The sequence below is a fragment of the Haliotis rubra genome, unplaced genomic scaffold (assembly GCF_003918875.1).
Source record: "Haliotis rubra isolate DU_JTF1 unplaced genomic scaffold, ASM391887v1 Scf95, whole genome shotgun sequence".
NCBI classification, from domain to species: Eukaryota; Metazoa; Mollusca; class Gastropoda; order Lepetellida; family Haliotidae; genus Haliotis; species Haliotis rubra.
In genome coordinates this window covers 334,328-397,683 of record NW_025767690.1, presented here as the reverse complement: position 1 = coordinate 397,683, position 63,356 = coordinate 334,328, and the positions used below count along the sequence as shown (strand labels likewise).

The window sequence follows — 63,356 nt, the reverse complement described above, 5'->3', positions numbered from 1 at the left end:
AATGCTTGTTAAATGTTCAGATGCTTGAATATAATGTGTCATTTTCGGGTCTTGAGTCAAATGTTTGCGTGGCCAGTTTTAAGCACTTGACTACATTCGTCAAAACATCACGCACCAACACATTACGACATGGTCTGTGTCTCTGCGTAAACCATTGTAGATTATCTTGGATAATAGAGTATTTTTCTACTATTTTTGTATGTAGTTCGTTTTTAATTCATGACCTCCACATGACGAAATATCATAGTATTATTGTTATAGTTACATGAACTATTTCAAGTGGTTAGGGAAACAGTCTTTGATTCCAATTGCAAGACTTACCTTTGATGTATGTGTTTTGTTGAATCAACTGTCAAAACAGAGGCTATTCTGTGATCATGTTTCACACATACATACGTATCCGTGCTCATAACAGCTACCTTACTTAAAGGGGATAAGCAAACGTTTTGAAAAAGTTGTTTTATAAACTTATTGAAAACATTCACAGAATGCCAAAGGACATGCATTGTATATGTAGATTTTTCCTTCAAAATATATGATGTATCTTTAAATTTGTTTTACAATTTATATCACGTTGTTATGTCTTTCAAAGCGTTTCTTTCACCAGAACTTTTGATGAAACGTTAGATAAGAGATCCCTCAGTCTGCATACCCATGAGGACTTGGTGATAATGTGGACAGAAGGAGCTGGTGATATTACCCAACAGGGAGAAAGAGGATGTAGTGTGCTCTGAAGATGAAGAAGACAACCGGAACTTCATGGATTCGCCAAGATGTTCTAATTGCAGTTGTTCATTGATTGACATTTTGTATTATACGCTCTTTCTATGTTTGTCTGGTGCCCAGTCCTCAAAGCGTTCGTAGTGTTACGACTTAACGTACGTCTAAGCTTATCTGACATCTTATCGCTACGAACATTTGATAGATAGAGGTGGATGTGTCGAATGTATATAAACATATGTTATGTACATATTATGTAAATTATTACCACAGCATTATCACTCAGCGTAGTATTATAATTACATTTTTTTGCATGACGGTAAATTCTTACCCTGATTAAAGCCAATCGTTTTTTATGAGTCAAAGGATCATACGGGTAGGAAAACTCATGGGTTTTTTTCCATCGTGATCACCACGACAAGTTTTATGTACCTGTTGAAAAGCTATCATTGCAAAAATACAGGGGTTGCTTGAACCAGTCGGATTGCGAATTGTGCCGTGGGGAATGTTCACCCATTCTTCCTGCAGTGCTTGTGTCAGCTGTGGGAGATTCTGTGGCTGCTGCTGGGATGACTTCAGGTGTTCATCAAGAGCTTCCCATATTTTTTTTTTATGGGATTTACATCCGGCGACCTGGCTGGCTATTCTCAAAACGTTCGTAGCCCTACGAACTTCTTTATCTCATTCTTAACACATTGGCTACGAACAAAGTTAAGAATTCTTAGGGCTACGAGCGTTTCGTGAATAACTAGCCAGGCACTGGGCCCTTATTCTCGAAACGTTCGTAGCCCTAAGAATTATTAACTTTGATCGTAGCCAATGTGTTAGGAATGGGCTTAAGAAGTTCGTAAGGCTACGAACGAGTCGAGAATAGCTACCCTGTTTTTGACGCATTTTTGGCCGTACTAAATTCTGCCGGCACAAATCAGACATGAGACATGCATATTTGGTATTCATTTTGTATGAACAACAGCAAAGCCCAACTTATCGTAAGAGACGATTGGTGGGACTAGTGCTCATGATGTCAATCACTGGAACGTATTCCGGGATCATTTAACTGAAAATTGCTGAGTTAGGCATTGAAAACCAAACGCACGTGTTCACTGTGAAAGGTTTGCTACTTTATGGATGACAAGATTTATATTTTGATGCGACGTTTCGGTATAGATGCTTGTGCCGTTGTTATTATATTTTATATAAGGGGGTGGTGGGGTAGCCTAGTGGTTAAAGCGTTCGCTCATCACGCCAAAGACCCGGTTTCTATTCCCCACATGGGCACAATGTGTTAAGCCCATTTCTGGTGTCCCCCGCCGTGATATTGCTGGAATATTGCTAAATGCGGCGTAAAACTAAACTCACTCACTCACTCATATATTATATAAGCAACAATGAATCCGTAAAGATCCGGGTTAGAATTGGTCTTCAGTAACCCATGCTTGTCGTAAAAGGCGACTAGCGGGATCGGGTGGTCAGGATCGCAGACATGATTGACACATGTCATCGTATCCCATATGCGTAGATCGATGCTCATGCTGTTGATCACTGGATTGTCTGGTCCAGACTCGAATATTTACAGACCGTCGCCATATACCTAGAATATTGCTGAGTGCGGCGTAAAACTAAACTCACTCACTCAAGCAAATGATCGATTAAGATGCTGGTATATTCAAGCCAGTGATCAACATCCGTGGTTATATTTACGTGCTAATACTGCATACATGGGTAGGTGCAGTCGGGTAGCCTAGTATAGTAGTTTGGGCGTTCGCTCGTCACGCCGAAGATCCAGGTTCGATTCCTCACATGGGTACAATGTGTGAAGCCCATTTCTGGTGTCCCCCGCCGTCATATTGCTGGAATATTGCAAAAAGCGGCGTAAAACTAAACTCACTCACTCACTCACTCACGCTTACACGGGTGGGTGACAAATTAGGATAGGAACCAAGCATAGGAACAAAACGCAATGTGCACCGCATGCCACAATATGGGAAAGCCACATTAACTCGGTGCGCCTTGTGGCTGCAAGAGTTGTATACTCCCCAGGCAGTTGCGATTGATAATACGATGTGCCGTTTGAGTTTGACATCCAGTGATCGAGGGAAAATCAAAGCGCCTTTGAGCAGCTGAGCTGGATATTGGCGCTAAACAAATGTTAGTATTATAATTATATTGATAATAATATTTTCAGACAGAGTGGAAGGTCGGGCACACAAGGTCACAGTGTGAGTTTCTAGTTCTTGGTATACTGGTGGAACGAAGGGACCCATTTGTTTATATAAAAACTTCTTATATCTGTGGTGGTCCATTCGTTGTGTACAGAGTATTGTCTTTTGAATGCTCGTAATAAATCATATCATACATAAACTTGTATTAAGCATTCTTATTGTTTCCATTCTGAGATGGGACACACGTACATATATTCCCTGTTCACTGTTCCTAAACTGAATATTTGCACGCGTGGAACTTTGTGAACTTGTAAAGTTTTTTAAGGTTAATAACGATTGAGTACAAGTCAGTTCTGGATAATTAATTCACCCTTTTAGGCAGGTTCGTGGTGAATGTGAAGCTGTACTCAGTGCCATTTAGTTCTATCAAACATTAATTCAGTTCCTTTCTGAGATGTACAAACTTGAGTGTGTGATTGAGGACGTTTCATTGGTTTCAAGACCAAGTCAATTCAAGGAAACTCTAAGAGACGCTGGAACGTTCTCATCAGGGATGGGACACGGTACACAAGGTAGCGTTACACGACCCGACCCGTGCACCCGTTATAGCTGTGTTTAGAGTTACTTCCCTTACTAACGTGACAGTGATGGCGACTGAAAATATAAACAGCGGCGCTTTGTCATATTTCAGTCATAACTCAGAAAAACAAATGCTTGCGTCAAGCGTCGACAATGAAACACAGAGCCTTATGCAGAATTAGCAATTTTGTCTTAGTCATTTTTTTATGACTGAAGAACGGATATAAACTGTTTGGTCCATTGTGGCGGTTCTTCAGATTTACGCAGTGTGTCTGACTATTAGTTACTCGTGGCAAGTGACGTGACGAAAAGGAACCAGGTAGTCTATTTAGAACGGGTTTTTTTCGACACCCTCACTAATGTTGTCCTTCCATCTGACATGCCTTTCAAAGCTACAGAACTGTGACGCATTCTAACAAGGTGAATACACTGAAAAATACATTTTTTAAATTCACTTTTTCTGTTTCTTTGAAATTCCACGTTTAAAAGTGTCTTTTTTATCTTCAAGCTGAGCCACCTAGAAGTTCTTCTACAATGAAATATTCTACGGAAAGTTTCTTAATTTCACTCTTTATCACTTAAGACTCAACATCAAATTTAATACTTAGGTCCTGCTAATTATTTCATTTTGTTTTCAGAACTTCGATATTTACCTCATTTGGAGACACAAGAGGCCCTTAAATTTCACATTACAAATACTCATATCACACACTTCCCGTGTGAAGCAACGATGGGAGAATGGATTATTACTGAAAATAAGATTTTACGAATGTAAAACGTTCAGCAAATTTTATTTAGATTTTATTCATTTCGAATTCACAAAAGATATCTGAGGTGATTTAAGTCATGTGAGTGGGTCCATACCATTGCATTGGTAGAGCGTACAAACTGAAAACAATTGAATCGTATGAGGCAACTAACGGGTGGTCAGGCTCACTGACGTGATTGACACATGTCATCGTATCCCAGTTTGGTCGATTGCTCCTCGTGATGTCAATGACTATTTGATCAGGACTCGATTATTCATAGACCGCCGTTTTATAGTTAGATTATTACCGAGTGCCACGATAAATAAGAAACAAACAAAACTTCAAAGTATGAATGCCGTGCATGAAATGTTTGTGGCCTTAAATGAGACGAACCTAATGTATGTATGTAAGCATCACTAATTTAACTGTCGGATCAACGAACATGAAAAAAAGGCTTATCACATAATGAGTGAGTGAGCTTGGTTTTACGCCACTTTTAGCAATATTCCAGCAATATCACGGCCTGGACACCAGAAAGAGGCTTCACACATTGTACCCATGTGGGGAATCGAACCCGGGTCTTGGCGTGACGAGCTAACGCTTTAACCACTAGGCTACCCCAACGCCTTATTGAATAATGGCGCGAATAAGGTCAATAAGTTAAGTTAATAAGATGTTTGCCAAAACAGGCATCAGCAGTATCAACATTTACTCCAAAACGTTCCAAGCATGTGTACAATGTGTACTTCCCTTCCGTGATACTGCTCGAATATTGCTAAAAACGACGTATATTCTCACTCCAGCCCTCCACAAATATTGCAGGGATAAATATATACTGAACAACATTAGAAACGCGGCACACTAAAATGCACCGACGATGCTCAGATATCATGGGTACATTTCAGTCTGACGGTGATATTTCGTTTTACTAGTATATTGGTGGTGCGTTTCTAATGTTGTTCAGTATATGTACCACAAAGGACAAACCTTTTTCCTTAATATAAATCATTAACTTCGTTAATTTATTAACTGAAATCGAATTATGGTATGTACACACATAAAACTTTGGGGCGGTGACGTAGCCTAGTGGTTAAAGCATCCGAAGACCCGGGTTCGATTCCCCACATGGGTACAATATGCGAAGCCCATTTCTAGTGTCCACCGCCGTGATATTGCTGGAATATTGCTAAAAGCGGCGTAAAACCATATCCACTCACTCATAAAACCTTGTGTTAGAGCCGCTCTAAATAAGGAACGACTTCTAGAACCGATTTTAATCAGTTGTTGTATGACTTTGTGTGCTTTATACTTTTTGAAAGGATATTTGTCGCAGTTCAAAGAACTGGTAATCATTGGCGAATCACCTTTATACTTAATGTGTACCAAGGAATATACCTTTGTATGCAAGCTAACAAATCAATGTTTTATTTTCTGTTCTGGTGAAACAGAGTTAATATATATTTCAAGGGACTCTCTTTAATTTCTTATCTTGAACCCAGTGACTGTGGGAGAAGTGTCAAAGGGAAATGGTTCTATCTGTTTAAATTAGCGAACAGTTAAAAACCCGTAACAAATGCCATAATAATACAGTAGCTGTCAGACATTGTGTCAGAAAACGAATAACACAACCAAATGACAAATACATAATATACAATACTGTATTTCCTCTATTAAGCGCCGAGCCTCTAATAACCGCCGGGGATAAAGCAGTGCTTTAAGGAATAAGCGCCGGGTCTCTAATAACCGCCGGGGGTAAAGCCGTGCTTTAAGAAATAAGCGCCGGGTCTCTAATAACCGCCGGGGGTAAAGCAGTGCTTTAAGAAATAAGCGCCGGGTCTCTAATAACCGCCGGGGATAAAGCAGTGCTTTAAGAAATAAGCGCCGGGTCTCTAATAACCGCCGGGGATAAAGCAGTGCTTTAAGGAATAAGCGCCGGGTCTCTAATAACCGCCGGGTATAGACCTTTGCATTTTTTCGCAAATGTATTCTCCCTTGCTCTAAAAATAAATATATTAAGGAATGGTCCCTTAAACCTTATGGCTTTGTACTCATCCCCGCTTTTAAAAATACAGGTTATTTTAATAAGCGCCGGGCCTCTAATAAGCACCGGGTCTGGAGGTCCGTTGAAAAAATAAGCGCTGAGGCGCTTATTAGAGGAAATACGGTAGAATGTATTGTGTTGTAAACGTATCAATACTTTGAGAATCTTGTATATAATTAATTTCGAAGTGTGATCAATAAAAACATATCCTTCTATACTTGTCATCTATCGGGTCACAGCATTTAATAGCCGCAATGGCTTAATTGTATACTATATTGTATATAAAAAGTAGGGGAGCGTGAAATATGAAAGTTAAAACTAAGGACTAGAGCATCTTTTGACACACCCCTGAAGATCCGGCTTCAGCGAACCATGCTTGTCGTAAGAGGCGAGTAACTTGATCAGGTGGTCAGACTCGCTGACATGGTTGACACATGTCATCACATCCCATTTGCGTAGATCGATGCTGATGGTATCAATCACTGGATTGTCTGGTCCAGACAGATTATTTACAGACTGTCCTCATTACGATAGTCGCGGTGCAAAGCCCTAATCAAAAACATTTGGTATAAAGCAGCTTCAGTACGTTTTGTGAAGTTTTGGCGCTGCTTGTAGTTTACCCTACTCCCCAAGCAGTCACGGTTTCACATGTGTTCCCTCAATATTTCACAATTGTATTGCCCATTTTAATTTTTTTTCTTCCTTGCACGGGACACAGGAAAAATGTTATTGCAAGATTAGAATGCTGATATTCGGGGATAATAATTTTTAAAGAGGAGTGCTATGTGATGGTTATAAGCAACTGTTGAATGTAAAGAATGCGTTCACCTGAAATACTGGCCCTGTCCGGATTATTCCATCGTGCTCATGTCCGGATTTATAACTCTTTGTATAAGGGAAAGATAACTCGGTTTGATTGATGTGCATACCGAGAAACTAAAAACTAACGATCACTCCCCGATCTCAATCGATCCCTCATTATTTCTGTGTGAACTGCACCCTTGTACGACAATCGACACATAAGAATCACATCAGTTAAATCACTGTCAGGCTGATAAGTATATAACAAAGGGTAATGTATCTTAAGGTCTGATGGCAAGGCTGTATTGATTATTATCTTAACGACATTCAAAATCGTTTTATTTTCATATCGGACGACTTTCATACCCCACGCATGCATCATCCACGCGAAGTACATGTATTGTCAACATCTGTACATCATACTATTTTCACCATAACGTATTTATCTAAGACATACTTGTCCTCGTTATTGTGCAGTTTAGGCACAATGGATTATGTTTAATCGATGTTGTTGCCTCGTCTTACAGTGCACACAATAGCAGTAGTTGCTGAACACGTCATTCAAGACGATGTCTTGGAAGCAATATATGGTGCTGAAATTCAAAACGATATTTTATTTCTAGACTATATCAATATTTATTTTTTGTATGAAGTCATGCACATACAGAAAATGACTAAGCAAGGATGTTATATTGTACAGTAAATTAAGCTGAAGGGGTCGTTGTCCTGTAATACAGATGTGTATCCGGGTGAGGTTTCTGACAGAGAAATGTACCTCGGCCAACACCATAATACAGTACCCGGCAAACCAAACGGTTGACGAGTGCTGGTGAGGAGGATTATTTTAGGTGTGTGTGTGTGTGTGTGTGTGTGTGTGTGTGTGTCTGTCTGTCTGTCTGTCTGTCTGTCTGTCTGTGTGTCTGTGTCTGTCTGTGTCTGTGTCTCTCTCTCTTTCTCTCTTTGTCTCTCTTTCTCTCTCTCTCTGTCTGTCTCTCTCTCTGTCTGTCTGTCTCTCTCTGTCCCTCTCTCTGTCTGTCTCTCTCTCTGTGTCTGTCTCTCTCTCTCTGTCTCTCTGTCTCTCTCTGTCTGTCTGTCTCTCTGTCTGTCTGTCTGTCTCTCTGTCTGTCTCTCTCTCTCTCTCTGTCTCTCTCTCTGTCTGTCTCTCTCTCTGTCTGTCTCTCTCTCTGTCCCTCTCTCTCTCTGTCTCTCTCTGTCTGTCTCTCTCTCTCTCTCTCTCTGTCTGTCTGTCTCTCTCTCTCTCTCTCTCTCTCTCTCTCTCTCTCTCTCTCTCTCTCTCTCTCTCTCTCTCTCTCTCTCTCTCTCTCTCTCCCATTTTGTTCTGAAGAGGTAGGGGATCATCATTATTTGTTCACATCCAATACGAGGTCAGCATTTTTATACATACAAATATTTTAAATTAAGCCGAAAATCATGAGAAGGGGGTCATTGATATTGTACATGACATGCATTGTACATAGATTTTAGAGGGAGAGGGGCGTTCACATTGCACATGTACTTCGACACACCTGATTCGACACATCCGATTCGACACACCAGATTCGACACATCCGAACTTATATGGTGACGAATAAATAAGGAATACGCAGGGGCCAGCTTTACCTCAAGACAGCAGTAAGTTTATCACATCAAAGTGTAACTGACATTAAAGTTTCAGCAATTGATAATATTACACATTGTGATAGATTACAGATGATAATGTTGTTGACTAGACAGAAGAATATATCGAATTTATTTTTAAAGAATAATGATATATGGTATGAAGCCTTGTTCCAATTTGTCCATTACTTTTATGATGTTCTGCATGGACTGTTGTATTTTCAAACTTGATTTCCAGGGGCGTCGGGATAGCCTAATGGTTAAAGCGTCCGAAGACCCGGGTTCAATTCCCCACATGGGTACAATGTGTAAAGCCCATTCCTGGTGAGCATCGATCTACGTGTCACGGCGCCACCTACCGTCCAGGGAGCCTGGACGGTACATGATCCAGAAAAGTAAGCAAATACACAACACGATTGTTGGATACAACCATTTATTAAAGCTAAGTACCCGCTCAAGCATGAATGAACTTGCACCTCAAGCACAACAACAAGCCGCTAAAACATCGCGCAGCTAGCTAATTAAACTCGCCTTAATAGACTAGCTCAGGGATCAGACCATATATTGACTGGTGACACCTAATGAGTGGGGGATAATAAGGACCTAACTACTGCGGTGGGGTAGTTATGCGGGTTACTGGGGTAGCCTAATGGTTGAAGTGTTCGCTCGTCACGCCGAAGACCCGGGTACGATTCCCCACCTGGATGCAACGTGTGAAACCCTTTTCTGGTGCACCCCACAAACGAAACAAAATACCCCTATCCACAACCCACACCCACACAATAGTGCATCAATATGGAACCACACCCCATCTCGTGATATTGCTGGAAAATCGTTAAAAGTGGGGTAAAATCTCTTTCTGGTGTCCCCCGCCGTGATGTTGCTGGAATATTGCTAAAAGCGGCGTAAAACCAAACTCAGTCAGTCAGTCTCACGTAGTGCTTTATACCCGACAGAAAATATCAAAAGATGGTATTCATCTTCGATGTAGCCTTCTTTGCACACCTCGTCACGGTTATAAGGAAACAGTCATGTCATCCATCTTGGTTTCTTGAAACGCGAAGGTTTTTAAAGATGCAATAACACATCAGTTTCTGCTACATGAATAATTCACTGCTACGGGACACGTACAGTGGTAACACTGCTGAAACAAGTATATACTCATGGCACAGACACAATTGTACAATCGACTCTGCTTTCAGGAGATTTGGGGCGGTGGGGTAGCCTATTGGTTTAAGCGTTCGCTCATCACGCCGAAGACCCGGGTTCGATTCCGCACATGGGTAGAATGTGTGAAGCCCATTTCTGGTGTCCCCCCGCAGTGATATTGCTGAAACATTGCTAAAAGCGGCCTAAAACTAAATTCACTCAGCAGGGATTTCTCGTTCCCGAATTATTTCAGGTGAACAATTGACAAGACTTTGCATGTGTTTGTGACGGGTGCCACCGGTAGGGCAGGATACGCTCACCTTTATGCAAACACCTGGTATCATCGCGTCATACCAAAAGACGTTAAAATGTGGTACTTGTTGGTCCCTACCTGGCGCTCGGCAATTAATGGGTACAACAAGGACTGGTCGGCTCGGAGTCAGTATACTGTGTCTGAGTGGGGTATTCATGCTTCACTGCGGCATGGTATCTCAGTGGGCTAGCACTATAAAACCAGCTTCAGTCTGGGCTAGTACAAGCAGCCGCACATACACATACACACGCATGCACGTCGTCATATGAGCAAAATATTCCCAAGCACGACGTAAAACCCAATTTCACCTCACCTCACCTCATAGTGATTCATAAACACATGCTCTGTCTTCGTATCGCGTGGTGACAATCACTGGATTGTCTGGTCCAAACATCCTAAGCTGTAATACTGCTGAAACAATATACTCATGATACGAGTCCCTTCTAGGATTCCAACTGATACACTTGTGCACTCTTCTCAAGATTACTTATGGATGTGGAAATAGTTTTGTCGCTTCAATTACACCAGCCAGCGATTGTAGACGTAGACTATAGGTTTCTGGCAAATAAGACCAATTGTGTTCCATTGAAGTCTTCCAGTTGCTGAAGTCGTATCTGCTAACGTTACCTAAACCAGGATACTTTCCCAGACTAGAATACTGGGCTGTTTCACAAAGCGATCTTAGCGCTACGACTGTCGTATCTCTATGTTAAAGTATAGGAGATACGATTGCTGTGATCGCTTTGTGAAACGCGGCCCAGGCTTGCGTACTGCCGGCGATATATTGACCGAGTCTTGCGCTGTGAACTAGGTATAGGACGACTGTTGTCAAGGTAGAGCTTATATCATTTTACATATCTCACAGAGGAAGGGAAGCTTCACTGGCTGCATGTGGAGAAGATGGAGATCCTTCCTGTTATACTTGTCCTTATGCTTCCAGCGGAACATATGTTTCATGCGGGTGAGTCGAAAGTGTTATTTTCAGTGCTGCTAAATTTAATAGTTTTAATTTTGCATTCAGAACCTGAACTATACTCCGCCTTTATTGGAGAGAGAGAGATGTTTATTCAGTAAACGAGGCCACATGCCGCATTCGTTCTTACAGGTGTTATTACATATCCATTCAAAAAGTAGTAGATATTGGATTTACAAGACTGATCAAATGCAAATGATGAAGCCAAGGAGGAAACAGATGATGAAGAGAAATTAAGGGAAAATGTGACAATTTATTCCATTCCTGTATCATCAGTAAGGATATATATTACTTTTTGTCTCACATGCATTGCCATTGACTAGTGGTATGCTCGAAAAATGGAATATCCCCTACTTTTTAAAAGTATATAATATATCAGTAATGTTTTGAGAGAATGATATTATATAAATATCATTGTCAAGAAGTTATTTCTTTTCTTAAGGGCTAAAAAAGAAAACTTGGCGAGGCAATTCAGAGTTGAACTGTAATTAGAAGTAAGCTGAAAAGGAACTTCTTTTCTAAGGGACATTCCCAGACATACTCCGCCTTTATTGGGACATAATACATTTAAATAGGTAATGAACGACAAAGAATATTTAGATGATTTTATGGATACATTCAGATGTATCGGGCTTGTTAAGATGTACAATGTGACTGAAGTAATTAAAAAGGTTACCAAACGATTAACCGCCATATAGCCGGAGTATTGCTGAGTGCGGCATTAGACAACAAACAAACTCTACGAGTAAACATCTGTTCATCAGTGTAACAACAGTTAAAACATCAGCAGAGCTTTAAAAAAGAACAATCAAATATAAAAAGGATAAAAATGGTATAAACACGGAGGTCGTTTCCAAAATTGGCGTATCAGTGTTGAAAACGATGCAATTCCCAATTCTGATTTCTACCACATAATCAGGTGAATATTTGCTTGCCTCCGCATGTGTTTGTGACCAGTGCCACCACTGGTTCAGGATACCTCACCTTTTCTCAAACACCTGACATCATCACTATCTGAAACCGATTCAGAAATACCTGTTCATGATACTCTCAAAATGGGACCATCGATTCTCATGTTTTGGGAAAAGACCAGTTTCGGAAACTTTTGTCATATTCTGTTATAGCAATAGAATTTATCATAATTATGATTCCGTTATAACAATTTTGTCTGATATAGTCTGTCTGGTTTAAACATTTCTATTCAGACATCAACAGCGCCAGCATTGGTTGTTCAATATGTTACACAAATGCTAAGCCCGTGTTGTTGCTTTGAGGAAAGGTTGGTAAAGATGCCTTTTTAAGTAGGTTTCGATCAACACTGGAAATGTTAACACAGAAAATGTTATGGTATCCCAGTTTAGTTTATATTGGCAGAGTTCATTAATAATTCATAAAAGTGAATATTTTAATGATTTCAAATTACGAAAAATTGAGGGAAAAGGTTTATGGGCATCGCTGATTATAACGGGACGTAGCTGACGACGTAAGGCTTCATGCGGGCCACACAGTAATCTGCCTGTTCCTTTGTAAGGTTGGCATACAGTTCCTGTGCAGTGATATAAAGACATACCCATTTGAGCAGTGGTCAAGTAGTGGTCAAGGGACCAAAGATCATCATGTATTCCATGTAGCTGAAATAGAGCAACATATTCATGAGATATAAATCATGGACACACATGTCCAGTTCAACGTCACCTCTGTCTCGGCTTAGCATGGGGTCAGTCATTTGACCACAAGACAAGGGGTGACCACCATTAGCAGTGACACATGCTTGACATCGGCGTGCCACTGACAACACAAAGCGGATGAGGATGGCGTGTTGGATGGAGGCTTGTAATTCCAGGTTTGGACCAAGGCCCGCGTGCAGCTGGACCAACGTCATCAGTTGGTTCAGAAGTCGCATAAACGATGACCATCATTGTCACGTGCTTGACAACGCGTACGGCTTACCGCTGACGAAACAGGATGGACGAGGAAGGCTTCTTGGGTATTATTCCAGCTTTGGACCAACGTCACCATTTGGTTTAGTAGTCGCATAAACGATGTTTCATTTTAATGACCATCAACGTCACATTGACAACAGCGTTTCATTGACGACATAAGATGGCTCACTCACTCACTCAGTGATTGCCGGCCCAGTACAATGTCAACAGACACTTGCTCATGCATGTGAGATCTTTGATATTGCGGGGACTGTCGTACATCTACATGTAGATATGAAAGGCACCCAAGTAACTAATACAAGGGCGTGACCTCAACTGCCACACTTTTCGAGTGCTATACTCTTGAACTTGATTGTTTTGTTACGACTCGTCCCTTTGCTGACCTCAGCACTTTTGTCTTTATTTTCATGTACGGATGAGCATAGCATGCATTTAACAATAGGTGTACAATCAGTCTATTGAGCTTCTTGGCATGGGGCAGTTAGAGAATGACACAGTACAGATATAGTGTGTTATTGCTCTCTGGTAAAACTAAACAAACTCACAGCTGATTATTTATAAGAAATGTATGTAAAGTATTCAGATTTTAAATGAAATATATACAAATAACTACATCGGTCACTGTTCCATCCAACATCAATAAATCCGTTGACGGCAACAGGCCCGACATAAGCATAGTATACAAAGACCGTCAAAGTCGTTGCTTGGAACCGGTTTGGGTTGATTTTGGTTGTTGCGGTTTGTAAATAATAGTCTGGACCAGACAATCCAGTGATCAACAGCATGATCATCAATCCACGCAATTGGGATATGATGACATGTGTCAACCAAGTCGGCGATACTGACCAGACGTTCCGTTTTTCGCCTTTTACAACAGGCATAGGCTGCTGAGGGCCCATTCTAACCCGGATCGTCATGGGTAGCTTGGAAACGATGTCGCAAATGAATCATGCCGACATGACGTCGACCATTGGTCGTTCCAGTCGTCCCAGTCTTCTGGTGCCGACCCCAGAGTGACTTCAAAGTTCGCCAATCCACAATTCCAGATTCAAAGACTCCGACTCAACGCTACTGTAATCGTTTCAGACAGACGTTAGCTTACCGACCCACAAGTAAATTTTAGTGTTTGTCTATGTTGTATACATACATTATGGAAGGTTTCACTTAGGAGATAAACGTACTGTGTTTGGAAATTAGATGAATGTTAGACCGAATTGATAGTCTCTGAATTTCATTTGAAGCCGAACGAAAAGCGTGAGGTTTCAAATAATTAATTTAGCGTGAGGTTTCAAATAATTAATTTAGAGACTATCAATTCGGTCCAACATTCATCTAATTTCCAAACACAGTATGTTTATCTCCATTCTACCATAACCGATTTAACATCGAACTCCCTCGTCCTGCGGAAGACACTGCGTAATCCGGCATGGGACGAGCACTAATTCTCAGAGAGAATGACAAATTACCTATTTCTTCTGTCGTTTTGATTTGTACTTGTTTAGCAGACGAATAAACACGAATAAAAGTCAAATACTCATCCAGTACTACCAAGTAAACATGGTATACATCGTAGAAATCAACTGGAAATCACTATTTTGTTTTTAACAATCAAAACATGTGTCACAATTTATTCATTCTTGGTGTCGCCAAAGCTGTAGTGTTTAAAAAATGGATACAATTAGTATGTTTACCATCATAGGCGTTAAAAATCACTTCCAATAGGTTGTACGTACATGAATGTCAAACCTACGAAAAAAACGAAGGGATTATCATAATAAACAAAACAAATGTGACACTACGAAATATGTCGCCACAATAGCGGTAATCTATGTTACAGAACGTAAAATGCAGTGTAAAATGCATATATGTATTGACAAACATTTGTTTGAAAAGCTCGCAGGTTTTTACTGGATATATTATATGTAGAAAAAGTGTCAACTCAGGACGCATCGTACCATATAAAGCGGTACACAAAGACGAACCCAGTCTATAAAAATAGTTGTGTTAAGCATGAAAGCTACGTTACCAGTACTGTACGGAAACATGAATAACAGCTACCTATAAAAGTGATTAGAATGAATGCTTTGTGTTTTTACAGTGTAATAAAACCGAAAAGAGAGTGCAATATGCTTCCAGTCAAGATCATGGTATAGTTTGCAAACGGTGAAAGTAATCTACTTTAGGAAATCTACGTTACCAGCTGATATGGAATCTTACAAAATATTACTGGAAATAGAAGATTTCGCTTCGTAGCATAGTCAGAGAACCCAGGCAAATAATTGATAACCTACAACAGTTGTCACCGGTTGCTGTCACATGATCGCAGCACTTCAGTGATATTTTACGAAATTCAAATTTGGAAGGGAAACTTCATCTTTATTCGGGAAATACCCTGTGAAATAGGTAAGATTGCTTGTTCATTTACTTCATTATAGGGATATAGTTTCAAAACAATTGTTCTACTGTTGAGAAGTTCTTCGGTAGAAGCCTTTGGAAATGATCATTATATTTGGGTGTCGTTAGCCATCATTTCAAAAGATTGACAAAAGTTGTAATTCGTGAAGCTTGTATCAATTCTGTTAATATCACATCGATTTTTTAGAAATATTGATATTGACCCTAAACGTATGATATTTCGATCTCTTAAAAAAACTGCAACATATCTTTCACCTCAATTTTTTACTTGCTCCTCAAAGTATGGTAACGTAGATTGAAATGAATGAAGTAATACCTTCATAACTATCACATGTTCCGGTAGCTGTTATGAATATTTTATTTATTCAAGCTTCATTTAATCTGCAAGAGACTATATATCATTACCATGAAAGGAAACAAGATATACACGTTGCTTTCTTGGATACAATGAAGGCATTCGATACCGTCTGGCATAACGATCTCAGATACAAACTGTATGAAGCAGGGGTTCATGGACAGCTGTGGACTATTATTGACAGGATGTACACAGGTATGAAATCATATGTACAACTTGGGCAGCGTAAATCTAGAGTGTTTGAGCTTCTACAAGGAGTTCGCCAAGGCGGAGTCCTTTCAGCTAAGCTGTATTTGTTATATATTGATGGGCTGTTGAAGAAACTCTCTGATACCAAGAAAGGTGCAATGTTGTTAGATCTGAATATGTGCTCACCTACTCAAGCAGATGACATTGCGGTCGTTAGCTCAAATGTGCATGCTCTGAACAGCCTTGTGCAGACGTGTGAGGAGTACAGTAACGACTGGCGATTCACTCTGTCTCCCAGCAAGAGTGAGATCATGACGTTTCCCCTATAGTGCGAACACGATGGGCAACCGTCCGGAAATCACACTATACAGTGAACCTGTGCTCCAGACTGATATCATCAGACATGTAGGCATAGTACTCACACAGAGAATGTCATCCATCGAGCATGTGCTGCAGGCTTGTAACACACTGAGAGCAAACACACATGTGTTGTTGCGGAAAGGATTCCACTCAAAGTTAATGAACCCGATGACAGCCAGCAAGTTACTTGCAGCATCTGTGCTACCAAAGGCACTCTATGGATGTGAGCTTTGGACTGGTCTCACCAAACATGAGATAACCATGCTCGAACGAGCATACCGTTATGCAGTAAAGAAAATACAAAATCTGCCAGCAAGAACCAGGACAGATATCTGTCTTGGTCTCCTAGGGCTTTTTCCTGTTGAGACTGTGATAGATACTCGAAAGCTGTTATATATAGGCAGACTCATCAATATGAAGAGACACTATTTGCCTCACCAGGTGTTTCTTGCCAGACTTCTGTGCTTCAGACATGAGCTTGAGAAGTCAACGGGTTTTATTCCCGACATTGTGAGAATTCTTCATAAATACGGTTTGCATCAGCACCTAGAGTCTTATGTACAAACGGGACAGTTCATAAAGCAAGTTGCGTGGAAGAAAATTGTGAAAAGATATGTAATGAACTTCGAAGTGACGTCATACAGACAGAGATTAGTGGATTCAGGACTACAAGAGTTCCACCAGATTCACCCGAACCTGTGTGTGCACCAAGCCTGGGTGATTGCGCAGAAGAAGCCGGCCTGCAGAGCAGCAGCCAATTTTGTGGTGCAAACCTGTGCTGTGATTAAAGAGAACCAGGGTGGTAGTGACTTGTGCCATAGGTGTGGTCTGTTTTACACAGATATTCTTACCCATATCATCCAGTACTGTGATCACTTGACTGACTTCCGCGATGAACTGTGGTGTGAGATAATAGCTATTGGTAGTGTGGAATTCAGTGTGCATCTCCACAACCTTAATGATTGGGATTTCACACTGTGCATGTTATCCTGTGTGACTAGTTTTAACCTGTGCACAGATGACAGAGACACTTTCGCGGCAGTTTGTGTGCAGTATGTGTTCCGCATGGCGAACAGATACTACCAGAGATCTGTCGGTGTCACATATATAGATATGAAGCACTGTTCCACGAACGTTCAGATCTGGTACGGACTGCGCATATACCCAACGACCATTGCTTGAAGAATAATATGTATCGTATTGTATATATACTATGTGAACCTTGTACTCTTCAGAATGGAGGAAATAAATATTATATATATATATCATGACTTCAGTAAACACTGGATTGTGATTGGTTAATTAAACAGCTAAATTTATTATCAGCTTTTGTCAACGATATCGCCACTGATCTTGAACCGGTAACGGAGGATGCATTAACATCGAACGCCGAAGAAATTTTAATGCCTTCCATCAACATAAACAAACAGTTGGGTTATCAATTCAAACAAAATGATATTTGGAAATTTGTACTGTTTCAAATTCAGCGGTAGTAAAACACAATTACAGAATCTGCAAACCGTTCTGTTTAGCCCAACATATTTCTTTTCTAAAAGCATAATATCGTTGAAAAGGTTTTTTAGCTTAGTCATGATCCCTCTTATCCATTACACTGCTTGATCTAAAGTAGTCTATTAAAGTATAATTAATTACCTTACCGTGTTTATGCCAGAGGTACACCCTCATGTCCTGATCCATCCTTTCGGAAAAATCACCACAAATCTGGCTGTTTGTCAACAGACTCGCGAACATGCCAACGCATCCGATTCAATTTGAATTCACTTCACTTTGAAGCCACTAGGTCACAAAACACTTTCCAAAATGTAGAAAATAATATCCGTAGAATCGAATTTGAGCACAAAGTACACACATGAGTGTGTAAGAGTCACCACAGCTGTCGCACGCAGACGTAGAGGTGCGTGAAATCGTCAAGTTGACAGGGCGCAAAATTCAACAGTATCTAAATTCGGTACAACACGGACTTCTCGTTACAGCAAAAGCGCCTCTACTCTTAAACGCGTTCGGTTTTAAATGAAATTTAGAGCTATTATAATTTCGTTATATACCTCTGATTTTCCCACACGGTAGGTTTATCTCCTAATTCATGTGAACAAGTGTTTTTTGTGCAAATCTACGTTACAAAGGCATTCATTCACAACCTGATCAATAATATTACCTTTTATAAATGCTGTTGTATTGTCAGTGAAGTTCATGATATTATCTCTCAGATGTCGACTTCTTTTGCGTAAAGAACTGCATTTAACAGTATAGCATAAAGTTATATTTTCAAGAGCTTTGACTTGATCAACTTTATTGTTATAATGCCAACAAACTCAACTGAGCGGAGAGGATGTTACATGTAATGTTGTTTCCTTAACGAACCACAACTTTGGGATTAACGACTGAACTTTGTGAATGATATCTCCCTTCAATGGGTTATGCAGCCATCATAAAGAACAGTCACGTATATTACAACGATCGTGTAGGGTGTTATTGTATGAGATGTGATGGAATTTTTACAAGCTCCCCTTGAGTGCTACAATTTCTGATTTTCGTTCGTGACACTTTCTTCAATAAAACAGCAACAACAGGTGACAGAAATATTGTCTTTATTTTTTAACGATTTGTGTCTTTCAAATTGGGCATTCTCTGAGAGAATTGGTGGAGAGGCGAACTGAACTCGTCTGTGAAGGGAGTGGTAGGTTCCGTTCGTGAATTTTTTACATTGCAACATAAAAATATTCTGTTCAAAGAAAACAAACTACTGTTTATTCAATGCAATAATGTAACACCTAAGAGCTTGGTTTTTATAATCATAACTCCACAAGACCGAAACCAGCCTATTGTTTTGTGTGCCGTGTTACTGTACCCCCCTGGCCACATTATAATGGAATCGTCTGACCTACTTATTTTCTTGGAAGTAAACAGTTACGCAACAGTTTGAAATGGCGGACGAGCCAGTGTTTACATTTTGCGAAAGGTTGAAATTCGAAATGACAGTGGAAAATACTTGACAGAATCGAAGAATAGACCCTATTCTGATCGACCTATGACATGTAACTCATCAAAGACTGTTGATTTATATGACCGGCTTGTGTCGATCATGATTTCACGTACGTGCCTCCACCCCGGCATGCGACGAAAGAGTGACAGTGCTGCTTTGTGTACATGCGACTAACTTGGAATTCCTGGAACATTTTTCTCATCATTTTGGACTGGATTGTGGCCAAGCTTTTCAAAGTGTACGAACATAGCAGTGATAGCCTTGTGGGGAAGGTGGCAGAGAGCGGAATTCTCTTGGTTCAATTTTTGACATTTTGAACGATGCAACGGGACATGATGGAGTAAGAGTGGCATAAATTTTGTGTTTCGTCTGACCGTTATCTTACGAATTTCCCACTCTAAATGGAAACAAATATACCATTTACCAGGTAGGTGAATGTTTACGAACGTTTTGCCGCACAAATAGGGATGTATTTTTACAAGGTTTTCTGATTTATATGTTAGATATTATTTGTTTATGTTTGGGGCTGTGTATTGTAATTGAGTTTGAATATTTTTATAATAAAAGGTAATAATTATGATAGTGAGCTTCCCTAATAATTGTGGAGGAGAAATCGTATAATTGTATTTTTCGAGTTTTAATAAATGTTTCATCAGCATGTCCATCACGTCGATCTGTTGTGTTGATATTAGTCATGTTGGTGGTCAAGCTGAAGTAGTGCGACAGTGTTGTTTACGTGGGCAGTGAAGCGCCGTGCAATCAGACGCATTTTCAATCCAAATTATGGATTGACCAATCAAATTCGAGCATTTCACGTAGCCACGGTAGAATATTGATTGAAACCGACGTAAAGAAGTACTCATGTCTATCACGTACTTAACATTTGTTCAACTGTACAATCGATTCTGATGTTAATGGGCTCTAAAAGGATACGAGAAACTAAAGACACAATAGTAGTTAAAACATTTAAAAGAAAATTGAAAACCCTGAAGAATTTTTTTGTTCTTCAGTACGATGCATCAAGAGTAACCTTTCATCTAAACCATAATCGACAGAACTCTTTCCCTTGATTATGAACCGTAATCTGACATTTCCGTAATTGGGTTGAACTGTCATAAAGAAGCATTGATGTCTATAGCTCCAAAATATATTGTTCGCTGAGAATAGCTGCAAAAATTGCTGATAAGACGTTGAGGAATATTTACTCATTCACTCGCCCACGTTATTCATGTACGTAAGAACTCCTTGTTACGATTACGTTTCCTTAGCACTTCCGGCAAGCGTGTCCTCCCGAGAGGGTACATAAGTCCCAAAACATTCAAAGCAAATTTTAACTCTCCACTTTTTTAATCATAGCATATGTGTCTTTATTAATTTATGGCTAGATTTTTCAAAATTGCTAACAGCTGAAGGGATGATGTAAATCAAGGTAGGGTCCATGCAGGAATCAAATGTACTGTAAGCTCCCATGGTGCCTAGTATGGTGATCTACCTTCAGTTGTTGGCAATCTGTTTTTATATTGTATTGCATTGTCATTTATAGTTACTTTTTTTAGATTTAATAACTAGTCTTGAAATTATTTTCTCTGATAATCAAGTTGTTTTACTGTCCTTTGCAGACAGGTAAGTATATTATATAAGTTTGTTTTTATTCATTTCTCAATGTACAACTTTCTTAGTCGCGATATGGATGAAATATTGCCGATGTGACTTTAAATTTTAACTCACTCACTCCAGTACGCGTGTACGGTGTTCCCTAGGGCTGCTACCCAGTGGTGTGTGCGTTCCCTCGTCGCGACGAAAATCAAATTAATTTTCCAACTTTGGCACAAAGTCTATTCAGGTTCTGAGTGATTGAGTTTAGTTTTCGCCGCGTTTGGCAGTATTCCAGCAATATCACGGCGGCGGACTCCAGAAATGGGCTTCACACAATGTACCCATGTGGGGAATCGGACCAGCTTCTTTGGCGTGACGAGCGAACGCTTTAACCACCAGGCTACCCGACCGCACCCCATTCAGGTTCTTGAGGGATATGGATGGAGTATGGTAAAAGGCGTGTCCCCATTTCCCTATGCGCTCATCCACCTACTCTCCCTCTGACTCACGCGTGTACCAATCTACATTAGAGCCCGTAGTGTCGTCACGCCCTCTGTCTATGTCACAAAGGACTTATCTATAATTAAACCAATAGAAGTCGGTCAGGCAATGTTAGTTTGCAATTTGTTTAAGATTTTCATTTGGTAAATGGTTCCCAGTGGATACGCGTCTTCAATTTCGCCCTCAGTGTCATACATAAACCAGGAAGATGAACAAAACTGAGGCGGAAGTACAATAAATTCAAAATATATGTAAATGCTGTAAGGCTGAGATAATGCCCATGGGACGTTGAGGTTTAAAACACTTACTCATGAATGTGTAATCGTATTGTCTTTGTTGGTAGGGCAACATTGTCAATATTTGGGTATAGCAGTCTTCCTCCCGGTTCTAAGGAACGGTGATATATTATGGTGCGTTCTTACGGTCAGACTACCCTTAAATCGCATGCAATTACAGACATCTGGTAAGACACAAGGCTTGTCTAAATTCCTACTGCAAGTTGCAAGCTCTCAACCAATCAAATCGCTCAGATCTATGTGCACCTAAGAGTGACGTCCCTTGTCTGTGTCAGCTATTTAGGAGTCCGGAGTTTAAACAAAAATTACACGTCTAAATTTGTTTCCGATGACAAGGTCTAACATGAAAGAACCTTTATATAACTACATTAAATATAACTGCATATCGGTAGGAAGTCGACGGGAAATGTGCTCATATGTTTTATTCCACATTCATAAATCGGACTTTCCGCTTAGATCGGCAAACGTAAAACAAAGGAAATTAGTCAACGATTTTAACTCAAGTTTTCTGCATATCCATGATCGTTTGATAGTAGGTGAATAGCTATTCCATTCCACAGACACACTCACTCGGACTTGTAAATACATGCAGCTACTAAAGATTTCTTATCTGTTTCCTGTTTCGCTCAATGCAGACAGATCATAATATGGCGTGATAACAAACTGGCAAAAAAGAGGTCTGCTGCGCTACGCTTCGACACTGACCCCGGTAAGGTGGTCTGCACAATGGATCCTGTCACTACTGGGCGACGCCACATATTTACTGTACAAAAACCCGAGAACGGTATAGCATCTTCATCGCTACTTTGGCAAAGTATGCGTTACCGGAACAACGACCATAGTTCCATTTAGAGCACGGAAACGTTGTTTAAGCAGCTTCGACACACGACTTCGTCGTTACATTGGCAAACAGTAAACATGTAAAAACTTGCTCTAAAACACAACGTAAAACACGACGGTGATTATTACTAGGGCTGCGCAATATAACCGGTTTACCGGTATTTACCGGTTCAGACATGAAAACGATACGTATATTTAATATTTAAATAACTCTTTTTTTGGTGCTGTTTTGGTTTATGTAACCGTAAAAATATAGCATTTAGATACATTTCTTTGTCGCTACATTCTAACAAAAGTATGTTAATGCGACTTTTACTAATCTTCTGGAAGGATAAAATTTTAATTACGGTTAATGAATTATTCACGGCCCTGTATTTGTCTGTACTCTGTAATGTATAATAGACAAACTGTAATGCAACTAAGTTGCGCAACAGAGCAAAATGACCAGTCTTCCCTCATGCGCGAAGCATTTTGCTGTGTTGCTTAACTCAATTGCATTACAGTTTGCCGGTCTGTATATCTCGTATAGAATTCTCCAGTCAGTAAATACATCAAATTTTATTCTATGTAAGTTTACATAAAGTCCCCATGTAAAACGTAATAGGTTCAGTTAAAATATCACATCTGAATGTAGTTCAACAACAGAATAAATTGCCTTTTTTCATTGACGTAACACACATTTAATTACATCTTTGGTATTGTCCGGTTAATGGAGGTTATTATTAACGACTGTAATTTATCTGCACATGAGCAATGAGTTGTCAAGCCACAGTGGAATTCAAGTTAGTAATGGTGTTGCTCTTTATATCAGTTAAACAGACGTAAATTAAATAAATTAGTCTAAGATCAGTTTCAATGTCTTATTGCCATCCTTTCATGTTTTCTATAATAATCTGTCAAATCGTGATTGAATATTCAGAGAGTTAACAGAAGCGTTGTATTCCTTACATTTCCGGGTACTCGATTCCGATTCGGGTAAGAACATGCGGGTACTCGATTCCATTTTTTCCTACCCGTCCCAGCCCTATTGTCAACCCCCCAAAAAAGTTCTTTCAAAAGAATTCCAGTTTGGAATATCAGCGAAACCAAGAAGAAGCATGGAGAAGACGCTTGTCAGAACTTGTTGATACATGCTGTCTTTGGCTGTGATACGACATCAAGAATCCATGGAATTGGAAACGCTGTTGCCATGAAAAAGTTTCAGGACGATCTATGTTTCAGGGAAATTATTCAACTAGCCCATTGAATCAATAACAGCAGAACAGATCAGCGATGAGAACTGTTGTAAAGTATACTGGAAAAGGACATTGCCATTCTGTCAAGGAAGTGTAACTAATGAATTGTAAAGTAAATTGAAAAAAGGGCATTGCCATGTCAGTCAAAGAAGATTAGCTAATGAACTCAGGTAATTCATAATGAAATACTATTTATGAAGTTGAGTAAGAGAACTCTCTTACATAACTTTCAATCATTAAATGACTTGTTTTTCATCATTGCATCTGATGAAAATGTGTTGATATAAAATAATATTATTATATTTTTATTATATTCCACATTTCTATAGTGCCCTATTTGAACTACTTCTAGATTACTCTAAGGCGCTACCGAAGTTGTTTTTCCCTTGACCATTGGATGTCAATCTCAACGGCACATCGTATTTTCAATCTCAACTCCTTGGGGGATCACTAGGCACGCCGAGTTAATGTTGTTTTCCAATCCTACCGAGGTACCCATTAACAACTGGGTGGACTGGGACACATAGCCACAGTACTCTGTCCAAGTTTTATTGCACGTTGCTGTATCCGCCCGGTCACAGGTGGGCTCGATCCCGGCACCTTAAGCTTACTGGATCATGAACCTGGCGCTTTAGACAGCTCCCCCCCTTTCATTATTATTTTTGGATAGACTATTGGTTGATACAGATCCATCACAATTGTAAACAGAGCTTTTATTTGATATATAACATGTCACAATTGAGTAGATTATAAAAAAAGTTTGCATTTCCATCTAAGATTTCGAAAGCGAAGATGGCCCCTCTGACCTTGAAGGTCGAATTTGACCTTGTTAAACCACTGAGATTTTCTTAGACTTTTTATATGTTATAAAGGAATGGTTCAGGGTCTTAAAACAGTTGAAATCATTTCTGTTACAATTTGTGGTGGGTATTCACATAAACTGACTGGACTAAGTGACACACGCCACATTTTCAACACCGACATGTGCGTTGATATTTCGTGTCAGCTCGCTATTGTCACGAAACAATACCCACGCCGACTTAAGCTTTCTTTTCTCCTTGTTTAGTGAATGCACTAGGTGCATCAACACCAGCTTGATGAATCTCGCGAGATACGAGTGGTTTGCGACTCAAAAACTACACAATAATACCAAAGTCGTTACGATCGTTATTGTAACAAGTCGTAGACTACGCACCTTTAGAACCTTTAATTGACTAATCGAATTGCCGTCTTAAATTAGTGTTGGGTTGCTTCAAGGAGGGTACCCGTTAAGGTCCGGGTTAGAATATTGATCTTCAGTGACTGAGCCTCCGGCTCGGGGAATACAACCTTACTCGGGACTGATAAAACCCCGTATTTCCCTCGACACGATGTGATAACTTATAATGGCTCTTTAGAAATACATATATTATAATCAGCTGTTACGTCACTGTTAAAAAGCATCTAGCTTCAATGTTATAACTTTCATGAACAAATTTGTCAGAAGACGGTTCTTATGCAACGATTTGGACAATTTATAATTTCAACATATTTATATCATGAATTTAACATGAACCGAATAGGTAAAACTGCTCCGGAAAAGAGACATACGAAAGTATACACATGCGAAATATGAAAATTCTGTTTCTTATTTCTAATTAAAATTAGGATGTTTGGTAGGATAATGCACAGATTTTGTGAAGGCACCCGCCTTATAGTTCTTACATAATATTTCAAATATTGCCTGATTTTCTCAAGTAAATATGAATATATTTCAATAGATTTTGTGAATATGGATAGTTGGTAGGTTTGAATTTCCTCACGGTACTGTGGTGATGTCATATACCTTTTTGTGAAAGTGTAAAATGTGTCTCAAATCAGTGTAGTTATTAGAAGTGACGTAACACTGAATAGTATTTTAATTTCAATACCCACATTAACATGACGACGCGCCTGAGGCCACAATATATAATTTGAGAGATTCGTGTACCGATTTATTTTGGCTTTTGTTTAACGCCGCACTCAGCAATATTCGAGCTATCTGGCGATGGTCTGTAAATAATCGAGTCTGGACCAGACAATCCAGCGATCAAAAGCATGAGCATCGATCTACGCAATTGGGATACGATGACATGTGTCAACCAAGTCAGCGAGCTGGACCACACGATCCCGGTATTCGCCTCTTACAACAAGCATGGGTTGCTGAAGACCAATTCTAACCCGGATCTTTTCGGGTATATATTTATTATGAACAGCAGTGGTGGCAATACAAGACAAATCTTATGAATAACAACTTCTTGATTTATTTTTCACAACATTTCTGGGCTAGTTCTTGCCCCTTCTTCAGGTGGATAATGGTGATAGTGAACAGTACAGTATATATATAGATGTACAGGAAGCCAGATATGTAAACTGAGTATACACAAGGGAAGAAGGAGGTATAATTAAGTATGTACAAACAGTGCAGTGAGTTCAAAGAGCAGAATACAATGATAGGGTATGTTTTACAATAAGGGCAAGGGTGTGTTAACATAGCAGAGTGGTTAAAGCAGATTGAGTTTGACAGTCTATGATTTCTGGGTGATGAACAAGGCGATCTCTGTTGATCTCAGGCACTGGGGAGGTAACCCCTTGATCTCTGTTGATCTCAGGCACTGGGGAGGTAAACCCCTTGATCTCTGTTGATCTCAGGCACTGGGGAGGTAAACCCCTTGATCTCTGTTGATCTCAGGCACTGGGGAGGTAAACCCCTTGATCTCTGTTGATCTCAGGCACTGGGGAGGTAAACCCCTTGATCTCTGTTGATCTCAGGCACTGGGGAGGTAAACCCCTTGATCTCTGTTGATCTCAGGCACTGGGGAGGTAAACCCCTTGATCTCTGTTGATCTCAGGCACTGGGGAGGTAAACCCCTTGATCTCTGTTGATCTCAGGTACTGGGGAGGTAAACCCCTTGATCTCTGATGATCTCAGGCACTAATCTTGTTATGTTGATTGACTCACACAGTTTTCTTTTGCGCCAATTGCTGATGTTGGAAGCCAGGATTTCGTTGTGTTGCCAGTTGATCGAGTGGTTGGGATTGTTATAGATGTGTTCTGAGAGGACAGATTTGAGATCAGATTTTCCAAATGAAGCTTTATGTTCTTTTAGTCTTATGTTGAAGGGCCGACAAGTTTCTCCAATATAGCTGCTTCCACAATCACAACTAATTTTGTAGACACATCCTCTTGGATTGGGTTCTCCCTGATTGCTTCCACCTCTTCCATTCGCTCTCAGGATAAGGTACACCAGCTAGTACTGGCGATTAAGTATTCGTAATACTAGTATTCATTTATACGAACTCCTATCCACTAACGTCACATGGGTACAATGTGTGAAGCCCATTTCTGGTGTCCCCCGCCGTGATATTGCTGGAATATTGCTAAATGCGGCGTAAAACTAAACTCATGCACTCACACACTGACGTCATAAAAGACCCGGCCCTACATATTTACCAGTATCCAAAGCTTTACCTATAAAACTGTATAAATATGTTGGTTGATCTGTAGTAGAATCGCTAGGAGAGGAACCAGACTGAAGACTTGAGAATAAGTCATTATCTTTCTCAGAGAGTTATACACATATTTAAAGATACACTTTGTAATATGTACGCGATACAGTTTCTTAATGCCGCAGGCCAAGAGTTAAAATAATCGTTATCTCTACTTTTCGTATGGATATGAATTACTAATGCTTCTTTCCAAAGAGTAGGACTGCTGAAATCTGCTCAGGTTTTCAATATTTTATAACTCATTTTATCAGGGTTTGATGCTTTTGTAGCTCATAATAGAATAACGTTTACTTTCCCAAGCCTTGACATGAATTATGAGATGAATATCACAAAAGATACACAGACTGACTGAGTTACGCCGCTTTTAGCAATATTCCAGCAATATCACGATGGGGACACCAGAAATGGGCTTCACTCATTGTACCCATGTGGGGATTCGAACCCGGGTCTTCGGCGTGACGAGCCAACGCTTTAACCACTAGACTACCCCACCGCCCCTAAGATACACAGAGCAATACAGGGAGGGGTCGCTAGTTGCCAATTATGCTGATTGGTTGGTCGGTTAGTTGGTTGGTCGGGCGGTCAATCGGTCGGCCGGATGGTCGGTGGGTTGTTCTGTCGGTCGGTTGCTTGGCTGCTTGGTTGCTTGGTTGCTGTTTTCACACCACACTCAGCAAGATTTCAGCTGTATGGCGACGGTCTGTAAATAATCGAGTCTGGACCAGACAATCTGGTGATCAACATCATGACCAATTTCACATCCGGGTCTTCACGGGTACATCAGTAAACTCTAACATATGTTATATTTGGGATTACACTTTCTTAGTAAAGTACAGATTGCAGTTCCTTTGGGGTACTCATCCCCGGGATGAACCCACACCCTCAGAGTCAGGCACCTAATGGCCAGCACACAAAGTAATCAGTAATATCGTTGAGGTCAACATAAAAACAACCTGTTGCTTGTCGATTGACTACTACGATAGCTCGACTAGTTTCCACCATCTGTTTGATTCTGTTGAGTTATTTACCTAACTACTGAGTGTATATCAATATTCATAGACAATGGTCTAATAAACTCTGTTTTGTTAGCACCCGCGAAGATCATGGTAAGAATTGATCTTCAGCTCATTTGTTTTCAGTTCACTGGGCGGTATTTTCACAGAGCTTCGATAAACTATAGGAAGGTATGGATTGAGTACGCGTTCAATGTTTGAAACACACTTGCGAAAGGAAGATATATGCTGACATTATTGATACAGATTATGGAAACATTTAGAAATCGAAAATATTGAACAAAATGGATTCAGGAAGGTTGATCATGCGTCGACAACGTGTCCACAACATTACTGTACCCGTGAGGATCCGGGTTAGAATTTTCTTCATAAACCCATGCTTGTAATAGGCGACTAACGGGATCGGGTGGTCAGGCTCGCTGACTTGGTTGACACATGTCACTGTAACCCAATTACGTAGGTCGATGCTGGTCCAGACTCGATTATTTACAGACCGCCGCCATATAGCTGCAATATTGCTGAGTGTGGCGTAGAACTAAACTCACTCACTCACTTGTTCGTAATATTCGTAAGGCAGATGTCCAGTATCATATCTGTCAGCTCCCCAGTTAACACATTGACATTTCCTATATTAAACAACTGATTTCTGGTTCTATTTATATGTCTACATCTCATAAGTTGAGTGAGTTAATTTTATGCCTCACTCAGCAATATTCCAGCTATTTGGCGGCGGTCTGTAATTAATCGAGTTTGGACCAGCATCGATCTACGCAACTGGGATACGATGACATTTGTCAACCAAGTCAGCGAGCCTGACCACCCGATCACGTTAGTCGCCTCTTACGACAAGCATGGGTTACTGAAGATCAATATTCTAACTCGGACCTTCACGGGTCACATCTCCTAAGGAAGGTGATGTGGCTGGATAACTGGATGAACCTCTTCTCAAGGTAATTTCTTTGAGTGGCAGTTTAGAAGTTGAGAAGAACAATATTGACAACATAACAACATTCTATTATTTCTAAAGTGTTTGACAACGGCACAAGAATCTATACAGAAACGTTGCACTCACTTAATGCAAAAAGTTGTTTTACATTAAGTTTGTCAATATTGTTCCTGTCAAGGTTGTTGAATTTGTTGATGTTTTAGACTGCCACGTCTCCTTGGAAACGATGGATAACTTCTGTGTGCCATTTAAAGAACTAGAGGGATAGTTCAATACATATATGACTTCTTTATAACAACATATATGACGTTTTGATAACGCATCTATCAAGCATGGGCAGCTGCACATTAAACACAGTGTGTTCTATATTGACGAAGAAATAACTGCGCACATACTGTCAGGAAAAATAAAAGTAGCAAAATTAACTGAACTCTGGCTCAGTCCAATTCATTACATGGAAAGGATCAGCGTCCGTTTGATTTTGCTCAGTGTGTGATGTATGTTTTCAGATATACTTGCCTAAGATTTATGGTACCTAAACTATATACCTAAAAGGCTAAAATAAATACAGTGGAAGCTCCCAAAACCGACAGCCCTCCATTTACACGCCCTCTAATCCGGCGTCAGTCTATTCTATATTTCGGCACAACAAAGGCCGCCCAATTGACTGTTTGTACAGTAATTGAAGCTCTCTAAACCGACAGCCCTCCAATCCGGCATGCCCTCAATATCGGCAATAGAATTTGGTCCCGCAGAAGCTAGTTTATTTATGATCATGTACACGCCCTGTAATCCGGCGTCAGTCTATTCCGTATTTCGGCACAACAAAGACCGCCCAATTGACTGTTTGTACAGTAATTAAGGTTGAAATTTTAGGTTGAAAAGGGAAAAGTTCTCTTAACCCTATATACCAGCATTTTTGCCGGTCCAACGAATGCCGGTTCAGAGGGCTTCCACTGAAGATTATTCCAGGAGAATCAGTAAAGCTTTGGACAATCGGTTATTGGCACTGTTGAACTTCTGCGCTTCGCTCTCAGGTCCAAGATCACCGAGCATTTACATAAAGGAAGGGTTGGATATTGTCCATTGATAAGATTCAGTTTACGAACCACCAGACTCCCGACACACAAGCTAAATCTTTTATAAATAAAAAGTGAGCGAATTACAAAATTTGCCAATAGTTAAAAAGGAAGTCGTGTAACAAATTCGAAAACGTTGCGAAATAAATGGCATTGTGTAATCATAGCTTTCGCCCGTGGGAGCCGTGCCAATCTACATTTATCAGAAGGGCACAGAAAGTCCGTGGACGACCAGTTGTCCGACTTCCATTTTTCGTGGAAGTCGCGGTGGTGGAGTGGGTTAGACGGCTGACTTTGTGTGCTGGCGATTAGGTGTGTAGGTTCAAGTCCCAGATTGGATTCAACCCAACAAAAGTACTAGAATCTCTACTTTACTGAGTAAGTGTAATAACAAATATTGCGTGTGTTGCATTTGACATCTTTCTATAAATGACATTGTGTATTCATGAATTTGGAAATGAGTGAGTGAGTATGATTTTACACCACTTTTAGCAATATTCCAGCAATATCACGGCGGGGGACACCAGAAATGGGCTTCACACATTGTACCCATGTGGGGAATCGAACCCGGATCTTCAGCGTGACGAGCGGAAACTTCAACCATGAGGCTACCCCACTGCCCCAATTTGGGAATGAAGAAGTCCAGTAATTGTGACCCACATCGCGTGATAGTCATCCGAAATTTGCATATTGACAGCCTTGAGTCAAGTGATCAAAACATCACAGACCAAGTTGTAAAAAACAAGCAGAATTAACTAGCTTGAAATTGAGCCTCCTTGAAATCTCGGGAGTCCTTTGGATAAGATGACAATGCATACAAATTAACGAAGCACATATGCTTTTCGACAATAAATGTCCAAAAACATGATTTTACTCGCGTCCAATCTGAAACATGATGGGATAAAAAAATGACACCTTTGCAATGGGTACCCGTGAAGATCTGCATTAGAAGTGGTCTTCAGCAACACATGCTTGTCGCAGAAGGCAACTAACGGGATCGGGTTGTCAGATTGGCTGACTTGGTTGGCACATGTTATCGTATCCCAATTGCGTAGATCGATGTTCATGCTGCTGATCACTGGATTGTCTGGTTGAGACTGGATTATTTACAGACCGCCGCCATATAGCTGGAATATGAGTGCGGCTTTAAACACCAAATAACAACAAAAACCGCATTGGGTTACCACTGCCCTCGAAAAAACGGAAAATGGTATGAATCAGCTGCCATTTTCGTGCTCTGCAGTTAAAAATATGATTTTGCCCAAACGTTGAAATCATGAGGCCATTAATTAATAGTTTGAACTCATACCATACACCGAAATCCTCTCCTGATAATAATCGTTATGGCATTTCTGTACGACAATCAATGCAAAATTCGATATTTATGTCTTTACCTAAATGTCAAATGGTGCAACAATACGACTCGAAAGCTGATGACATTTTCACTTCAAAACTGACGACATTATTAATTGATTAATTAACAGTGTGTAACCATTGTGGGATATTTTATAAAAAAAAAATAGTGCCAGTTGATGATATTTGGTTTCACATTTTCTGTGTTAATTATCCACATCAGCTGACTGTCGTAATTTCAAAACAAATCATTTACGTCTGGTACAAAATTGAGCAAAGACAAAAACGAGTCAGTGATAAGGAAACACAATTGTTATTTCAGTCTTGTGTTCATCGACATTCCTATTTACAATTAATATCATGACAATTCTGTGCCGGTTGAAACGTTACACTAAATATCCTAGAGACCATCATTTTGACAACAAACACACTTCGTTGGTTGGTCAGTGGGGATTCCCTGAAGGCCAATCTGGGTGTTGCCTCCTATAAAGATTAGGTGGACACTTATGTTTAAATTGGCAGTACTTAGCATTTGTTACAGCATCGGGTGGAAACACAGGTGATATTTCGGTTTTGTGATCATTCACGGGGCGGTGGGGTAGCCTAGGGGGTAGACTTGTGGCGCGTCACGCCGAAGATCCGGGTTCGATTCCCCACATGGGTACAATGTGTGAAGCCCATTTCTGGTGTCCCCCGTCGTGATATTGCTGGAATATTTTTGCTAAAAAGCAGAGTAAAACAATACTTACTCACTTACTCATGATCATTCCTAATTACTAATCAACACCGTGACATTTCTGTACGGTTGAAACGTAATGACACACTAAATAACCTAGAGGCAATCATTGTCATAACAAAACACTCCTTTGAGAGCTAAGAAGTTCTGTTGTTTGCACCAGCTAAACTATGCCATGTTGACAATATAATTTATTCATTTGTAATATTATACATTTGGCAAACAGTCGTGCATTGTAGAAGGAAGTCGAGAGTGCTTTACTTTAAATATATAGCAGTTTCTCCATTATAGTTTATCAAAAATTAAAACCACTTAGTTACAGAAATGAGTCGACCAAATCACAGGCATTGTGGCCAAATCACAGGCATTGTCACCAGGTTACAGGCATTGTCACCAAATCACAGGCATTTTCACCAGGTCACAGCCATTGCCACCAAATCACAGGCATTGTCACCAGGTCAAAGGCATTGTCACCAAATCACAGGCATTGTCACCAAGTCATTGGCATTGTCACATGCATTGTCACAGGCATTGTCACCAAATCACATGCATTGTCACCAGGTCAAAGGCATTGTCACCAAATCACAGGCATTGTCACCAAATCACAGACATTGTCACCAGGTCACAGGCATTCTCATCAGGTCACAGGCATTGTCACCATGTCGCAAAGCTAGAGTGGTCCCGCGATCCCTCGTGACTGACAGGGCTTACTTAAGCAATATACTCTTCAAAAAAAGAAGTGGAGCCTGAACTTGCAATTTGGATAGGAAGAATAAGCTTTGACAAACTTTTCAAAGACAGACATCTTATGAACGCACCACCATTTGACTTTATCTCCACCCATAAACACAACGCAGTAGCCCGATACACGTGCATTTGCTGTCATTCTATTCTCTTTGACGGTTTTCAGGAACGTCGACAAATCACTTTAGGCAATTAATTTTGACAATCATCTTGCATCACACAGTTGTTAGTGTTTGTTGTTTTTGTTTGTTTTGTTTGAATGAAATTCGTACACAAGCAAATTTTATTACACCAAATCATCTTTCAAGAGCGATTACTGTACAAACAACTATGGTCATGAGGAAGTGCAAGTGGTAATGCCCTCGCAAAACATTCATTATTATCATACCAACATTGATTGACCTCGATATATCTCCCAGTTTATTCAACCGTAAATTACAAAATAAGTTCCCCTACATTTTAAGTATATAATCAGCACCATGATTCTCGTTAAGGCTTTATTGGTGATTTTCCCAGTTTAGGTCCAGCACCTTTCTAATGTGGTGAAACAACTTACTCTTCAGATGAAGTACCTGTATGTTTCTAAAAGCGTAAAGTTCTTTGTTCTGTCCAAATGTTCCGTAAAACTCGTGTTTATTTGGACGTGGTCGCCCAATCTGAATTGTCCAGGGGACATTTTAGAAGTAGGCCATCAACGGACATTTCTCCCTACGTGTCCCATGCCGTGTTTACTCAGTTGTTCGAGCGTTAAGTTAACTCCTCGAGCCATAATTGGTGACGGAAGATTTAACTGAAGGTCTGCGCATCTTTTGCCGTGTCGTTCGTCTGAGTGTGGCAGTCTTTAGTAGACGATAGATTAGACGTTGCTGGGCAAATCAGCTTGTCCCGATTTCTTGATAGGCGATGTTTGTCAAGTCAAGTCAAAGTTTATTCTCATGAGTCATGTACATGACATAGAGTAAAGCAAATATACCTAAAAAAACAATGAAACACATATATATTATATTAACGGAGCGTACTCAAGCCCAATTTCACAAAAAGAGCCAGTTTAACAAATATTGGTTTGTATCTGATAGATAGTGAAGTATGTTTATCAACTGAGGGATGTTTACAATAATATACAAGGAGATATTTGTTACGTAATGCCTTTAATACATTGCATTCTAACATAAAGTCAAGTTCATCCCACTTTTACCCTTACATGATGTACCCAATCTATTTTCTTTAACAATTTTATGCCATCTACCAGTTTCGATAGGGAGTCTATGGTCTAAGTTTTGTGGTAAATATACGTAAATCTAGTGAAAGTTGCAACAAATATGTTTCAATATAAAGATTATTCTTAAACATATTGTAATATAGGCCTTTCGATTATTGTGATTTACCTTCTCTCCAAGTTTGTGGAAACTGATCAACGAGTACAGTTTTAACGTTATTTATCAGCCAATGGGTACTCTGACATTCTTGTAGTGAGTGAGTGAGTTTACTTTTACGCCGCTCTCAGCAATATTTCAGCTATATGGCGGCTGAAATTCTTGTAACTGCCAAGACTGTTGATGTTGATTGTGATCTTTAATGCTTGTCTTTAGGTACTGTTAACTGATGCTGATAAAACCATGGACCACCTTTTCTATTATTACTTTATTCTTATTTTATCATCCTAATCTCAGGATAATAGTTCCGTGAAGCATGAAACATTAATACTATTTTCCCACCAATAAGGGATACTCAGAAATCATCCTTAATGTTGCTAATTGTACATCTGGCGAATTCTGGTAATGAACCATTATTAATCAATTCATGTAAAAAAATGTTCTATTCGAATTTCCTCCGAAAATTTACTTTCCGATTGACACGGGTTCTTTATTGTTATGAATACGACATCATCTCACTTTTAATAATTCCCATGTAAATGGGTTTAATTTGTTTGGAATGTGACTTAGATGGTCATGTTCACTGAAAATATTTGGAATGGCTTTGTTCAATATTTCAGTTGAAACCAATCCAATGCCTTTTATCTCCTCTTGTTACTAATTACCTCATTAAGCCAGGTTCATGGTTGTTGCACAGAAGCGAGCCAGTGATGGCAATACAATGTATCTCATTACCAAACCACTAAAATTCTAAGCTATTTTTTGTAAATACGGTACCCTACCATTTACCTATATCCGGACAATAAGGAGAGTATGAACCATAGAAAAACAATCATTCTACGACTCTTCCTCCCAAGTTATGTGAATTGGTTGAGACTGTTTAGACTATAGAACTTGTAAATTGTGTGACTCGCCATCAATTGCAAACGGGTTCCATTATATATTTCGCTGTCCTACTTTTCATGAATCTAGAAGAACATTTATACCAAACAAATATCTCAAACACTCAAACAGTGCATCTTATAATGTTGTTTACTACCTCAGATTTTACCGTTTTAAAAAACATTGCAAAGTTTATAAATGTTATCTTTTCTACCATATCAAAAGTTAGATAATAGACAAGTTATACCAACAACTGATTTTCTACAATATATTGTTTTACTCCGCCGCCATTTTGACTGTATGTAATAATTGATGTGTGTAATATGTACTCTTATACCACCATTGGTGGTCTATTGAGAATAAAGTAAAGTGACAAAAAGAAATATCCGATGATATGGCTTATTTTGTACATGTTCCCGTAGATCATGTTTTTCGAATTGCTTCGTTCTCTTGGCGTCTTTTAATGGATGGAAAAGTGTATGTTGTTAAGATATGGAGCCTTGGAAAGCAGGTTTGGGACAGGTGCCAGTGGTTAGGCAAGACAAACTAACCCTTTCGCGAACATCATTGTTTAATAAGAAACACATAAGGATTTAGAAACACAGAATGCACTTGGAATCGTATAGTGGACTTGGTTCAAAGACGAGAATCTTTTATGGTGACGGATATATATTGTTTTATCTTTTATTCAAGAAGAGAGTGAAGGCGTTACTTCTTAACCCTTCATAAAATAGTTTCAGCGAATACAAGAACTAATTATTGTTTAACAAAATGTCTCCAAAACAGTTTTCATCATGCGTGCTGTGTAAATTCTGTTCAAATCATTGTAATTCGTATTCCACATATCCAGCAGACATTGTTCCAACAACCTTCATAACATACAGCACATGACATACAGCACACGCACATGACATACAGCACATGACACAGCCTACTAGTAACACATTCATGTTTGGTAAATATTTTGGAGTACATTTATACAAATCCTAAAATAGCTTACTAAAGCTACCATTAAAACACACTTTCGTAATACTGTATTATACTATTAACAATATTGTTTTCAGCCTGAGATGCACTTTCAACATCAAAAGTAAAGACAACAAAATTACAACTACTATAACGATTATGTCACCGTCGCCATTTGGAGCATGAAAAAAATGTTTTAATATGTGTTTTTACTTAACAGGGCTAAAAGTGTTCCTAAGTCAGACTACGTGTGTTCGGAAAACTTCTTTCCAGCAAAAATGATAGTTGCTACTTCAATTTCCGGTTTCGCAGCATTTACGAATTGTGATCCTGAAAATGAGACTCTTGAAGGAAATAAAGAAGAAAATGTTGAAAGATTTAACCAAAATGAACAACAGAGTACATTTTGTTTAATCAGAATGGATGCCACCAAAACTATGGATCTGGAAAGTTCCACGATCGGGCATGATTGGCCAATGCAGTCCAGAAATGTTCATTGTAATCCAAATAAAAAAAGGTGATCCAAATCCGTAAACCTAATTCCAAATGTGCCTTGATGATTGTCTTTATTCTTCTTATTATACGATGCACTTCTTAAGAACACTATCTACGTATTTCATGAAATCAGGTGTCGCTTCATTTACCTCTGAAACTATTGACAATGTATGGAATGAAAACAATCAAATATGAGAGATTGTCCGAAGATTACGACCTTAGACCTACACACCAATATCTGCAGAACGATTTAGCCATATAATTTGATAGTCAAAGGAGGAATATGAATATCTTTGTAGTAATAAGGACTCTTCAGGGGAGTCGTTGGATCAAGATTGGCTGAACGTGTTGTGTGAGAGCTTCTACTGCTGTCAAAATCCTCCTTTAATATTGAATGCTGCTGACAACCTAAGTATTCAATATACAGCCATCAATAACATACGGTACTCATATAACCATTGGGGACAACAATCCATTTCTCTCCAAATGATTAAGGTGAGTGGCAATTAACTCAAAGTCTAGAATAATCTATAAAATGTACCAACCTGCAGATAATGTTGGCTATCTCAGGTATTCATTGCTATGTATCAAGTTGACATTTTCTATACTATTCCCGATTTAGAGTAAGTTTGCAATTGATCGTTCTCGTTTGGAGACAAATGTACCCTAACGTTTTCTGAAAGTGATTTATTTCATCATCATTCAAATATACTATTCAAAAAAGGAAACGCATAACCTAGAAATCAGTTGTATTTTCAAACATGTGTAACTCGTCTACAAATAGATTTTAGTACATGAATGTTTACATCAGTTTAGAAGAAGGAAATGTCTATACAACCAATGGATAATTTTAGATAACGGGCACGTTAAGCGCGATGGTGACGACGTAGCACGGTCCCGACGTCGGGGCTCCTGGCTCTCGGTCCAATCTTTCTCAACCTGTTCCGTACAGTTTGACCGGATATCATCCGAAGCCCAGGCACCCTGGCTGCTGTGCTCTCGCCCGTGGCAGTACGATCACGCAAATGTAGTACCCGGATGTACCGATCTTGGGCTGCAGTGGTGACTCTAGTCTTCCTGTACGGGGACTGTCATTTGTTATGCCTGTTTGGTAGTAAGGAGCTGCAGATCGTGATATCGTACCCAGACTAACATTCAGACGCCTGGCAACAGAAGATTGTTAATCTCCAGTGTGGATTCTTTCAATGACGATGTTCCGTGTCGCAGCGTCAAGCCGTAGCGTAGTCATTTGACCTTGAAACTCCTTCAAAACGAAAGCCGATTTCCGAAAGTAATCTGGATTTTTATAGCCAGACAGTGCATGCTCTTTGCTGTACAATTTTAACTGGAAGGTGATTTCTGTTGCCTTGTCGCGATGCCTTTTTAATCCTTGTAAGAAATTTCATCAAAATCAACATTTTCAGGTTAAGTCGATCTTTTACTTGTGCAATTGTGTAAAATTATGTTATCAACACTTTTGTTACATATTTTGACGATTGTCTGAACACAATAGATAATTAATAGATTTTTACAAATACAAAATGCCTATGCGTTTCTTTTTGGGGATAGTATATTTTGTCTATGACTAGCATTTTTAATGAGTTAGTTTTCTTCTACTCGTGACAACAAGGAAACCAAAGCTGTAAAACGGGTTGTAAAGAAAACTAGAAATATGTGGTATTGAGGTCTTGAGGATTGATGACAGTGATATATACTAACGGTATTTCTCCGGAGAATAGCGGAAGAAGGAAGAAACTCACGTTAACGAATTTTAGACCACTGGGAATCCTAGCGGGGCTGGTGATGAAGGTTTCGACCCCACCCCCACCACCCCACCCCACTGGCTCCGCCAACGCAAAAAAATCTTCAATGTGGTCTTAAGTCATTTTCAAAGGGGGGCCCCCACACCCCCACACCCCTCTGGATCCGCCAATGAAGATGACTCCGTCTCTACAGAACCCCCCAAAAAGTTTGTTTCTTCCTTAAAATCAACCACATCTAGTGCGAGGTCTCGGTGAAGATCCATTTGTTGGGCATTCTTTAATCCCTGTAAGCTGTACGTTTTACCAAAGATATGGAATGCTTGCACCACCCGCTGCTATAACAACTGGCACGCACTGCCAAGTTAAAACATAAGTGTCCATCTGAATAATGGAAGCAGCGCCCAAAATGGCCTCCAGGTTATTCCCATACTGACCGACTCAACTTTGAAGATGTAGATGCGCCTGCGTCTATCCTACAAATTATTAATATAGAAATACAAAATAATCTAACCATAACTGTTTGAGGGCACTGTTGTACACAAGATACGCTCTGCCTCCACAAGTGTACCCAGAATCAATATATTTCTGTTTGAAACAGATGGCAGATATGGTATATATGGATAAAAAGGTTAAGCGTGTTATTATATGATCAACAAATCATTACCAAATTCAACGTTCTGGGATAGATGTCTACACGGATCGGAAAACAATTATTTTAGACTTCCATAAAGAAAACTGTGGAGGTGTTGGACAGACTGCTGTGGGGATCGATATGTTTAAGGAGGATACACTTTACCTGGCCATTATTGTGATCAAATGTCACTCGTAAATAATTTACGCTGACTTTGAAGCTCTTATAACACAGGCAGCAATAATGAACATTCCTAAAAATGAATGCTGTTATACGTATTAAACAGGTTTAAGGACTTGGATATATAGTTGTACTGTATGACGGAGTGAGTGAGTGAGTTTAGTTTTACGCCGCTTTCAGCAATATTTCAGCTATATGGCGTGACGAGCTGACGCTTTAGCCATTATTTTATCCCGCTGCCCATATTTACTATTTATAATGGTCACTTGTTTATTCAGAAAAAAATAAGTGGCATTTCGATCATGCCGAAAAACATTCTAAGACAATGAAGTAGTAGAAGGATATCATTACAGTAAATATTCTGCGGCAATGCATTAGTATAAGGATATCGTTAGAGTAACCCTACTACATACAACCCGTGGATATCCGGGTTAGAATTGGTCTTCAGCAAACCATGCTTGTAAGAGGCGACTAACGGGATCGGGTGGTAAGGCTCGCTGACTGGGTTGACACATGTCATCGCATCCCAATTGTGTAGATCGATGCTCGTGCTGTTGATCACTGGATTAATTACAGACTGCATAGCTGGAATATTGCTGAGAGCTGCGTTAAACAACATCCAAACAAACTGAAATAGCTATAAGAATTTAGGTGATTACACGCTGATGTCTTTGAGACCTAAATCAATATGGACCCAGCATGGGACCTGTCAGTATCCCAGTCCAGTGAGCCTATTCTCGAAACGTTCGTAGAGCTACGAATTCTTAACTGCTTACGCCAAAAGATAGGAATTCTTGAGAAAATGTTTACGACCTATTCTCGAAACGTTCTTATCGAGCATGGTTAGAGCGTCCGCCCGGAGAGCGGAAGGTCGCGGGTTCGATCCCCGACCGCGTCATACCAAAAAGACGTTAAAATATGGTACTTGTTGGTCCCTGCCTGGTGCTCGGCATTAATGGGTACAACAAGGACTGGTCGGCTCGGAGTCAGTATAATGTGTCTGAGTGGGGTATTCATGTTTCACTGCGGCATGGTATCTCAGTGGGCTAGCACTATAAAGCCAGCTTAAGTCTGGGCTAGTACAAGCAGCCGCACATACACATACACATGCATGCACGTCGTCATATGAGCGAAATATTCTCAAGCACGACGTAAAACCCAATTTCACTTCACCTCAACTCTTATCGAGCAACTAACTCACGATCATCCAACAAATCCAATCACCTCGTCCGGTTTGTATATTTTAGATCTACATCATTCAGCAAAACAATCAACGCCGCCATCTTTAATTTGCGTATCTCAAGTTACGACTCTTAGTATTTCCTTAAATTTAAGAATTCTTAAGGCTTACAACGTTTCGAGAATAGGATAGTAGAAGTTCGTAAGCGCTAAGGACGGTTTTAAGAAGTGCTTAGGCGTAAGATCCACATGGGTACAATATGTGAAGCCGATTTCGGGTGTCCTCGGCCGTGATATTGCTGGAATATTGCTAAAAGCGACGTAAAACCCAACTCACTCACTCACTCACTCTTAGGCCTACGAACTTTTCGAGAACAGAGGTCCAGATCTCGCGTGGGATGCACTGATGAAGAGAACTAATGTAGAAATAAGACTATTTACTGATTTTGATGTTCACTGGTTTATTGAGAAACGATTAAACTGTATTTCAATGACGCCGAAACACTTTCTAGGACAATGAATTAGTAGAAGGATATCATTAAAGTAACCCCACTTCTCACATATTTTATCTCGACACTGACACTTTATACAGATGGGCTACAAGTAAACCTTTACCATCAGTTGGTTTTGAGTGGGTTGACAAAGTTGACGTGAATAATATTCCCCAAGATTCTGATAAAGGGTACATATTAGGTGACTAATATTCCCCAAGATTCTGATAAAGGGTACATATTAGGTGACTTAGTGACATTTTGTGAATGACGTAGGCCGTGACATGATTTCCCTTGTCGCGAACACCCGGTGTCAGGTTTCACAACTAGATGGAACGGAATTTGTTTGTGGGATATTCAAGACATATTCTTGTGCATTGACGATCCATATCTATCTATAATTAGAACACCCCACAAGTTTGCATATACATCATAATAGTTATCCGCTATCTCATTAAGGTTTAATGGTAATATAGGTTGGATGTCCGAATATGAATTTCCTAATGTAGAATAACAGTACTTGATTGATGAGACAAATTGTATAATGCCACATAGAAATCTCCAGTTATATGTTTATTAGGTATGAAGAGGCGGTAAGGTAGCCAAGTGGTTAAAGTGTTCGCTCGCCATTCCGAAAACACGGTTTGGTTCCATGGGTACAACGTGTGAAGCCCATTTCTGGTGTCCACTGCCGTGACATTGCTGAAATGTTGGCATACAACTGGCATAAAACTAAACTCACTGGCTGGCAAGTATATTTGTCGTATTGTTTGCTTCATTAACCAATCCTTAGCAACATTTCTAGAAACTTTCCGTCTCGCGGAATGCCTAGGTTCGATTCCCTATAAGTGTAAAATGTGTAAAGCCTATTTCTGGTGTCCCCCGATCTGTTTTTTAGAGATAACATCAAAAGCAGCATAAATACAAACTCACTTTGTGGGACTGCATCGCTCAATTAAATGGTAGTCAGCTGCATACATAAACACAGACACACACTCACACTCACACTTATTTACAGACCGCCGCCATACAGCTGGAATATTGCTGAGTGCACCGTAAAACTAAATTCACTCACCCACTTTAATGTCTCACCGACTATTTATTATTAATCAGCCATATCTTATGACATTTTAAGACCCCTGTAGCCTTCATTGCACTTTTCTGAAAGGTTTATACCCCACCCCCCGCCACTGCCCCTGGCAAGAAGCCCAGAGTTTACATTAAGCTCAACATTAACTCAGGACAGCCTTTGGAAGCACAAGTCTGGTGGATCCGATTTATGTATATCCAGCCGTCACGATAGAGCTGATAGAGCAGTTGTTATAACTGTTTCATTATATTTTCAATGGTGATTCTAAGCTTTTGTCGGGTTGTATAAATCAAATTATCTCTTAGACCTTAAATGTGTTCACACCCTTTTGTCCGGTACTGAATTGTGATGTCTGTAGCATACACTTTTCCAACTACATCCAAAACGTATTGTCACCAATACTGTTGAACAAAAGAAAGTGAACAACATTACACATTACATACAATATTAAACTCTCTTTTATTGTGTTCACATTCTTTTGTCCGGCACTGAATGGTGATGATGTCCAGCTATCAACACATAAGTCACAAGCTTCAATGCCCGACATAACGTGTAAGAAAAACATGACAAAGGAAACATTTTAACAACATTTTAATGCAAGAATGAGTAAATGAGAAAACACGAATTCATATCGCAATAATTTACAATGACATAGCATACATAAAGAGTCCACTGAGTGAGGTGATACTGCGTCAAGAGTCTAGAGTGCATATTACGTATGAAGGGAGTAGCGTCCATCCATCTCGGCATAATTACACTTGACTGACTGACTGAGTTTTGTTTTACGCCGCTTTTAGCAATATTCCAGCAACATCACGGCGGGGGACACCAGAAATGGGCTTCACACATTGTACCCATGTGGGGATTAGAACCCGGGTCTTCGGCGTAACGAGCCAACGCTTTAACCACTAGGTTACCCTACCGCCCCAATTACGCTTGAGCCTGTCTGATGACATATGGTTGCCAAGCAACTTGTCCCACTTCACTGTTGAAGTAGAGTTTCAGATACTCTCGCTTTTTCTTGGCCTCTACAGTGTCTCTGTTGGGACCCATCACATTGGCCAAATCATGCATATTGGCCGTCTGACGCCACTGCCCAGGGATGATGTTGTGGTCATCGTCTTCTCTGTCTACAAGTGCATCCTGGTTGGCAATGTACCTCATCCTCATGATGTTGTGAAGGCAGACAGCAGCTTCAACCATACTTCTCACGACGTCTGGTCCTTGTTGCAGTGTAGATAGAAGGATTTGCCAGCGATTGGCCAAGATGCCAAAGGCATTCTCAACGACTCTGGATATCCTGTAGTTGAACACCAATTCTTCCTCTGTAAGGCATCGTCTGCAGTATGGCTTCATGAGGTACTTTCTGAGGGCAAAAGCATCGTCCCCCAGAAGGAAGTATGGCGTGTCAGCGTCGTCGTATGATGGTTTCGTCTTCGATGCATTCTTTAAGCTTCGAGGCGTTGAATATCTGGGCATCAGACATGTGGACCATCCCACCAACATCTATCCACAGGAACCTGTAGTCGGCGTCTACCAATGCTAACAGAACGATGGACAAGAAGCCCTTGTAGTTATGGTACAGGCTTCCACTTGATGGTGGTTTTCGAATGGCGACGTGCTTCCCATCCAGGACTCCCATGGCATGAGGTAGGTTCCATTTATCCTGGAACTCCCAGCTGAGTGATCTCCATTCCTGCTCAGTATGTGGACACTGTATTACTTCGTCTTTGTATTGATCAATGATAGCCTGACAGACCTCGGGTAGGAAGCTTGCGATGGTGTGGCGAGATACCCTGAAGTTGTAGGCCAGAGTTGGATACTTGTCGCCAGAAGCCAGGTGACGCAAGGTGACAGCTAGTTTTAGACCAGCGATGAGTGCACTTCTGAAGTTGGTGTCCTTCTTTGTCAGTCGGGGAGCCCAGACCGTGAGCAACCCGTCAAAGAGGTTAGGTGGGACCCGGAGATAATTGAAGAAGGATTGCTTGTCTTCGAAACGGAGCTCTTCCATGAGATTGTCATAGTTTCCAAGATCAATTCTTCGTTCCACCCTCAGCCATGGACGTATACAGAAGCGTTTGGGCGTGTATGCCCTTCGCCTTTGCCGTCTTCTGCGGTGTATGACTATGTCACGTTGTACTTCGTTGTATTCGGGAAACAACAACAGCAGGTGGAGCAACTCAAAGACAGCCTTCTCTGTAGTTTGGTCCATTTGGTGGAGCTTCTTGAAGTGTTTCCAGTACGTCTTCACTTGCAGAATTGAGCTTCCTCCGACTTCATCCGCAGATCTTTGCCAACTTCATCCGCAGAAATAACGCGTTCGTTCCGAAATTAAACGTTGTTGATGAGGGTCTTCCGCAGTCATTTCGGCTATAACGCAAATATTCCGATGTTATTCCGCGTGTTTCCGCAATTCTTCCGAAGTTCTTCCTTCTCACACGGATTAGTGCCGTAGCTATTCCCCCAATGTTCTGTGGTTTCCGTATGTGTTCCTCTAACACTCCGAAAGTCTTCCGTAGCATTCCGCACACATTCCTACTTGTTCCGCATTTCTTCCGTGGGGTATTCCGCAAGTAATCCTAGGTTCTACCGTAGTTTTGCCGCAGTTGTTCCGTATATTCCGTAAACGTTCGGAATGTATTCCGAAGGAGTATCAAATTACAATTTTCCGTAGGATTTTAACCAATTTTCCGTGCAAAAATGCCGAAGATTATCCGTAGACTCCATTCCGCGCACATCCGCGACGATCCTTCCATGCCGCCGTCCAGTGAAATGGGGGTATTAGAGAATCATCTACTGACAGTAATTGCAAAATTACTAAAGCAAAATGGTTTTAAGGCTCATGCAATAATCAAAAGACCGATGTCTACATCCCGTTTTGATGTGAGGTTTGAAAGATAACAAGCAAGCAGATTTCCTTGAAAGCACCATTGAACGTGGAATATGTTCAATTAGTAAATAACTGAAAGGTATCAAATCACTTGACTTTAGTCTGTTAGTCCACTGATGCAACGGTAGGAACTGATGGTAGAATGTCCCTGGCACAAAGATACAAACGTTGGGGAGAATGGTCACTTTTAGCTGTTAAATCTGAAACCGACAAGTAATGAGACAATGTTTGGTGTATATAGTAGGGCTGTGTATGGGCACATAAACTGCATTGCATTGTATAGCGGGGTACCGATCAAAAGACCCTCAGGAGAAAAGCCCCTTGGTACAAAAGCCCCTCGACCAAAAGCCCCTCTGGACAAAAGTCCCTCGCTAATTTGAGCACCCCTGTCAAAAGCCCCTCGATTCATGTATTTCATAAAAGAATGAAAATTGTTCACTGTTCTTAAATATTTTAAACCGTATTTTAATTTCGAAAGGTATTTTATAAAGTACTTTTCTCATTGCTCTTATATATTTTGTAAAGTATTTTATCGCATCAATGTAAAGGAAATGGAGAAAACCTAAAATAGGTAATAGGTTTTTTGCAAAACAAACATTTCACACAGCCAAACTCAGGCTTTCCCAAACAGCCAAACTCAGGCTTTCCCACACAGCCAAACTCAGGCTTTCCAATATTGTTCAGAATCATTATATTATGAAGCAATACAATTTTTCATGTCATTAATCATTTCTTGTCTTTAATCTTATTTTCCCATTAATACAAAAAGGGAGGGGAGGGGCATTTGGTCATTTTTCGAGGGGCTTTTGACCTAGACTTGTATAGCGATGCAGGTATCCTTATTGCAATACGTATTGCGATATATTGGGAGCAAAAGCGTTTGACAGTAAGTGACAATTATCCTTTTTTCCACTTCTAAGGCCCTAAAACCAAATTTCAAAATTCTGAAAACATTAAAGGAGTTTGGCAAGAAGAAATATCTGGACTCATCTTTTATACATTTATTGCTTATGGATTGACGCGATATAAGTAAGAAGCGTCGAAGTAAATACGTTTGACTTTGTAGATGTCTGATGTACAAAATGGCGTTACAATTTAAATAAATGATGAAAGGACCAAAATTGCTATTCCTCTTCAGGTTAAAATCGATTCGGTAAGTCGTAATGCTCTGTGTCTCAATTCCCACATGTCTAAATTACAGTACCTCTTTAAATGTGCAGATGCAGGGATTCATACATATATGTTAATTATCTTGCGATAAATGTTTAAAACGTAGAATATGAGAAAGGTATGTTCACTGCCTTACCATCACTGAAAAGCAGGAGAAAATTTGTCTTCTGGAATATCATTATCATTTCTTAAGATATGTGTTGCAAAAGTGAGTGAGTGAGTGTGCTTTTACGCCGCTTTTAGAAATCTTCCAGCAATATCACGGCTAGGGACACCAGAAATGGGCTTCATACATTGTACCCATGTGGGGAATCGAACCCGGGTCTTCGGCGTGACGAGCGAACACTTTAACCACTAGTTAAAGAATTTGTCTTCAGAAATCCATTCTTCTCGTAAGGGGCGACTAACGGGATCGGGTGGTCAGGCTCACCGACTTGATTGACACGTCATCGTATCCCAATGCGCAGATCGATGCTCATGATGCTGATCACTGGATTGCCTGGTCCAGACTGGATTATTTACATACCACAGCCTTATAGCTGGAATATTGCTGAGTGCGGCGTTAAACAACAAACAAACAAACCAACATTGTTTCAGGTACATTTCATGCTTTATTACAACCACGTTTGACATTACAGATGCAAGTGTGACCGTGCATACACCAGACCAGCAGAGTTACCTGCCCCTGGGGCCACTAGGTGTCACTGTGCAGGAGCGAACTTCTATCCGGTTCAACCTGACCGCCTCCAACGATGCCCACGTTGCTCTGTATACTCCGATCAATGGAACTGTTCCCATGGATATATACGAAATTGTGATTGGTGGTTGGTCAAACACCAAGTCCGTTGTGAGGACACGTCAACAAGGGCGGGCTAAAGTTTCGGAAACCCACAGTGCCCTGGCCTCTTCTACAGCCAAACCCTTCTGGATGAGTTGGTCACTAGGGGTCATAAAGGTCGGAAGTGGAACCCAGGTTGGCGTGAGCACCTTCATGCAGTATGCAGATAGCAGATACAACGTGACAGCTATTGCTGTGATGACGGCGTGGGGATCGACAGGAGACTGGGTGTTTGGTAGGTGACTGTAATATCAAGAATAGGTAGCATTGGTGGTGGATTTAGGCGAGGTGTTAGAAGCTGTGATTGGGTATCAGGGAGATGAAATAATGGATGTTACAAGGTGAGTGGGCGAGTTTACCTTTACGCCGCACTCAGCAATATTCCAGGTATATGGCGGCGGTCTGTACATAAGCGAGCATGGACCAGACAATCCAGTGATCAACAGCATGAGCATTGATCTGCGCAGTTGGGAACCGATGAGTAGGTGTGTGTGTGTGGGGAGGGGGCGTGAGATGTTGTTCTGATGGTGGTGGTGGAGGTGTTATGAGCGTTATATCAAGAGTGAGTGAGTGGACGTAACGCACGTGCTGGTTGATGCCGCACTTAATACGTTCAGTGTCAAACGTAGTACAGCTCCCAGTTAAAACGCGTAAACGCGTTATAACAAATAAGCCCTGGTTCGGTAAAGAAAGTAGGGCTATGAAACAACTTGACCGTAAATCGAAACGCCGGTTCAAGAAAACTCGTAATCAAGTAAATTACACAATGTACCACCATCATGGCAAAATGTGGCCATGATTTGATTAAAAATGACTACTTGATTGTTTCATTGCGACTTTTATGTTTCGTATTTCAATCTGATTTTATCATCTGGTGTTATCCCTGATTCGTGGTTGACCGGGGTGATTCGACCAATATATAAGAAAAAAGGTGACTCTGCCGGCCAGTAACAATTCTAAGTAGCTGTTTAGGAAAGTTATTCACCTGTCTTTTGAATTCCAGATTAAACAGTTACCTAGAATTAAATAACATTCTTAGCCCATCACAGGCTGGCTTTCGAAAAAACATGTCAACGATTGATAATATACTCTCCCAAAAAAGAAACGCATATAGGAATTTCAACTGTATTTTTATGTTTATTTTGAAACATCTTGTAGGCTTTATGAGTCAATGAAATATAGCGAAATTGCACACTGGGAATGCAGACTTATCCGTCTTGAGGAAAGTCAGTTTGAGTGTCACATGGAGACGTGTGATGGCGCTGAATTCAATACCTCGTGTGACCACCATGGGCATCCAGAACTGCACGGCATCGCCTCGGCATCGAACGAATACGTCTCAGAATCTCGTGTTGCCCAATCGCAGCCGAAACTGGCTGTAGTGCCTGTGCGAGTTGCTGAAGTGTCTGGGGCTGAGGGTTACGGCGTCGCACCCGTCTGTCCCACAGATGTTCGATCGGGTTTAAGTCCAGTGATCTTGAGGGCCAGGGGAGCACATTGATGTTGTGGTTCTGGAGGAAGTCTCTAGTGTGACGTGCTGTGTGGGGCCTGGCATTGTCCTGTTGAAACAACTCCCTCTGGCGATCAATGATTGGAAGGAGGTGTGAGCGTAGGATTTCGTCACAGTACCGTTGAGCTGTCAGGTTGCCCTGGATCATCACCAAATCACTTCTCCTACGGCAGGTGATCACTCCCCACATCATTACACTGTCCCGGCCGAATCTGTCCACCTGGAGAGCGCAAGCGTCGGCGAAACGTTCACGTCGACGTCTGTACACCCGCATTCTCCCATCGCGTCGTTCCAATAGAAATCGTGATTCATCGCTGAACCGGATTCTACGCCAATTCGGTAGGTTCCAGGCCTGAACGTTGGTGCACCATTGAACTCGATGTGGACGATGTTGTTGTCGAAGCACAGGGCCAAAATAAGGTCTTCTGGCACGTTAACCAGCCTCTCTCAACCTGTTCCTGACGGTCTGTACAGAAAGCCTCCTCAATCCGGGTATTTGTCGAGCGGTCCGCCGTAGCTGTTCGATGACGCAGTGATGTCCCGGATGTAGCGATCCTGCGCCGCAGGGTCGCTCGAGGTCGCCCACTTCGAGGGGCATCTGCTACCGCATTCTGCCGGCGATATCTCTCCCAGAGCCGTGAAATGGTGCTTTGGTGAACATTCATGCATCGGGCAACGCACGTTGAGACTGGCCAGCTTCAAGCAAACCAATGGCGATATGACAGTTGGCTTCACTTAGACGTGGCATTTTGCGTTCGTCAACAATATTCCAAATACAGTGAATAATCGACAGACAGCGATCAACCTTTTATACCCATCATTGAGACTATCTGATCCCCAACTTTCACGTGCATTGCATGTGAATTGTGTATTCTGTGACACTACACGCCGAAATTGAAAATCATGCTGTTAAATACGGGTATTTTACGGATGGTGCGTTTTGTTGTGATGTTTCAAAACATAAACTCCATAGGACTCATAAACAAAGCAAAACCTTTTGTAAAATGAATCACGTTTTAATTCATTGCTACATGAAATTGCTATTTTCATGATGCATTTCTTTTTTGGGAGAGTATATATTCATTTTAAATATGTTAAACCAGTATCTCAAAACCTGCAAACGAAAACTTCTTTGTGCTTTTATCGATTTTACAAAAGCGTTCGATAGTGTATGGAGAGTAGGTCTTTGGCACAAAAATGTTATCATACAACATAGAGGGTAGATTCTTCAAGTATAGTAATATATAATCTTGTGTTATGGTTGACAACCAAATTTCAAATTTCTTCTTTAGTTATTCTGGTGTTCATCAAGGGGAAAATCTCTCACCGTTTTTATTTTCGATTTTTCTCAATGATTTGGATGTTTTTCTTGAGAGCAAAGGTTGTCAGGGCGTCGACGTCAGTGGTGTGTATGATGATGTTGTGTACACGTGTATCAAATTCATTATCTTGCTACATGTATATGCAGATGATGCGATACTTCAAGGCGCAACCCAGAAAGAACTGCAGATTTCCTTTGATGTATTAAAAACATATTGTGATACATGGAACCTTCGTGTTAACATAGCAAAAACTAAGATTATTATATTTGGAGGGGGTGTCGGTAATAAATCTAAGCTATCTTTTCAGTTTGACTCTAAACCAATTGAAATTGTATATAATTATACTTATCTTGGCACCAGCTTTCACCGCAATAGGAGATTTAATTTCGCAATCAATGATTCATTGTCTAGATCTAAAGAAAGCCATGTTTGCATTACTGAAGAAATTAAGAAACTTCAATTTCGCACTTGATACTGTAATTAATCTGTTCGTTATTTTAATACTACCCATTGCCTTATATGGCAGCGAAATATGGGGGTATGAAAATATTGTAAATGCTGAAAAGTTTCATCTTAAATTTCTCAAGTTGGCTACAGGATTACGATTATCAACCCCTAACTTCATGGTTTATGGCGAACTGGGTCGTTTCCCTGAGAACATTATAATCGCTAAAAGGATGATCACATTTTGGTATAATTTAGAAACAGCATCTTCCCCGTATAGGTTATCATCGCGTGTCCTTCAACTCTTCAAACTAGACAACTCTCTTAATCTCCGTAATAATAATGCATGGATATCTCACTTAAAAAGTATTTTAAACAGTTGTGGCTTAATCTATGTATTTGATAACCCTAGTTGCGTTTGTAAACAGTGGTTAGTCTCAATGGTTGAATCAACTCTTAAAGATCATTTTATAGAGAAATAGAGGGAAGATATTCATATAAGTTCAAAATGCCATTGAAACTCGTTTGAAAAGTACCTTCTATTATCCGGTCCTGGAGGAAGATATTCATCTCGGCCCATTTTGAAAAGTGTGCATCTCTCGGCCCATTATGTCATTTCGGACATCGAACCGTCACTTACCAATAGAGACTGGCCGCTGGAATAATATGCCAAGAATAAACAGAAATTGTAATCTTTGTAATTCACCGGCGACAGCCGACGAATTCCACTATCTATTTAAATGTTCGTTCTTTGACAACAAAAGATCCCAATATATCCTGACTTATTACAGTAAATGGCCGAATCTTGCAAAATTCAAACTATTGTTTACCTCAGATGATTATTCACTTGTTAAGAATATTTCAAGATTTATAAGAACTATCAATAACACTATAAAAAGATAAGCACTGATATATTCACTGTTACCAAATCGGGTGAGTGAGTATGGTTTTACGCCGCTTTTAGCAATATTCAGGCAATATCACGGCGGGGGGCACCAGAAATGGGCTTCACACATTGCACCCATTTTGCGAGGAATCGGATCCGGGTCTTCGGCGTGACAAGCGAACGCTTTAACCACTAGGCTACCCCACCCACCAAGTATGGGTTGCATGGGTAGGTGGCAGTTATTTCCCACGTATTGTGATAGCTTCTTGAGTCAATTTGAATGGGGCTTTACGTTTGTGATGCCTAAATGTTATGTTGTTCTGTTTATCATTTTTCAGAGGAGGGAATTATCAGTTCTAGTCTGTTGCCTTCGTCAACCAATCTGATGATGGGCACCTCGCTGGATACCAGTTACCTGGAAGATACAATGTCAAGTGACTACACAATATATACGTCTCCGATGACAATTTTTTCAACAACTGAAATCAATTTTACTTCAGCACCTCAAGCATCATCTACGTTAATCCAAATATTTACTAACACTGATACACACTCAACGTTCCTCACAGTTACCTCCCTTTCGTCATCAGCATTTAGAGTGCCCTCCCTTGTTTCAACTACTAATGGAATTACCTCCACTATATCATCAACAGCGATGGCAGATATCCACAGTGCCTCATCACTTCACGGAGTAACGTCCCTTGGTTCAACATACATGGATGAAATTACCTCCCTTATTTCACCGATAGAAGTTATCTCCCCTTTGTCATCGCTACACGAAGTTTCAACATACATGACAGACATTACCGCCCATTTATCAGTATCAGTTGGAGTGACTCGTATTCCGGAGGAGACCGCATCCTCTGCGACCACCTCCTCTACGACCACGTTTTCTAGCAGCAGCAACCGCTGTAGGTGCAATTGTAGAATGGCGTTGAGTCCTACATCCGGGGAATTCAAAGAATTAGTAAACGCAATGGCCAAAAAGCTATCTGTTCCCAAACATAACTTATCCTCTTCGTTAAGGAAACGGAAGTCAGTCACGGATGAACGGCCCTCGTCTGTGGGTATCGGGTCTGGTGCAGTCTTCCTGGTGGTGCTTCCATTTGCAATTGTGGTTTTGTCAGACGCTCAAACTTTGTTGTGTTTCTTAATGAACCAGAGAAAGCGTTAACATGTGCTGTTGAACTTTATGTACGTTTTGAAATATTGTTATCATTATTATTGAATAATGACTCCTACGGATAAAATGTTATTACATTTCGAGATGAAAGAAGTGTACTCAAGTATTGAAGTAATGCTGCAAGTCATCTATACCTGTACTTATAAGCTGTGGCTGTGTGTGTTTGTGCGTGTGTTTGTGCGAGTGTGTGTGTGTGTCACCATTTTCTTCTGGGAGGTGGGGAGGGGTCATTGATTTTGTACACGTTCTAGGGGGTGTCATTGATTTTAGTACTGACGTGGTGGAGGGGGGGTCATCGATTTTGTACATGCATCTCCATAAAATCATGTCATTTTTACACACACACACCGGACATAAATTATGAACAGGCCCTAAATGTGATATGAAATCTAAGGTCGAACCCAGTATGACAGTAAGTACTGCCGGTATGAACTATTATTAATCTACAAACAATAAGCCATGAATGGTAAGGACTTCAGTGTACGCAATTATCACTTAATGAAAACAAAAATAAAAAGACTAACGAATTGACTGCACGTGTGTTGATTATTTACATAATACTGCATGAAGGGTGTGGTGGAAGCTGCCACAGAGCTGGAAGGATGCATTTCATTCTACTGTAATCCAGGGGCAGATAGAGCTTTTGAAAAGGCGGGTGGGATGGGGTGTTTTGGGGTTTTTTTTCTTTTGGTGGGGGGTGGAAGGGGGGTTGTTGTTGTTGTTGTTTTGTTTAAATATTGTTTTACGTCGCACTCTGCGAAATTCAAGCTATATAGCAGCGGTCTGTAAAAATCGAGCGATTTATCTACACAATTGGGATATTGTGTGTCAACCAAGTCAGTGAGCCTGACCAACCGATCCCGTTACTCGCCTACGACACAGTATGGGTTCCTTTTGAAATCTGTATGATTTGTCACCAGGATTTGTACCTGTCGACGACGTTGGGGCAAAATTGGACGTATTGCAGGTCGGATGTTGAACTCACACAGTTCTTCAATTTTCAATATCAGGTCTGTGAACTTCAGGTGTCAGAATGTGAGTAAGTTCATTGTGTAAGTACCACGCGCGATACGTGACATCACATTTCATGCAGAGTGCTTTGGTACATGTTTGTTTAGGGTTATGTTTATTACTTATCAAATAACTTATATTTTATGCAATTTTATGTTATGCACAGTTACTTTTTTCCATTAGTATATATGCGATAACGTACACATGGTAAAAGCAAACACTACTTTCTAAAAATAGTATATGATGTAATCACGGTCCAGCTACCCCACAACCTCAGTGTTCAGCACCATGACACCCTCTTCACAATGGTCCCCACAGCAGGTCTCTGTTCAGTGTGGTACACACTTTCAGTCAACAAAACAAATCGTAGCCCTCTTGGCTCACTCATGGGTTTGTTTTCCCATGTTTGTTGTTTAACGCAGTACTCAGCAACATTCCATTTCTCGGTGGTCATACAATCAACAGCAGTCGTTAGGTTTAACCCACAGCAGGTCTCTGTTCACAGCGTGGTACAACTTTCCTAGTCAACAAAACAAATCGTAGCCCTCTTGGAGCTCACCTGGGTTTGCTTTCCCATGTTTGTTGTTTAACGCAGTACTCAGCAACATTCCAGCTATATGGCGGTGGTCTGAAAATATTCGATTCTTGTCCAGACAATTCAGTGATCAACAGCATAAACATCGATCTACGGAACTGAGATACGATGACATGTGTCAACCAAGTCAGCAAGCCTGACCACCCGATCCCGTTAGTCGCCTATTACAAGCATGGGTTGATGAAGAAATTTGAAATTTTAACCCGGATCCTCACGTCTACTTCGAAGCTGCCGAAGATCAATTCTGACCCGAATCTCCATGAGACGTGTATCATTGGAATATTTTAATTATCTGTAATGTTGTTTGGTTAAAGTATCCTGAGAGTCGTCTACCGTTACTATTGCAAAGGAAATCAATCATTCAATCTTATTAATACACTTATCGTTTAGTTTTCCTCTAAAAATATCCAGAGTCAGTGCCTTAGAAAAATTAAATTAAGAGGGATTTTTCCAAATCCTACTTCAGTCGTTCTCTATTTTCATATATCTTATAAGCTCTATCACTAAAACACTGGGGTATCTAGATCAGCGGGTTTAATGTTCCGTGATGTTGGATTTCAACACATGTAATTCGATTCCGTATATATTGAGATTCGCTTTTAGTATCACCCACCGGATGTTTTGCCGCGACACCGCCGCACGTGCTGTCAAATGTCAACAAGTTTAGGGTAAAACAGCTGACATTGGGGCGATGTCAGACAGAGCCTTTCGCAATCCCTTCCCGGATTACGATGGGGAAAGTGTCCTGACTGAGGAAGGAAAGGTGAGAACTGTCAGATGTATTGTAGTCACAATATCCAGCTCATAACAGAAAGAGTGTTGATCAACAAATACCGAAATATAGACAAATTTTGCAACTATTCAAAATCCAGTTTCGCGTCAGGTGCAGCTAGATTTGCCTAAATACCCTTACGTACCGTAACATGTATTACACTTTCTGAATGGCATAGTATATTCACTAACCTACCGCTTTGATTGATCCTTTTTCCGATCAAGCACCCCATTACGATCTAGGGTAGACACCATCGGGGATGGACGTATACTGATCAACAGCCTTGTACGAAACAGATTTTATGCCATGTTTGGTGTTAGGGTTAGTGCGCCAGATGTTGTTTTTAACATTTTATATCCTTGAAGCTTGACATTTCTCTGCAGCCACATTTTTTTAACCAGGGATGGCAACAATTCAAGGCTGTGATTCTCCAGGAACCCCCTTTCCCTTTGCCCCCTCCACACACCCCTCAAATAAATAACAAATAATAAAAACAATGAATAGATAAATAAATATACCACGTAGGAGCATTGTTCTCATGATGCTTAATTTATGCTACAATTGAAATGTGATGCAACTGGAATGTAACCAAAAGAGTAATATGGATACAACGGTACACCTACAGAATACTGGATACCTACCAGCCATATTGTTTAGCGTCACATCACCCTCTAACCCTAATGCTAACCCTAAACCTTACCCTAACCCTAACCAAAAGTAAACTTTGTTGTGCTTTCAAAGATAACGGAAGGCATCCGGTATTCTGGAGACTTACCGATACTGCATTTATTACTTTGCTGTGTTCCAGCTACCCGAACCCTATCTGAAGCAGCTGAGGGGCAAGATTGATGAACTGCTGTCTCGTGTAGAGGCTGCAGGGCCTGAGGATGACGACAGTGTTTATGTCGGAGGAGCAGGTAACAGTAGCTCGTCAATTTCCAACATAAAAACAAATGCTTCTGTCGTCATCAATGAAGCAATTGTTTGGAGACCTTGATTTAAGTGTCATCATGGAATTTGGTATGTAGTAAGTGTGATCCCTACTGTCTTCTAATGGTGGTGGGGTAGCCTAGTGGTTAAAGTGTCTGCTCGTCATGCTGAGAGACCTGGGTTTGATTCCCCTGATGGGTGTAAGTGTGAAGCCATTTTCAGGTGTCCACCACTGTGGTATTGCTGGAATATTACTAAAGGCCGCGTAAAACCATACTTACTCACTGTTACAGGTCATTGGCTCCCTCCCTCTGCAAGCAGTCTGCGGTCTGCTGTTTATTTTGTTGACAGTTACATAGACAGATTCTTTAATACAAATGCATAAAATCGGTGATTTACAATGTGATTAGGTTGTCTGACAAAACATCCACTTGCACAGTTTGAGATCGATTGGGTCATTGGATGAAGAGATATTTACAAAAAAACGGGTCCACATGCATTTCATGCCAAACTATAATGGTGGATCTGTTACATACTCCTGACCTTGATCTTTGTCAGTTTTTTCTATGCACAATCTTCATATGTTTTTTGTTCTATGCTGCACTCAGCAATATTCCAGCTATGTGTCGCCATTCTGTAAATAATCAAGTCAGGACTAGACAATCCAGTGATCAACAGCAAGAATTTGGGAATTTGGGATACAATGCGCGTCAATAAGTCAACAACAAGCATGGGTTGCTGAAGACAACAGATACTGGGGTGGACACAGTATACGTGGTCAGGGCATGATAAAACTTTCCTGGATACATTTTGTTCATTACTGTTTCTGTATTAAATGTTTGTCTAGTTATCACAACTACCTTTGCAGGCAGAGCGACTTTGTACCTCCACCTACACACAACAGTAGGCGATGGGAAGGGAGAGGAATACCTCCAGAAGGCTCTTGCCAACCTACAGCACCCCTTGTCTTCCATGAAGGGGAGGAAACTCTCCTTCATGTGCGGTGATGCTGGTCCACTGGCCCTTGGTGCTATAGTTTACAGTAAGCTTGGCCAAGCTAAGAAGAGCCAGGATTGTTTACAGAGGTGATGATGATGATGATGATGATGAGTGCACCAGAGAGCTGTGTATCCAGATTAACTATTCAAACGAAATCAATTAATATTTAGATGCACGTGTCTAAATTTTCATAACCTAATAGGGTTATAATATAATCAATGTAGACTATTCAGCTTTGAAAGCAAGTGCTAGTATGTATTTTTTATACTACTTTTATACAAAATTGTTTAATCAGAATGTGATTTCACTGTACACCTCAATGTAAAAGTGTGAATTTGTGTAAAAGTGTAAATGGTGTTTAACAAACGTGTTGTCACTTTTCGCTATTTCTTACGAGGGAGGACCACTTGCAGGTAGAACAGCCAGGTGTGCGAGTTGAACGTGTGAAATTGAAATTTCACTGCACACGCTTGTTGATTACCTGGCTGTTCAGGTGTCCAAAACTATGAGACAAGTCATCCGAGTTTGTCTGTCGATTTCATGTGACTGTGCAAAATTATGTGTTAGTGAGTAATTCATTGGTCTCAAATGAAATCAAATGGACTGTAGAAATGGCATAAAACTAAACTCACTCTCTCTCTCTGATTCAGATTGGAGTCTTTCCATAGCAAGGTGATAAGTGATGATACCATGCCAGATGAAATCCTGTTCGGTCGCACCGGCTACCTGTACGCATTGTTGCTCATTAGAAGAGAGCTGGGAAGGGACTTTGTCAACTCCGAGATTATTTCCAAGGTGAGATGATGTCCCATTAATCAGACACTATGTAGCAAGAGGGTTTCTTTTGGTAATAACTTGTTTGTTTTGTTTTAATGGTATATAATATATTCTCAGAAGCTGTTAATAAACACTGACTGCAAGTCCCACTGCTCATAATATCAATCACATGTTCTCATAGATTGATTATTTAAGACTGTTGTCACACAGGTTAAATATTGTAACATGCAGCATTTTTCCTGACCCCCATGCTGTTTTGAGAGACATGTTGTTAGTTTCAGTGTTTGTTATCTACAGGTTGTCCAAGCAGTACTGGACTCGGGCCAGAGGATGTCCAAAGACCAGGGTAGGTCTCACCCCTTAATGTACGCATGGCATGACAAGCACTACCTGGGGTCTGCCCATGGACTGGCTGGAATCTTCTACATGCTTATGCAGGTGATGTGAACTTTGTTTAGCTTGGTGGTGAAGAATATTGGACTTAAAGCCTTCATGCATGTTCACCCTCGAGGATCCAGGTTACAATCATGTAGTTCTCTCGCTTTTTCGCAGTCAACAGCGCTTGTTGTAAGAGGTGACTAACGGGATCGGGTGGTCAGGCTTTCTGATCACTAGATTGTCTGGTCCAGACATGATTTTTTACAGACTGCTGCCATATTGCTGTAATATTGCTGAGTGTGGCGTTAAACAAAGAAACAAGTAAACTATATTATTTGGTTGTCATTTTTTCTTCTGACTAGCTTATTTGCTTGCATATACCAATTGGGCCAATCTTCGTGGTGTTGGTCACTGGATTCTCTGATCCAGACTCAGATATTTACAGGCATCCATCATATAGCTGGACTATTTCTGAGGTCAGCATTTAGCAAACAGGCAAACAAACACACAAACAAATACCTAAATAAACAAACAAACAAAAGAAAGATCTCAAAACACCCATGGAGAGGACAGTGTTGGATAAGGACCCTCTTCAGTCATCAGGATCTGCCTGATAAGGAAAATGTTTAGAAATTTTACACATAATTTTTGTTTGACATTGCCTGTTAACCTGGAACGGGCCTGCCTTAAACCTAATTTATATTTTCATCCTTACTGATCTATCTGCAGGTGCAAGATCCCAGTTTCAGCAGTACCCTGACAACACTGGTTAAACCTAGCATTGATTATATGCTGACACTTCGCTTCCCTTCTGGAAACTGTCCCTCCTCACTTGGAAGTAGTTCCGGCGACAAACTAGTTCACTGGTGTCATGGAGCCCCTGGCTGGATTCACATGTTTTTACTTGCTTACAAGGTAATCTTTGATCAGAAACTGTACTACCAGCAGGGATTTACATGGAGTTTTGTATTTGAGGGTCCCTGGGACTCATACTCTTAATTTTCAGAGGTCCTGGACTACAAAATGGGGGTCCCAGACACTTCAATATTATTAATAATACTATGTTGTAATATTGTTGTAATTCAGTTACTGTTATTGTATTGTGTATCATGATCATCACATTGTTACAGTAATTAAATTGCAAAAGATACCATAACCTGGCTAGTAGCAGATTCAGTGATAACTTATTGCTACTTGATTGAAATTTTTACAAAAAGCATTTGGATTCTGCATCCTTGTGGACGCGCTAATAAATTTCATTACGTCCGTTGTCAATTTTTATGAGTATAGGATGCAGGAATTCATGTCCTGTAAATCCCTGTACCACTGTTGTGTTGGACTTTGAAGTGTGGAACTTGTGGTTGTCTTGAAGTAAATGTTTGGTCCCTTTGTTTTCTTTCATCTTTCATATTTTGTAATTAAATTTAGATAACTCAAGTATTTACAATGGTCTTTAACACAAAAGTGTGTGTATGCATTTGTTTTCAGTAATATTAGAATTTAATATAAGACTGACTGACTGACTGAGTTTGGTTTTACACCGCTTTTTGCAATATTCCAGAAACATCATGGCGGGGGACACCAGAAATAGGCTATACACATTGTACCCATGTGGGGATTCGAACCCGGGTCTTTGGCGTGATGAGCGAACGCTTAAACCACTAGGCTACCCCACTTCCCTTTTAATATAAGAAGATTGTGTAACTATTTTTCTTTAGAGACCTCCAGTCCTGTGAGGATCCCATGGTTAGAAATGGCCTTCAGCAAATACTATTTATCATAGATCGATAAATTGGGTAGATTGATGCTCATGATGTCGGTGACATGATTGTCTGGTACAGAGACTGCTATTTTCACACCTATGACTGACTGACTGAGTTTGGTTTTACGCCGCTTTTAGCAATATTCCAGCAACATCACGGCGAGGGACTCACACCTATGAAGTGTAGCTTTTGATGACAAAGAATTTAGCAAATTTAATTAGTCAGATATGTTAATGGCACTAGCAGCAGATGAGGTATCAACTGACCATAAGATTCTTTCAATAATATCATCTTTGGTTATGTTACCACAGACATTCGGAGATGAGCAGTATCTGGAGGCGGCCAAGGGCTGTGCTGATGTCATCTGGAAGCGAGGCCTGCTAAAGAAGGGATATGGCATCTGTCACGGGACAGCTGGCAATGCCTACGCTTTCCTTGCAATGTTTAAACTCACCAAGGACCAGAAATACCTGTACAGGGCCTGCAAGGTGAGGGTTTGACACACAGAAGGTTTAAAATGTTTTGCTTTGTGAGGAAGGTGTTTGAGTGAGTTTAGTTGTACACCATTTTTAGAAATATTTCAGCAACATCACAGCAGGAGACACCAGAAATGGGCTTCACACATTGTACCCATGAGGGGATTCGAACCCGGGTCTTTGGCATGACAAGTAAACACTTTAACCACTAGGCTATCCCACTGCCCCAAGTAGTAGGGTGGGTGGTAAAGCAGGTTAAGATGAATAAAGATAATGCCCATGCACTCAAGCACGCACACTTTCAGGTTGGTTAAGATTAAGGTTGGTCGGATGCTGAAACATGTTGCTATTGGTTACAGTTTGCTGACTGGTGCTGTGACTATGGTACCCACGGGTGTGGTACTCCAGACAGACCGTACTCTCTATTTGAAGGTGAGTCAGTTTACTGGCATGTATTTTGTTCTGCACTTTGACAGTCTTGTTTGGATTGGTAATAAGACACTATGGGATACAACCAGGGGTTATAGGATTTTGGCAACTCCCAAATAGGGATGGCTATCTTATATGCCAGCTTAATACTTATACAGGAATGTAACGGCCAACAATTACATTATGTTAATAGTAATTTAATATCAAATCCTGCTAATAGCAATTCAGTTGAATGGCTAATGGAAGGGAAGCTCACAGGCAGCAGGGAGATGAATTGTTTCACTGAATCCATCCATTCATCATCCATCCCTCCTTCCATCCCTCATTTATTCACAGTCCATCATCCATTCATTGTTCCCTCCATCATCATCATCCCTCCCTCCCTCCATGCAGTGCGCAGCCACGCATACACACTCACACACAGAGGGATTTACCTTGAGTACTGTATTTGAGTGTCCCTGGGACTCATACTCTTAATTTTCAGGGGTCCTGGACTACAAAATGGGGATCCCAGACACTTAAATATTATTGTGTTGTAATATTGTTGTAATTCAGTTACTGGTACTGTATTATGTATCATGATCATCAAATTGTTACAGTAACTAAATTGCAAATTATACCATAACCCGGCTAGAAGCAGACTCAGTGAAATAAAATTGTCAATGGTCAATTTTTATGTGTATAGGACGCAGGAATTCGCATCCTGTAAATCCCTGCATAAAAACACACACACATACATACACACATTGTGACACAACATACATTCTTTATATGACAACTCTTGTTGAGGAGTATGTATTTGTTAAAAGTGGCAATAATATTTTTATTATTTTTAAATTGATATTTCATTTAGCCTACATGAAAGGAAGGTGGCCCTATGAAAGTAGAGAATGCTTTGAGGATGATTCATGTCTGTGGGTAAAACGATCATAATTAGTAATACACTTGCCCTTGCTGCAATCCAAGACATTAGAAGAATTCTCTTACTTCCAGGAATGTCTGGCACCATCTACTTCCTTGCCGACCTCTTGGATCCTCTCACCGCCAGATTTCCAGCTTTTGAACTCTGAGGAAGGAGTCTTCGGTCTGTGGCTCATAATCTGTAGTTCTGTGTTGTGACGATCTGCTTCCTCTGCTCAGCAGGATGTGACATTCGCTTGCAGAACCTTCTGACATCTGTTGTTAAGTTATGGAGCTTATGTAGACAGCCTTAGCGTTGTTCTTTGACAGTAAGACTCTGCCAGTAGAACAAATATGTTGGAACATCAATTGTGCTGTATACATATCATGAGGGTAGAACACCTTGGTGAACATTCTCAGTTTTACACTCAACAAAAACTAACAAAGAGTACATGTATTGTTAGTGATTCAATATATGAGACACCCATGCTTTCTCCAGTTCTACTCTGACATCCAGGTTTCACCTGAAGCTGTGTTTGAGGTTGTCAGTGTATCATTCTTAATGACCAAGGGTATTTTATCCCCATTCCTATAATAACCTGACTTACTCTCTGATTTGATTCCATGGGTAGATCAGATAAAACCACCAAACTTCTGCATCATACAAAAATATGTGAAAAGATTGTTGTTGCCTTCTGTGCACTCACGGGACTGGAGTATCCGTGTTAAATTGCGGCATGGCATCCACGCACGCACACATACAGACACACTCACTCACATGCATGCACGTACACACTAACTACAATAATATTGAACAGTTGAACCTGCTAAAAACAACAGACACAAATCACTGTGTCAGAAAATGAGCAGTCTCTTGATTTCCCGCAGGTCTCCAGTAACAAAACAGGGTAGTATTCAGACCTAGTTCAGGCTGATTCCATTGTGCAAACATGTTCATTTTATACCAGTAATTGATCATGCTAATAGTGAACTATTTGTTTGAATATATTTTGCTTAACTCCGCACTCAGCAATATTCCAGCTATAAGGCTGTGGTGTGTAAATAATCCAGTCTGGACCAGACAATCCAGAAAGTCAGATCATGGGATACCATGATATGTGTCAACCAAGTCAGTGAGCCTGACCACCCGATCCCGATAGTCACCTCTTACGATAAACATGAGTTGCTGAAGACCAATTCTAACCATGATCTTGACCAGTTTGGTGTACTTGAGTTCAGCCTGGTTGTTACCTGGTATTGCGCAATAATTTGCAGGCCACCTTGAACACATGTTACGTCAGTCATGGCCATTCCAGAGGAACGGAAATACGTTCGGGGAAGAGATAGTCATTCTAAACTACAGTTGGCGAATTATTTCAAACCACATGGTACATATTAATACAACTTCAAATTTACTCAAATACTGTTGTATTTTATAGGTAAAGGGGTTTTTTAGAAATCAAATAGTCCAACATTGTGTATCATTACAATTTTCACGCAAAAAAAATTCATAAAAACAAGCAAAAAATATTGTTCGTGCGTGTTTTGCATGCACAGATTCTGATCTACTTAATTATCCCCCGCCGCGCGTTCGGCAAACTCCCACCACTCATAAGATAATTGAATAATAATCACAGACCTCTAAGGTGAACCTGAAGGTCACACACGCACACACCTGGGCCGGAAAGGAACTCCCAAAGGAGTGTGGGGCTTAAGAGTTCAACAGCCGATTAGGTCACACAAAGGTCACACGTATGTGACGTCAAAAATCAAAATGGCCGACGAAAAAGTTCTAA

At 40.4% G+C, this 63,356-nt stretch overlaps 2 protein-coding genes across 2 annotated transcripts; both read left to right on the top strand.

Moving 5' to 3' along the window:
• The first annotated feature begins 10,925 nt into the window (after positions 1 to 10,925).
• On the top strand, positions 10,926 to 52,721 carry LOC124264930 (A-agglutinin anchorage subunit-like). The gene is made up of 3 exons (XM_046699710.1): positions 10,926 to 11,092; positions 46,986 to 47,420; positions 51,686 to 52,721. Exons 1-3 carry the CDS (start codon positions 11,032 to 11,034, stop codon positions 52,519 to 52,521), a joined length of 1,332 nt encoding a protein of 443 aa, XP_046555666.1. The 5' UTR covers positions 10,926 to 11,031; the 3' UTR covers positions 52,522 to 52,721.
• Positions 52,722 to 54,751: 2,030 nt separating this feature from the next.
• On the top strand, positions 54,752 to 62,204 carry LOC124264895 (lanC-like protein 2). Its single transcript, XM_046699674.1, has 9 exons — positions 54,752 to 54,899; positions 55,717 to 55,825; positions 56,707 to 56,923; positions 57,488 to 57,632; positions 57,912 to 58,052; positions 58,722 to 58,907; positions 60,067 to 60,243; positions 60,591 to 60,663; positions 61,654 to 62,204. Exons 1-9 carry the CDS (start codon positions 54,828 to 54,830, stop codon positions 61,728 to 61,730), a joined length of 1,197 nt encoding a protein of 398 aa, XP_046555630.1. The 5' UTR covers positions 54,752 to 54,827; the 3' UTR covers positions 61,731 to 62,204.
• The last annotated feature ends 1,152 nt before the right edge of the window (positions 62,205 to 63,356 follow it).

Coding starts and splice junctions, on each gene's coding strand:
- LOC124264930 (XM_046699710.1), top strand. CDS start 11,032: ATGGAGATCCTTCCTGTTATACTTGTCCTTATGCTTCCAGCGGAACAT. Junction 11,093..46,985: donor GGAACATATGTTTCATGCGG/GTGAGTCGAAAG, acceptor TTGACATTACAG/ATGCAAGTGTGACCGTGCAT. Junction 47,421..51,685: donor GACAGGAGACTGGGTGTTTG/GTAGGTGACTGT, acceptor ATCATTTTTCAG/AGGAGGGAATTATCAGTTCT.
- LOC124264895 (XM_046699674.1), top strand. CDS start 54,828: ATGTCAGACAGAGCCTTTCGCAATCCCTTCCCGGATTACGATGGGGAA. Junction 54,900..55,716: donor TCCTGACTGAGGAAGGAAAG/GTGAGAACTGTC, acceptor GCTGTGTTCCAG/CTACCCGAACCCTATCTGAA. Junction 60,664..61,653: donor ACCGTACTCTCTATTTGAAG/GTGAGTCAGTTT, acceptor TCTTACTTCCAG/GAATGTCTGGCACCATCTAC.